Source organism: Symsagittifera roscoffensis, chromosome 6, assembly GCF_963678635.1.
Source record: "Symsagittifera roscoffensis chromosome 6, txSymRosc1.1, whole genome shotgun sequence".
NCBI lineage: Eukaryota > Metazoa > Xenacoelomorpha > Acoela > Convolutidae > Symsagittifera > Symsagittifera roscoffensis.
Window position 1 is genome coordinate 634,344 of NC_087067.1, and position 72,089 is coordinate 706,432.

The following is a 72,089-nucleotide window of genomic DNA, read 5'->3' on the forward strand; positions in this document are numbered from 1 at the left end:
AAATATTTAACAAAAGCGCTTATCAATGAGTACTAAAGCATGAAATTTAGAATTTTGTGTTGAACGCACGTCTATCGTTTGATGAGCAGTCAGTCGGAAAAATTTTCATGAAATTTTATTCTCAAAAACTAGAGTTAGAAGAAGCTTACAGTTTTTGCGTTGCAGTTTTTATATCACACTGAACATTTTAAATCTGAACAGTACTTTGCCTGACAACATACGCCAAACCATTCATTTGTGTAGAATGAATAAAATCATTTTTTTTTCTCAGAAATCATTGTTTAAAGTCCATAAAATATTTTTATAGAATAAATTGATGATTATATCACGCAGCTGTTAATTGACGTTCCCGCACCGACAGTGAGTACACAAAAACAAACTGCTGTATTTGATATTGCTAATTTTCCTCAAATAATAAGTGAACCAACCCTTAAATTAAAAGATGCTAAGCAAATAACAAGACAAAAGATTTAAACGGCCAGTCTCTCCCTCATTGTAATCGCAAAAAAAACACTAACGAGCTAGAGAGCATAGTGTATTAGCATGACTCTACTTTTTTTAGTGAAACTTTTGCTAAAATCGCGATCTGTGGCATTCGAAATTTCATAGCATTTGTTCTCTGCTTTGTTTATTGCTTGTGTTTTTCGATTGTTAATTGGCCGTGGCACAGATGAAAGGAAAGGACAGGTTGTGAGACTTCTTTTATACTGGTCGGATAATGAACGCCATACTTATCATTAGTTTTGTCAGGGACTCCGGTTGTATGCGGTAATTTTTCCTAAATACGCGCTTCCTTTTTACACGTATACGCACTTCCTTTTTACACCTATATGCGTATAAAATTAGCAATATTTCAAGATGCAAGAATATGAGGCTCTAAATCTTCAGATCGCGATTTCGAATTCCACTCACAGAACAAGTTGTAATAATTCGAGGTTTTCTTCCTTTTCAACTTCTTAAAGCTGCTTTTTATCATACTCTCGCCTCTGAGTAAAAATTACTAAATGCAACAGCATAAAACTTCGAAGTTCCAAGTTTCTGTTACATGCTCGTGCATCCTTAGCTTCAACAAGGACGTCAAAAAAGTTTTTTCGAAAAATGTTGATTACGTTCAGAGCTAAAAAAGTATCTTACAATTTACAGGCCAGTTCTCGTTTTACAGTAGAACATTGCAGATGAAAAACGATAGTTGGTCTGGCAATCTGAGTCAATGCTAATTTTTTTTAGAATGCTTGTGATGCTCTTTTTTTTCCCAGTTAAATTTACCTTTCATTCATTAGTAGTGTATATGATTTAAAGCAGGAAAAAAATTATTTCAGTTTGCAGCTAATTGATATCGATGGATTGATTGCGAGTACATTAAAATGGGATGTCATTCCGCATTTCCATAGCACTGAAACTCTTTTTTTAACAATTGAATTTGCTTTTTTTGTCTCACTCGAGACATTTTGTTATAAATTTGATTTCTGGTGTAGTTCGTTTCTTACACTTGCGAGGTGCTTGTGTTATTCGAATGTTTTTTTTTCGAATTATTTTTTTTTGCAAAAAACAAAGATTTTGTTTTTGATATTTCTGTCCCAATTTCTATTCGCTAATTCGCAATGCTACGCTTTTTTTATGGTAAATTGTGAGCAGCTCCGCTTCGCCTCTGTTAGTAATTGAAACTGATCGAGATTAAAGCCTGTTTTGCAACGTGTTCTGCTTTTTTTCTTCAACAAGGTGTTTGTAGTGGATAGATTTCTTACTATTTTCAGCAAAATTCAAAAATTTTGAACAATGAAATTTGCGTCCATTATACCCATTCTGTGTTGAAATTTGAGCATAAAACAACACAAAAAATAGGCTTGACTGAAATTCAAATGTAATAAATCAAATCCACGGGAAACCATCAAATTTATCCAACAGTTGAGTATCTAACAGTTAAAAACGGGATGTACGCATAATTTCTTTTTAGAACAATTTCGCAGGTAACTGGCGCGATAGCATCCACTAAACGGTCCCAGCAAAAATCATGCAATTTTCCCAAGAACTGTGAAGTCAGCATTAAGAAAATTTTGATCTGTCAAAAATAAGAAACCCGATCAAAAAATGTCTGCTTTTCTCGAAGTCGTTTTTCCACTCAACAGTTTCTACTGTCATTTTGTTTGTTATGGCAATGCAGATTTTTACTTTTAAAATGGTCAAATCTTGGTAAAGAGTGCTTATCTAATAAATATTGCATCATGAAACTTCAAAGTTTTTTTCTGGCAAACTTGTGCATCATTAACTTGAAAATGGCCATAAACGTAACTTACAGGTTTTCCATTGCAGTCTTTGTTATACGCTGAACATCATAGATCTTTAACCAAATTTTACCTTTTACATTGCAGCCTAAGCCATAAGTAGTTTATTTGTTTAGAAGTCTTTTTCGAACCGTTTTTCTCATTTTAAATTGAGTTTGATGAATTTTGAACTCAGAGAAAAAGGTTCGAAAATGATTTCAAAACAAAATAAATTAGATTTGAGATATTTTGAACTTTATTTCATCTTGCAGCTAATTGATTTTTTGGATCGTTAGTGAGTACACAAAAACTGAATACCCGTTTTCGTGTACTAACTGAGAATCCAAAAAAAACCAATCTGCTGACTTTAAATACTTCATTAATCCTTCTGACAACAAAACTTGTGAACAGCATAGAAATTTTGCTTAGATTTCGTTGATAAAAAATGGCAAATTGATTTTAAAAATCAATTCATGTTCCTAGAGGTAGCGTTCTCCAGAGATGCAGTTTTAGTTTACAATTTTTTTAGTCCTGCACTTCAGCCTGATAAATTTTCAAAGATAATTTTCTGGCTAAGCTGTCTAAATGTCAGTGTGCACGACTTTTTTGCTGAATTCAGTTGCTCAAGTGAAGGCGAACTTGTCTCTTGACATACAGAAGCTTTATTCGGGCGAAACATATGAATTTGTTTTGGTTACAACAATGAATTCAGTCAGAGTTCGCAGTTTTGTTTAAAAAAAAAAACAAAACAAAAAACGCGTGTTACTAGATATTAAGAGGAAAAACGTTTTTTTTTTCCATTGAATTTCAAAATTTCATTAAAAAACTCCATGAGTTCATGGGTACTTTTCCAGCTGTCTGCGTTGACAGTGTTTTTCAATATTTTGTTTTAGCTGAAATTAAAAAAATCCAATTGTTCAACAATTTTATTTGGTTCTTTTTCGATTAGCTTTCTCTGTTCGATTTCTCATTTCTTCATGTATTACGTTGAGATCTTTTCATCAAAGAGATTTACATGGAAGTTGAGATAAAGTTAAGGTGAAGTGTTGTCTAGTCATAAATGGGACCAGCGTATATTTATTGTTAGACTAGACTGTTCGGAATTTCACTCCCGACGTCCTTTTTAAGGTAGAATCTCGGTGCAGAAAAAGAAAGAAAGCAGTCGGCTCAGTGGTTCAACCTTTTGGAAGGCAATATTTCGGTTTTCTTGTTTCGATGAGCTTTTCAAATAGGTAATATTCTGAAGCTGTAACTCAACGCTGTTTTTTTTGTCTCTGAACCTATATTTTTTCGAGCCTCGAAGAACCCTGTGAATCAAACAAACGTAGCGCAGAGCATACTTACATTCCTTATTTGATGTTTAATTTAGTTACCAGAATGGAAAGCATGCTCGTGTAAAATATAAGCGAAGCTTAATGTGCGTAGCAAAGCAAGTGATCTCTATTTGCCTGGACGTGTCGGTAAAAGTTATCATAACTTAAGATTCTGCATAAATATTGCCTTAAATTCTTCTTGTCGAGACAAGGTCAAGGCACAGCCAAAATCTGTCGAGAAAGGTTTTTGTGCATTTTGACGTAGCTTTCAATTAATTTAGATCTCATTTTCTTAGAACAGATAGTGCGAAAGATTCGCAACCGCACGCTAAACGAAATGCTGAAGATCGCAACTGCAGAGACCAAATTTGTGTTCGCTCAACCTCGAAGCACTGACAAATTTAAACTTTATAGCATTAACAAATTGAATCATTTTTCAATAGCTGAAAAAAATTTTGAATTCTTGAACCGAATGATGGATTGAATGGTGACAGTTTTGTTCTTCTGCCCAAAAGTTTGGGTTTGCACAATCTGCCAATTTTGAACGAAACGTTCTTGCAATCTTTCATGTTCAACCGACCTTGAGACATTGTTTGTTGAAAACTAGTGACTGCATGCAAAAAAATTTTCAAAAAGATTAGTTGCTGTTTTTATAATTAACGCCAAGTTGTCTGAGAACACAATTTGTCGTTCAGATCAATTTTTATTGCTAATTGATTGCTTTTATTACAAACGAATTAAATACAGAAGCGAACAAAAGCTTCGCACCATTTGAAATTTAAAAAATTTTTAATTTAAATAACTAATTAAGATATAAGAAATCATGCTCTACAAACTAAATTCATTTCTTTTATAACTAACAGACGAAAATGAGAAAAAATGAAATTTGGGTTAAAAAAATTGTGATCAAAAAAACCTTTGCTTAAAATCTTGGATGCAAACAAACCGTATCAATATTAAAACAACAAGGAGTTCTCAGGAAGCATCAAAGGTTTGCTATAAACTAAAATCAAACAAAAAAACTGAAAATTAAAAAAATGTGAATACAAAATTTAAAAACAATTGTCACAAAAAAGAATAAGAGCTGAATCACAACAAAATAAGACAATACAAGATAGATAAATAGATACAAGACACCCAACTAGAAAAAAAAACAACGAAAAAAAAATTTCAAAAAATTCCGCCAAAAACCACAACAATCTTGCACCCATCTTCTACATCACTCGCCAAATACCTTGGTTGACCGAACAATCGAGTCAAAATTGGACCAAAAAACGCTCCAAAAATTCATGTTTTTTTTTTTTAAAAAATTTTGTTGTTTAAAAATAGCCCGAACCTATTCATGACGTTAAGATGCTTGAAAATTCAATTGCACACAATTAAAAGCGAAAAATAAAGCAGAAAACATGCACCAAAAAAGTAAAAATTAATGCAACTTTTTATCAAAAATTGCGTCAAAATTTTGTCTTTTTAAACAGAAAATTTTTTGCGAGTAAAAAAAACCATGAAAGATACTCACGCTCTTCAAATTGAATCGAAAAAGTAAAATAAAACTATTAAAAATGTAGCATAAAAAACATTCGATGAATGAGCTGACAAAATTTGGAACGAAATCCATAAAGCCTATAAAAAAATTTATCGAAATGCTGTCAGTGCTTTATCCTCAGTGCTGTCAAAAAGCAACTTGACTAGAGTGGAGATCGTCTCAGTTGAGATCCTTTACCAGTGGATATCCTCTGAAATTGGATATCATGTGAACAAAGTTATTTACCGGAAAAACGTCCAGCACCCCATCAAAATATTCTTGCTTATCGCAGGGGTGAAAACACATTATCGAGACCAAACTGATCTTTGCACCACTTGCGATACACATATAAATGACTTTGATTAAAAACAAACGGAAACACAAATGAAAAAATCAAAAATTCGTTTTTGTCATTACAAATTGAAATAAAAGCCCAAAACACACGGAACAAAAATGACTGCACCATTAGAAAGAGTTTTGACAATGTTATGCAGAAGCCAGGTTTTCAAAAAAAAAACGTTTTTGCGGAGCTAAGCAGACAAAAATAAGCAGACAAACTAAATTAGTCAAAGTTTTCTATGCGCAAGAAAAACAGGTCTCAACTGGAATCGAACTCCAGGGCTTTGTCGTCTCAAACATGGGGGTTACAGCTAATCATCTATTTGCATCGTCGGCAAGTGCAAACGGTTTTGAATTGAATTGCCAGAATAACGTAATGACTTGAACAAAACCAGAACGAGAATTACGTCTTCGGAAGGAATGTGCAGCGCAGAAACTAATTGACACGTTTCGCAACTGTCATTTGATCAAAGTTTGTGTTGCAAATCACAAGCGAACAGAAAACTGCCGAAATTGTGAGTTAGAAATCCCTTAACGATGGCGGAAAATTGGCTCTTTGAATAAAGCTGAACCATCGAACTACGGGAACTAAGCCGACAAAAATAAACAGACGGACGATAGTTTGCAAAAAAAAAGCCCAGCCCGATCCGAAAATATAAAATTTATAAAAAATGTTAAGTCCCTTTTCCCCTCAGAGCGCACACAAGCGCAAGAAATATATATGAAGTCGATTTTAATGAAGGCGATATTAATGAAGCCGATAACAAATTATTAAGCCGATAAAGAAGACAATTAAAAAGACAAAAAAATTTAAGTGGAATTTCAACAAATCGAGCTGGTAAAAATACAACCAATGTGAAAAACAAATTTCGATGCAGCAGGACTTTTAGAATCCTAAAAACAACAGCAGTGAAAAATGTTTACTGCTCAAAAGAGCAATTTATAGATGTGGCAACTAAGCCGACAAAACATTTTTGAACCGGAATATTTACCGTTTGAAAAAAAAACGGCTCCAGGTTTGATTCGAACCTAGGATCTCTGCCGTCCCAGGCGTATTCGTTACCACTAGGCTGAATGTGCAAGAGACAATACAAAATTTGAATTCATTATGAACTGAGGTACCATCAGGATTCCAATGCGTCTTGTGGACAAAGTTGTTTACTGGAAACAAAGTCTATTAACCGATTGCAATACCTTTGCTTGTCGCAAGGGTGATTATTCGCAACAATTCAAGCAATGAGACAAAATCAATTATTTTTTCTATTTTTCTTTTTAAAATTTTAGGTTTTAGGAGTGATTTAATTAGAAAACAATTTTTAAGCAGGTGCGCAGACGAAAGCAATGTTGAAAACGCAGCAATGTCAGATAGGAATTTCTTAATGCTCTGCGTAAACTGATCTGAAAACGCAAAAATTCAAACCTATTTTTGCCGTCACTGAGACTTTTCTGGGAACTCAAATAACAACTATTAGGGCTTTAATATGACATCACACTTGACTCACGACAACAATTTCTCAAGGTTGGTGCCCAAAACATTGAGGCAAAGACTGCAGAGCGTTAGGCTATTGATCTGGATGAAGATTCTAAGCAGCTGAAAAAGCAATGCGACTTGATTTCTATTCTCATTCTTGATTTCAAATTTGTTCTGATTTTTTTCCTGTGATATGATCTCGTTTTCTTTGCCACTGCTAAACACGCAACCTTGGTAAAAGCACACATATGTAATCTTGATTGCCTTTCCCTTTAACTCCGGGAATAGTTACGTCAGTGTTTCTCTTCCTTTGAAGGCTTTGATAGTTGCTGGTCAAGATGTAAAGAACAGTTGTACACATCGATCATTTCGGCCTTAGATTTTTTAAACTTGTTTCAAGGCTGACTTCGCACGTTATTTAAGCAATACCCTGAGCTTCTGATTTGGATAGTCTTGATTTTTGAACAATGTCATAATGCTATAAGTGCTAGATCTTCGGGAATTATCAGTTTTCGTAACTCTTAGGACTTTTATTTACTGAAATGCCGATTTAAAGTTAACTTTAAGTGTTTCAACTTCTAGACCTTCGATTTTGTTTGTCGTCACAAATAACTGTTTAAAAATGTGTCGTAACGCTTTAAAATAGAGTTCCTCTTTACTAACGAACAAAAATTAAGATCAGATATATATCATTTAGTAGTATATATCAACTGAGGAAATCATTTCTGGGCACATGTGAAAGCACTACAGATTCGGGCTCTTTTCCAGTTTCCCCCCTTGATTTTTTTCGGAAATTTAATGTATGAAAACTTATTTAGAATGACTTTTCATGTTATGAACTGCATTGAAACGTGTCAGCGTGAACAGGTGAACAAATTTTTACAGTATTTCTCACATGCAAAATGCCGTGTGAACAATTTTTGAACAGCTTTTTTTTCAAATTTTACGAGGGGGGTGGGAAACTGGAAAAGAGCCCAGATTCGGGTCTTTTCTGACAAAAATAAGCTTGGGACAAAAACCTGAACGACAGAACTATCAAAAAAATTAAATTGATAATAAAACATAATTCGTTCATCATTTGATTCCATTCTATTATGATTTAAGTCAACCAGCCCGGAGTCCTAACCCGAAAGTTAACTATGGTAGGTTGACAAATAGTGCATATAACCAGCACTCTTAGTAAGCTATGACTTGCTTACAAGAGTTCGGCTCTTTTTAAGTTCCCCCCTTTGATTTATTCTGAAATTCAATATATGAAAGTCTATTGAAAATTATTTTTTTTTGTTATAAAATACATTAAAACGTGTCAGCGTGAACAGGTGAAGAAATTTAACAAGATTTCTTACATACAAATCGCCATGTGAACTACTTTTAAACAGCTTAAATTCGTAATTTCACGAGGGGGTGGGAAACTGGAAAAGAGCCAAGAGCTCCATGCAAATCTCAGCGCACGTACGATTTGAACTAGCAGTAATATGATTGCTGGGCACCATCACTACAGGAGCGCCACAAAACAACATTTATTAGATCCGATTTCATGAAATTAAACTTCACAAACTCTTTTGACATAGGGTTTCATGTAACTAAAAGCTCCCAAAATTAACAGCGCATATCGAATAAAATTAACAGCGCATATCGATTTTTATTCCATTGAATACTATAACTCAGATTTGCTAGTGTAGTTTTCGAGAAACGTAAGAAAAAAAACGTCAAAATGAGCAAAAAGGGAGAATATTTCACAAACTGGACTTCTCCCAAAAATATGGCAAATTTCCATTAAAATTCAAGACTATTCGCTTCTGCTGGGAAAATTCTCGCAACCTGCTTCTTCGACTGACCCCTTTTTTCCGATTTTGCAGGGTAATTTTTGAGAAAATTCCAACAAACGGTCGCAAAAAATCAAAATTGACTTTCCCGAAGTCTAAAGATTTTTTCTAATAAATAGGGTATGCAGCGAACTTGGCGTATGCAACAAAGAAAATGGCGCACGCAGGTTGTTTCGATTGAACCAAAAATCTTAGTAATGGCAGGGTAGTTTTGAGAAAAGCACACAAGTTTCCAAAAACCGGTCAAATATTCGAATTTGATTTTTGCGAAGACCATAAGTTTTTTCAGAAAATGTGGCCGAAAAGTTGTTACAGGGAGGCTTTCCACAACCTGTTCTTTTAGATCTAATCCTTAATATCAGATTTAGCTGGGGAAATAACTTTTTGTACTACTAAAAACCAGGCGTAGACTCTAATGCCGAGAGAATTTCCATTGAACCTTTAAACTACAAATTGGCAGAGCTGCTTTAGAGACAAGTCGCAAAGATTCCAAAAAAGGGCGTAAGTTTCAAAAAATTGAACTTTTCGAAGGCTATCAATTTTTCCATTAATTCTGCTGGCCAAGGAGTTTATGCAAGGAACATTTCAAAAAACCTTTCTCGAAGGCCCTCACTTAGTTTCTACAAAAAATAAGGCGTAGACGTTTACACCGAGAGGATTTCAGCAACCTTTTCTTTTGATTTAAGGGTATTTTGGAAGTTATTTAACGAAAAATTTGTTTAAAAATACAAAAACGACCGAACTGTCAAAACATGGCCTTTATTCTAGCTATAACTGATTTTCTAATGTTTAGGCCATTGCTACTGTTATAGTGGGATCCCGCTAACTTTGTTTTTTTAATATCAAAGGCGTCATCTCAGATTTGGCAGGGTAGTTTTCAGAAAATTGAAAAAAATGGGTCAAACACTCAACATTGAAAATTTCGAAAGACGTAAGAAGTGGAAAGAGGTAAAAAGAGAGAAGTGTCAATATGCAAGCACACATGGTATTAGTCATTTTTTCAATGATACTATTAGAAAATTTGTCTAATTTTTATTGATAGAACATTTAATCCCAGTTTTAGAAGGGTATTTTGCAAAAAAAAAACTTGAAACCAAAAACGCCCAAACTGTCTAAAAAAGGCCTTTATTCAAAGTATAACTGTCTTTCTGATAATTAAAGCGTTACTGGTAAAAGAGAAATCCCGCTACTTACTTTTTTTATCGAACCCGGAAGCTCAGATTTGGCAGGTTAGTTTTTAGAAAACAAAAATGTGTCAAACACTCACTTTTGAAACTTTCGCAAGACTTAAAAAGCGGAGTGAGGTAAAAATACAGAAAGGTGAATATGCAGGCGCATAAAGAGTAGAAGGTTTCTTTTCCATTGGCCCCACTTTTTAGAGAGTAGGTAGAGAATTTTTTGAGAAAAACTATTGCGATATTTACAGTCATCCAAAAAAAATTACGTAAAATTATAAAACTAAATCCGGTAATTATTCATAACACCCGTTTCTATCAGAGCGAAATTTTTTTTCATTTTTGTGGAACCCGTGTATTCTCTTTTTGACTTAATTCAGTTATAATTATTACTTATCCTAGGTTTGAAAATTTTTTGTTAATGAAACTTTTTTCATGAAAAACTGAATAAATTTGAAAAATCTGGTTCTATAAGCATTTTTTTACTGTGCTGGGAAATCCAAAAGATAAAATCTATTCATAAAAGTCAACCAACTTTTTGTCCAATTTGCACAAATGTTATAGGAGAGCGTAATTGGCCTTTTTTTAGCAAGAGATTTGAATTAAATTCAAAAATGAACAAATTAAACCTCAAACCCAAAAATCAAACCTAACTGCAAAACATAGTTAACTGACAGTTGAAAAAGAGTAATAAAAGCAAGTAAACAGAAAAAAACCGACTTTCTTGAAAAAATCTTAAGTTTCAAAGAAAAAAAAATAGATGCCCTATAAGCTCTTTGAATTTCTAGAACAAAGTTTTTATTCAGCTGGATATCTAAAAATTAAATTCCACTTTCGAAAATAGAAATAGATCACGTTTTTTCGCGCCATTTACACGTTCGTATTTAGAGCGTGCTATTTACATAACTTTCAGCAGATGCATATTAATTGAACTGAAAAGTGCATAGATACCTAAGTGCATTGATAAATGCATTAATATGTATGAATGCACATCTGTAGTTATTAGAGCATTTTAAGACTTTTTCCTGAACAAGAAAAAACAAAAATCACCAAGATTTATATAAAGAGTTTTCACTAGGTTTATTGCCCTTAAAAACACTCGACCAGCATAACTCAGTTAACTTAGCTTATGGTAACCTAAGACTTCTGCCGCTATCATCTGTGTTGGTCTTCATTTCTACAGTAAAGACAATGGTTCAAACCATGAATCGAGTGAATAGCGATTGGTGTAAATAGTATTGCCGAAGTTTTTATCTACCACACATAACAGTCAAAAAACCCTGAACAAATTTAACAAAATTCAGTTTTCACACATCGGAACACTTGTATCACTTTCTGCAAATTTAGTCACTTTCGGTAAAACGAGGTCAATATCATCAGAACCCTTTTCGGTCGTTGAACTTTCTTTTCTCTTTTTTGACCTCATCGAGTGCTCCTCTCTGTCACTTTCGGAAGATATACTTCTCTCATTGGCCAAACTCTCCACTTCTTCCTGATTGGACTTGACTATCTTCACCACAGGAGACTGTTCCCAGTCCGATCCCTTTCCATCATTTGTCCTTACAATTGGGAACTTAGACGTATCGAAGCCTAACATTGCACTCACTGAAGATGATTCTTCGGGTTCTGAAAATACAAGCATTTCATGCGAAATAATTACGAGCCAAAAAAAAACAAATTAATTAATTTGTTGTAAAGTAACTTCGACTGTGAATGTTTAAACTTTCCAAAGTTCTACTTCAAGACAACTGTTTAAAAATAACTGATTTACGTTAAACTTTTCTGTCCAATGATTTTACCGTGATTTTTTAGTGACGCGCGTATGACTTCAGAAGACAGCTTTCCAGAAATATTGGGTTGATCTTACATTGAACCAGGGGCGGACTTAGGGGGGGGGGATCCCCCCCCCCTCATGGATTCGACCCCCTGCCGACCCAAAGGGTCCCCACTTAATTATTTTCTAAGAAGTCCATTTTTGGCCAAGCGACCCTACAAACTTTCTAAAGGCGCCTTTGGGTGGGCTTTAAGGGGGAGCGCGCGCCGAAAAAAAAGCGATTTTTTGGTCAAATTTTCCAAAAAGTGCCTAAAGACGCCATTTTTGGACTGTTTTTTTTTTCAAAATTTTGCCAGCGGCGCAGAAAATTTGGGCAAAACAGGGACTAAACCGTGCTTAAGAGAGCTCGAAAGATCAATTCTGTCGGAGAAAAAAAAGGTCAACAAAATTTTCGAAATTTTTAGAAAATCCCCCCCCCCCCCCCCTCGAGAAAATTCTAAATTCGCCCTTGCATTGAACTATCATTTTATGATTTTCTACCAAAACTAAAAACTCATTACAATTCAATCACAAAGCTCTTCAGTAACAGTTGAAAACATAATTCATAGTTAGCGATAACTTACACGAAGAACCGCAAGGTATGCTACAAAATTTTACCATTATTTAGATCAACGTTTACAGCTTTCGTTAAAAAATATCACAACTTGTTTTCGAAGTAGAGTAAAAATAGATAGGAGTTCAAGAGCCTCGCCTTCAAATACAAAAATGGATCTCGGAAATCAGAGACTAACCTGCTTTTTTCTCAATTTCTTTGGCTGGACAATGTTTCTTGTGTCGCCAGAGACTTCGCTGGTGTTTCATTCTCTTCTGACATAGTTCACACTGGAATTGGTATTCTTCGCTCTCATTTCTCCCGCTTCTGTCCAGCTATGCAGCACAAAAACAATATCTTTTTTCACAAAGTGTGAACAAAGCACTTTTTCACAGAAAACGATTTACTTTAAAAAAAATCAAGTTTTTACTAAATAAAGCGTTTTGACCCGTTCTTTTTTTCAAAAAGCTGTTTAAAATTTTCTTTTTCTCTTTTGAATAAGTTAAGTATACTCAAAAGAAGCAACCTCTAGTTTTTGAATTCTTCACGTTTCTATTCTGACTTCTAGGAGGCAAAGAATTTAATTTTCTCCTCTTTTCTCTTCGATCCACCCTTGGTCACAGCTCGTTGAAAGTATCGAGAAGCATTTCGACTTTTTTACCATTTCGACCCATCACCATCAAAAAATCGTTTTCTCAAATGAGTAATTGATTTTACAGGGTTGTAGCAGTTTTAAATTGGAGCAGTTTTAGACTCCAAAATGAGCAGTTTTAGGCAGAATACGATATTTCCAGCTAAGTGCGAATCTGAAGGGTAAATTTTATTAATTATTTTAAGGAGTGCATAATTGGGTGTCATTTTTCAAATTATTGTTTCGACTTGGAAAAACTTTGCTACGTATGGGCTTCGACCCTGCGACCTCGACAATTTGAGTCTCACGTCTGCCCTCTCAAACACGAACGCTAAACAACTGTCAAACACTCGTCACAAATAAAGCAACTATATATGATTTCAAATTGCCAATTCTAAGCAACAAAAGTGGCACCAAATACAAAAAGACACAAATTTGCAAGTAATAGTTTAGAATATAACAACTGAAGGTATCCACACTAATTTTGCGTGTAAAAAATTGGAAAGCATAAAACCAGATTATGTAGATATATTGAGTTAGAAAATTTCTGAAATTAAAATTTTTGATTGTTATGTTGTTTGAAACGATGACAGGACAAAATATCCCATACGAAAATATCCCATACGAAAATATCCCATTACAAAATATCTCATACCAAAATATCCCAATGGACACGATAGCCCATGCCAATATAGCCCATACCAATATAGCCCACACCAATATAGCCCACACCAATTAAAATATCCCATAGAAGATTAAAATTAAATTTATGTCATAGATTACCAAAGATTGGTGCATATCTCTATATTGCAATTAAAAAGAGACTTAATTCAACTGCCTCAATTATTTGGAGACGCCATATAGAGATAATGTAATGGTAAAAGACTCTTTTCTAGGGATTAAATTTAGTTTTTCAACCTGCTAATGGAGTCATAATTGAGAAAATTCTGATAATGAAGCACAACGCAAAGACAAATCATTACACACATAGCTTCAATACAATGAAAAGCGATATGACAGAAATTATCTACGGTAAAACTCAACACGGCAAAGCGTTGCTTATCTTGCACGGACATGAATTCACTAAAAAGCGAGACACCAAATCTACCACTCACTGGCGTTGTGCAAAACGGCGTTCACATAAATGCTCAATGACTCTAATAACTTGCGACGAAACCATTATTTCTTTCAATCACGAGCACAGCCATGAGTTTAACCCCGATCGCGTAGAAGCAAGGCAGCTAGTTTCAGTTGAAAGAAACAGCAAAATTGCAAATCAATCCTGTAAACAACCAGTTGATAGCAGCTAGCCTCAAGACTGTGAACAAAAATCCGGCAATTCAGCTGTCACTCCCTTCACATGTAGCTCTGACACGATCCCTCAATAGAAATAAAATGCAAGACCCACTCGAAGTGATTTCATCGACCGACCGTCACTTCGACTTTCCCGAGAAATATTTACCTTTTTGTCTACATGATAGCGGAAAAGAAGACAGTGAGCGATGCCTTATTCTCGGGGACATGGAAAATTTAAATGCTCTTCGCATTCTTAGCAAAGTTTGGCTTTGTGATGGAACTTTTAAGATTTGTCCGTCTCACTTTATCAATTGTACACAGTACATATCCAGATTGGCGGTTTTTATCCCCCCTGCGTTTACGTTTTGCTTAGCAACAAAAAGGAGTCCACACACAACAGGTTTCTTGAAGCACTGATTAGCCTTATTGGAGACGTCGTACCCGAAAAAATTCTCTCCTTGACTTCGAACCAGCTGCCTTGAATGCATTTCCGTCCCTATATAAAACTGAAATCAAAGGTTGCTACTTTCATTTATGTCAATGCTTCCATCGCAAGCTTTCAGAGTTAGGCCTGAAAAAAACCTATGAAAACAACGCTAAGCTAGACTTAACCTTAAAAATGATCCCACCTTTAAGCTTTGTTCCTCTCTCAGATATCGAATCTGCGTTTACTCTAGTGATACACGAAAATTGCCAAACTGCCAATCAGTTTGACATTCCAACTGAAATCCTCGAAAAATTGACGAGCTCGCATCCTATTTCCAGAGGACTTATATAAAAGGAGAAACAATTGGTCGTCAACAGCGTGATCCTTTGTTCCCCCCAGCTTTATGGAATCATTACGACAACGCGGCGGCTGGTCTCATTCGAACAACTAATGCAGTTGAAGGCTGGCATAACGGCGTTATGTCGCTTTTCCAGGGTAGCCATCCCTCAATTCATACGTTTTTAGAACAAATTCAGCTTGATTCTTATAACCAGAAAATCAATAATCTGAAAGCAACAAGCGGCACTACCAATCAAACCCGTAAAAAGTACCAAGAGCTCAATAAAAAAGTCAGAATGATAACTAACTCTTAAAAAAACTCAGATATAGTAAATTATGTTCAAGCTCTGGCACATTTAACACTCTCCTAGATTTCATTTTATTAAATTGTCGACATAATTTTTTCAAATTGTCGGCATTTTGTTGCATTTTTATTGATTTTCCAAAAATCATGAAGTTTTTCGCTTTATAGCTATGGTAGAGGTACCATTTTTTGAGAGGTGATAGAGACCAATACAACAAAAATTTTGCTTTTCTCTCAACCCGCCCCCATACCGGTTACCCAGAACAGGGGGGTTTTAGGGGTTTTGGGGACAATTTTTATCGATTCCGAACTAAAACGTTTGATCTACCGTGAATCGATCATTTGATCTTTTGACTAAGAGTCATATTCTTTCATAATATTGCCAAGTGAGATTAAAAAACATATCTTTATGCTTTGATAGTTCAAAAGATTGGTAGACTTAAGACGTGCGTTGAAACTTTCACGCTTTGAACTGAATTTGATTTCACGCGCTTTTTCCTTTGATTATTCTATTGTCTGAATTGTCTTATGATATTTAAATTGTTTCGATTCCTCAGATGGGATATTTTAATTTGCGTGGGCTACTTCGTCCTGGGCTATTTTTACGTCTGGGATATTTTTGACTGGGATAACTTCGCCTCGGATAAAAAGGTAAGGATAACTTTGAAACAAATAGCTTTTTCGGTTCATTTGATTAATTTTGAAATGTATCAACTGTGTGAGCTTATAAATATTCGAATGTCGAAGCACACGCTATCAAAAAGCCGTAAAGGTACCCCAAAAGTGACACCAAAATTTTCGACTTAAGTTAGAAAAAAAGAATAGTCGTAGTATAACACTGACGCTCACTAAAGTTCGCTAGTGTAACCAACTTATTTATTTCCCATTGAAGATATCGACTCCCTAAAATCAGATTTCAAAAGATATTTGACCTCCGATCATTTCTTGGAAAGTTTGGGAGTTTGAAAATTGCCAATTTGGCCATGCTCTGGAGTAATTTATGCGCGTTTTGTAGATTTCATCCATAATCCTGAAAGCGTAACGAAAATTATATATGCGTGGCAAAATATCTTGCACAAAAAAGCTTTCCAAATTGAATTGAGGCTAGCTAATGGCGTATTAATTTCGTACGACTCAAATTTTCACACTTGTTTACGACTCAAATTTTGGACTATATCATAAGATATAGTCCAAAATTTATAGTTTTTCAATATTTTCTTTTCCCATTAACTATTCGATTTGGATAAAGGGACAGTCGGAACATTCAGGGCTTTGCCCCGATTTACGAGCAGCCTTGTTACGTTGTAAATTTCAGATAATTTGTTGTCACCTGTGCTAAAATGGCCTCTTTGATGCTCATTTGACTCGCACAAGGATCTACTTCATCTTCAACTGTCTTCGCAAAACACACGGCCAAATGCTTCACCACATTGTGTGCATGTAGAAACTCCTTGTTACAATTCACACACGTGTAATCTCTCTCACAATTGTGGACTGTTTTCAAGTGTGAGTTGAGGTTGCTTTTCTTCGAAAACTGCTTCTTGCATATTGCACATGTTAGTTTGGAGATACTGGCACATGTTTTCAGATGTTCCTTCATTGAGTCTCTGGTTTCGAACCTCTTCCTACACGCCTCGCATTTCACTCGTTTCCCATTCGTCTTGTGTGTCAGTGCTCTGTGCTTTCTCAAGTCCGACCACGTTTTGTATGTTAAGTCGCACACTTCGCATTTGTACCCGTTGTGAATTTTCTCGTGTCGCTTCAGGTGAAATCTGTAGTTGAAACTTCGCTTGCATGTCGCACACTCGTATCTTTTGGCGACTAATGAGGAGGCATTAATTCAACTCAAGGGAAAGAACAGCCAAAGGAAAATGGGAAAAGTATGATTAAGGAGCCCAAGAAAAACAAAAAACTGGCTTTTATTGAAAGTTTTTGTATTTTTTCACAACTACACTGCTGCTGATTTCCCAAAAATCGATTTCAGAACAAACAATACTTCTATGCTCTACTTAAATTTTAAAAATGGTTTCTACTTCCCTCTAACTATATAGATGCAAAATGGTTTTCAAGGGATTTTATTTCATATCACTTCCAACCATAAATTTCCGCAAAAACTGCTTCGAAGGCATCAAATGTAAACTGAAATGTGAGCATAGTACACCTTAGAAAAACGCAACTCTGCACTTGGGTTCAATGTTTTAATACAAATGGTCCATTATCAAGAGGAACAAAACAAATTTGTTCTTTTTGGTGCATCTTAATTGCTCAAAAAAACGAAAACAAATAACCTATATAATACAAACTTTTGTAACTTAATTCAAAAACACTTGATTTTTTTAAAAAAAAGAATAGGCTTAAAAATGAACTAATGCGTGCCGGTTAGATTGTGATGAGTGTCTTTGAGATGTTCTCTGAGTTGTCCCTTCTTCTTGAAAGTGCATTCACATCCCTTTTCCGTGCAGCGGATGACTTTTACACTGGCAGTAGGAGTAGTTGTGGGCGAACAGTGCTCGTCTGATTCGGCTTCTGAGGTAGATGATGCCATTGCGATATCTGAAAATTATACTCCATTGTATGTAACATGCTTAAGTAAGCAAACAGCATTCGAATATTTCACATGCAAACGAATCTTTACTTTACAAAACAAGCAAAAAGGAGCTCTTCAATTTTAAGAAAAAACTTTAAAAAACGGAAAATGAATAAGTTATGAAACTGAACTTGTCGACCGAACCCAAAACCTGCAGCTTCAAATGAAAGTCTTACCACTTTGCTAATCATACTTAACGAAGGAAACTTCTTTGCATCATCTAAAAGTAACTACTAGCGAAAATTTTCGAAAATTTCACCCCAAAAATGGATCATTTGCCTTTTTTCAATTAATCAAGAATTACGCGGAAACTACTTGGTTAATTGATTTTAAAAATTATATCACAGGAAGCGTTTTATGCAGCTCAACAAAGTTTAACAAGGGTTAAATCTCCAAAAATTTGCGCAAATTGTTTAAAATTTAGGACCAAGTTAGCATCCTCCCCCTTAAACACGTTTAGGGGGGAGGATGTTAACTTGGTTCTAAACTGGGAATTTTCAGCCAATCAGAATCGAGCATTTTACATGCATCGCTGAGAAAATTTAATTTAATTTAAGCGCTGGAGTGGAGGATCTTAACTTGGTCTATTAGGGGGGAGGATGTTAACTTGATCCAAAATTTATTTTTAAACAGAGATTCTGGGTTTTATATAGTAAAATCACATTTATTGACTATCGAGTGAAAATTTTTTTTCTCTTTTACTGGTTTTTGAAGATTTAATCCTTGTTAAACTTTGTTGATCTGCGTAAGAGGCTTCCTGTGAGATAATTTTCTTATCAATTAACAAAGTAGTTTCAGCGTAATTCTTGATTAATTGAAAAAAACCAAAATGACCCATTTTTGGGGTAAAATTTTTGTTGAGATTTTCGGAGAAAAAATGGCACCATATTAATTCTGGTGAAATTCTAAGCAACTTTTGTTCTCTTCACTTTTTGTCTAATCTCAACCCAATTTGAAAAAAACGCATTTGAAAATTCAAGTTTTGTTCGTTTTGTCCGGATAATTTAAATCGGCACTGTAGTCCATGCTGGATAAAAAACACAAAAGCGAGACTGAACTGCGATACAACGCAAACGCAGCATTTCAAGCAAACAACTAGAAAACGAGAGAGAAAACACTAGAAACACTCGAAAAAACTATTTGAAACACAATCACAAGCATCAAGTAAGCTTTTGGCAGCCCTTACGGAGCGACACTAAGTTGACAAAACTTTGGTAGATGCCTATTGAGTCGAAAACAAAAAGAGCGCCATAAATTGCCATAAGCCAAAACTATTATATTTAAAAAAAATCAATTTCTTATAGATTTGTAGGAAGTTGTTCTCGGGAAAAAGTATAGTTCCCGATTACAAGATACTTGCTCTCGCAAATTCAACAACACCAAGACAACATTGCACATAAATGTTGTTGTACTTGAAAAGATAATGCTTAACAAGCTGTATGCGCAACCATTCGTTCATTCCAGGAAAAGATTGTTACCGAATTGTAAAATCTTCTCAACTATATAAACCCAAAGCAAACTATGTCTTTTATTGCATACAATTTATTTATGCTTTACTCAGAAACGGTCACACAGAAACAAACAATAAAAAATCTGAAAACAAATCAGTTTTTTTTCAATTTTTAATTGCAGAATTTTTTTGAAATTTATGATTCCCAAAATGACATTAAAAATTTCCAACTAAATTTACTCAAGTAAAATTCAAATAAGGCATAAATAAGCTAATGTAAACGGCTCAAATTAAGCATAACTACGTGTGCTCGCTTGTTTTACTCGCTCGAATTTAGACGAAAAATCAAAAATTTCAAATCGGTTTTTCCCGACACTGGGAAAAAAGATGCAAACTAAAACACATCCGACAAAGTTCCTCCCCATTTTTCAAATGGTCGGAACAATAAGATATTTTGAAATATTTATAATGAATAAATTTCTATAAATTGTTATTTTGTGAGACATTTTGGATCAAGAAAAAACCACTGCCAGCTAAGGTCTGACGTCTTAACTTGAGGTCTAAAGCACTATAGTCACTTGAAATTTTCGGAAAAACAAAGAAAACATTCAACTGCATCAAAAGAACTCATTTTTAGCAACTTTAGGTATCTCGTCAGCACTTTAAACAAAATATTCAAAAAAAGAATGTAAGACTGCAAAATTTAATGTTTCACCAATACCAATAATGAGAAAAACATCACTAAGTATAAACAAAAGATAACAGAAAACTGCAACTAATAAAAGCCATATCCTTCTTTTCAAACCTGCCCGATTAAAGCCGAGTCAGTTTCAGAAAATATAAAAAAAAATTAAGAAAAACAAGACTGAAAAATTCATTGAAACCGTTTTGTTATGAACATTCAAAATTAAACAAGTTTTACTAGCTTCTTAAGGAAATTCAGGAAAACGCACGCTCAGCAGAATTTAGTTGAACCGCAAACTTTCCCAAAAACAAAACATTTCAGATGCTCATATACATAAAACAGCAAACTATTCTTAAATGCTATCAAAAGCCAGGTAGATATTCAATCAACAAATGTTCAAAAAACAACAACGTTATTAACGAGAAAACATTTAGTTGCCGATCATAAGTCAAGTGAAAAAAATGCTTTGACTACCACCAGCTGAAGTTAAGTGATTAGGTTAAAGCATTAGCATAACATTCACTTTGAGATTGAGAGCATTCGCGAAAGCGTTTTTTCTTTCGATACCTTGCCATAACAATGATAGCGCAAGAGAACGGGCTTTCACTTATCCTCTAGCCTCAATTACAAAACAGCCTGGTCTAATTTTGCTGCAGTTATATCATAACGTGAAAACCTTACACAAAAAAACCATTCCTCGATTCGGGAAAAATAACTCATCCTAAAAACAATACCAAACCAATTTTTATTGCCTTTTTGATAGAAATTCAGCAATTCGCAGGAGTGAAATTATCATTAGAATTGAATTGAACCAAAAACATGTTGAATTGAACATGATACGAAATTAAAAAAACAGACCGTAAATCAGATTTAAAAGAGTTTTTCCTGAAAAAAAAAACAAAACCATACGACTTATGAAAATATCTTTGCTTTGTTCATTGACACTTAATAAAACTGAAAGACTCGTATTTGTTTTAAGTACCGATTGGTGACTAAGATCTGGTAACTTTCACAAACTCTTTTTGTTCTCGTAGCGTCACTAGTTTCCTATTGTCAGAAAAAAAATTGATTACAACTCCCCTAGAAAAAAGATCACTCCGCTCAATAATTGATGACGACTCAATTCAAAAATCAGAATTTCATGTTCTCTCGGTTAAAAGTGTCACAAAAAAACTCTAGAAACTACTTGATAAACCCAAAATTTCATGCAAGACCTAAAAACAGTGAAATCAGAAGTGAATTAATAAATATTTGACAGCTCCAAATTAAATCAAGTAATTTCTCAGCACCCAAAAAATTAGATCTCCTCAGTCAATTTTTGAAGCTGTGTCGGCTAAAGTGGGTAAATAGTTTGCATCCCCCTCCCCATCGCCGTAGCTTCTCCGATTTAAATAGACCCTTCCGCCCAGAATCGAATTCTCCGCATCCTCTTCGCGTGCATCTAACCTCCGCCTCAACTGCACCTAAACGGACCCAAGTAGAAAATAATTTAGAGAATTCCAATTTAAAATGAACTGTGAATCTGAACATGGTTCAAGAAAGAAATCCATGCAATATCATCTTTCCTAATATCCGTAGATTTTTGTTCAAAACAGGAAACGTTGACTGGACAATTTACAGCAGTCAGCAAAATAATAACAGCTGAAAAATTAAGTCTGATATTGAAAAGTTCACTCTTTCATTTACCACTCAAAACACCAAAAAGATGCAACAGCAAGAAGTCACGAACGCAATGAAATAGAAAACTGACTTGATTTTTGAAAAACTTCAATTTACAAAGAACAAACTTAGACTTACAGCTCTTGAATTTCAAGAACAATTAATGATCGACACTTTTTTGATTAAATAAACCCCATTGAGAAAACTGGATCAATAGGTTAAGTTTATTTTCCGCTGGAAAATCTGAATATTAAATTCCCCTTTCGAAACTAGAAGTCGATCGCGTTTTTCGTGACCTTTACACTTTTGCTGTTCGATAATGGAGTTTAATTTCCTTTCAACAAAGGCAATGAAGGGAACTTTAAAAACGAAAAGTCAAACCGCGAAAAAGTAAATTTGAGCCTGAACAAACTAAGACTTTTCCTGAAAAAAGCATTTAAAAAGTTATCGAGACCTATATAAGAGTGTGAACTATGTTAACTGACTCTTTAGTAACTCACTTCTGGAGGAGCTGAACTAGAAATAATTATGGGTTCTTGGTCGAGCGAATCCAAATGGCCTCTAGTCTCTACTTCAGCTACTAATAACTCCTCGTCTTCATCTTCGTCGAAGTCTTCTATCCCCTCGTGAATCTGGTCTGCACTGGCATTTCTTCGGTTTTGATGTCTTCTAGATATATTCAGACGCAGTCCTGAAGATTATAACGTATAAATAAACATATCCTGCTGCTACGCTGTTATAATAGCAATTAATGCAACCCAAATTTAACTGAAATTTGTTAGGGGGCCAGCGTAGACCTAATGCAATAAAAGATGTGATTATTTTGATTCTCCGTTTATTATGTAAAGCGTATTTTGATAAAGCCTCCCCTCTGTATTTTCAAAACAGGCGAAGCTGCACTTCGCATACACAAGCAAGATAACGGCAAATAATCTCTAAAAACGTTTGAAAAAAGTAAAGAAGGAAGGTGAAATAAGACTTGAAAATTGAAACTTCTACGGTGCCGGTATAAGAATTAGTAAGAACTTGCTACGTATCGGATTTAAACCTGCGACCTCGAGATTTCGAGTCTCACGCCCTGCCCTCTCCGCCACGAACGCAGCTACATATGCTAATAAAAAGCCAATGCGATGCAATAAAAAGGGCACCAAATGCAAATAGACACAATATCGCAAGAAATAATTAGGAACGTAACAAGCTGAAGGCATTCACACTAAATTTGCATGTATTAAACTGGAAAGCATAAAGCCATATTATGAAGAAACTGTGAGATATATTAAATCGAAAATTTTCCATTATCGAAATTTTACACAAAGACGAAGCGGAGCTAACCTTTTGCCATTAACACAATCATAAAAACCCATAACTCGAAAAAAATGTTGTTGAAAAAACTAGGTGAACCAAAAGCTTCGTTTGCATCGATGAAGGACACCTAGGGCCCAAGTGAAGGTCGAGGTAAGTGTTTTATAATTTTTGAACTTGTTATGCTGATGCAGGACGAAATGGGTTATTTCAAAAAATGGACTTTGCCCAAAACCTTAGTTGTTTTTCATTTAAGGTCAGCTGAGTGAAAATTTTAGAAATTTTTGAACTTTCCCAAACACCTAGCCTTTTTCTAACGAAAAAAGAAAGGAGTAGCCGCTTCTGCAGGAAAAATTCGTGGAACCGCTTCTTTAGATTAAAATTTTCACAGATTTAATGAGATAGTTTTTAAAAAAAAATCAAAAAAGTTTCTTTTAAATACTCCAAATTTCAAAAATCAGTAACTTTTTTTCTATTAAGCGAAAGTCGTGGCCGGTAAAGTAGATGAGATTCTCAAACTCCAGTTTCTCGATTCAACACTTCACCTGAAAATTGACGCAGTAATTTTCGTATCGAGTAAAAAACTCAAAAAATTCACTGTCTTGAGAGCCAAAACATTTTGCTAAAAAAATCTGGACGTAGCAAATTGTAAAGGTAAGCTTCCAAGATCCTGTGGTCGATTAAAACTATGATATCAGATTTGGCAGGATAGTTATCGAGAAAAGTTTAAAAAAAACTATCAACACATCAGAAAAATGACATTTCCGAGAATCTTAACACTTTTCAAAAAAATGGGCATAGCCGCTGATGCATAAGAGATTCACCCAACCTGTAATTTCGATTGAGCCCAAAAACCCAGGCTTGGCAGGTAGTTCTCGAGAAATTTCAGTCAGAAAAAGTCAAAAAATCGAAAGATCACTTTTCCGAGAGCCATAAGTTTTTGTGTCAAAAGAGTCGCGTATGCAAAGGAGCTTACCACAACACGTTCTTTGGACTGAACTTAAAATCCCAGATATGGGAAGGTATTTTTTGGTAAAATTCATAAAATTTAGAAAGAAAACGCTCAATAAATCAAAACATTGACTTTTCCTTAGGCACACGATTACTTTATGTGTAAAAAGTGGCACCTCTGATGCAGGGGAACTTCCAACAACCCGTTATCTCCATTGAACCCAAAAATTCAGATTTGGTAGGTTAGTTTTTGAGATAAGATAAAAAATATTCAAAACAGGGTTAACAATTTTTTTTTAAATGACAATTTCGAGGGCCATAATTTTATGTGCAAAAAAATCGGGCGTAGCCGCTTATGGAGGTAAAGTTTTCAAATCCATTCTATTCATTGAAAATCCATGTCTCACATTTGGTAGGTTAGTTTTTGAGAACACGAAAAAATAAATACATCAGTCAAATATTCTACCCACAGACTTATTCGAAGTCTGTGGACAAAAGGGTAAGGCAACAAGAAACGAGGGGAGTATGCAGGCACACAAGAATGTAGGCGGTCTTTCTATGGATACCCCTTTTTGAACATCGGTAGAAACGTTTTTGAAAGAAAATTTTTGCAAAAAATGATAGTATTAATTTTCCAAAGCCCAATAAAAACCAATCCAATACACTTTCATAATAATTGTTTTTATTATACAGAAATTCTAGGCAAAAAGTAGACAGAAATTCTAGCAAGACATTTGAAATTCAAATTAGCAACTCAAAATAATTTACGAAGTGGAAACAAAGTACGCTTAACGCTTACAACGCTTACAAATCGCAAGCGTACAAATCGCAACGCTTACAAATCGCAAGCGTAATTATTGTTTTCTATCAAACAAATAGCTATTTTGGTTCATTTGATGAACTAAAAATGCATCAACTGTGTTAACTTATTACATTTCGAATATCAAAGCACATGCTATCAAAAAGCCGTAAGCGTGCCACCCAAAAGACTAAGGTTGGAAAAAAAGGAAAGTTGTACTATTACACTACGCTCACTTAAGTTCGCAAGTGTAAAAATAGATGAAATTTTGCCTTGTTTTTTCAAGGTACTTTTAATATCTGAAGGCAGTTCTTTTGTTTTGCATGGCTATTGATCATTAATCGATCTATCTTATAAAAATGAAAAAAAAATCGTATTCCAAATAAATAGCACGCTAATACCATGCCAATATAGCACTACATGTGCGCGCAATTCAAACTAACTAGGATTTTACGGGAACCTGGGCAAATCTGAGACCGCACAGGATCCTGTAACAACGAAAAAAACACATTGAAGTGAAACGTAGTTATGACATATGACGCAGTTTTTTCTCAGTCATTTTTGTTCTATGCTGCATTTTTGTATAACTACGTTTCGCAGCCTCACAGTGTCTGTGAGAAAAAACTGCGCCATATTTCATAATGTTCAAAGCTTCAAGTTTTCACACAAGCGAAGCGGGGCACAATTGCGATGCAAAATAAAATGGCAAAAATAAAAAAAATGAACTCTGTTGGAGAAATCGTAAGCAAGAAAATAAGAAAATACCTTTTTGCAAATGTTATACAAAACAATATCCTACAACATAGGAAAGATTCGGACTACTTGATCTTCGTTCAATAGTTTCTCATAACCATTAGTTGGAAACGATAATAAAAAATAGACTAAAAATCGAGATCCGAAAACTCCTTAATGCTCCAAAACTTTGCCTAAATAATAGCAACCAGACAACCAGCATAACCCTACATGAAGAAATAGGGATAAAAAAAGGGACTATCCGTTATTTGCTATAAAGTGAGATCAAAATGAAAGAATAAAACGAAACTTCAAAAAAAAATAAATGCTGAAAAAAACTGCGAAGAATGAACATACATTTCTGGCGTGTATGAAAACCAGGAAAACATGATTTACATTTAAACAATTGACAAGAAAATTATTCTTAAAAAGTCTGCCAAAAATGTTACAGAATTAAGCACCCGGTAAGACAGACGACAAAAATTGGGTTGAAACCTCGAAATCATTAAAGCCGTCAAAAAAAATCAATTTATAGATAAAAGTTATTTCAGCTGTAGACTCAGTATCCTTTCAGTAGCTCTAGAACAGCTGCTAAACTACAGCTAGTAAATGTTCAACGCGCTAAAAATGGAGATCTTGCAATTGGAGATCCTGTGAACAAAATTCTTTGCAAAAAAAGGAAAAAACATTTATTCTCAAACAACGCTGAAAATTTAAATGAAAGCAAAAAAATCAACTTTCGAAATTCAGAGAAAAAGTTATCATCTAACAGCTCTTTTAATTTCCAAAATCTTGAATGGTTGGTAATTTTTTGACAAAGAGACAAACAAAGAGATGAAGGACACCTGGGGCTCAGCTAAAGCTGGAGTTACGTATTTGATATTTTTAGAATTTTTTATACTGATGTGGGACGAATTGCGTAATTTCAAAAATTAGAAGAGTGAAAACTTTTGAGATTTTCGAATTTTCCCAAAGACCTAGCCTTTGTATGACAAAAAAGTAAGGAGTAGCCGATTCTGTGGGAAAAATTCGCGCGACCGCTTCTTTCGATTGAAATTTTCATCTAAGATTTGATAGGGTAGTTTTTAAAAAAAAACCCATTCCTCGATTCGGGAAAAATAACTCATCGTAAAAACGATACCAAACCAATTTTTATTGCCTTTTTGATCGAAATTCAGCAATTCGCAGGAGTGAAATTATCATTAAAATTGAATTGAACCAAAAACATGTTGAATTGAACATGATACGAAATTAAAAAACAGACCGTAAATCAAATTTAAAAGAGTTTTTCCTGAAAAAAAAAAACAAAACCATACGACTTATGAAAATATCTTTGCTTTGCTCATTGACACTTAATAAAACTGAAAGACTCGTATTTGTTTTAAATACCGATTGGTGACTAAGATCTGGTAACTTTCACAAACTCTTTTTGTTCTCGTAGCGTCACTAGTTTCCTATTGTCAGAAAAAAAATTGATTACAACTCCCCTAGAAAAAAGATCATTCCGCTCAATAATTGATGACGACTCAATTCAAAAATCAGAATTTCATGTTCTCTCGGTTAAAAGTTTCACAAAAAAACTCTAGAAACTACTTGATAAACCCAAAATTTCATGCAAGACCTAAAAACAGTGAAATCAGAAGTGAATTAATAAATATTTGACAGCTCCAAATTAAATCAAGTAATTTCTCAGCACCCAAAAAATTAGATCTCCTCAGTCAATTTTTGAAGCTGTGTCGGCTAAAGTGGGTAAATAGTTTGCATCCCCCTCCCCATCGCCGTAGCTTCTCCGATTTAAATAGACCCTTCCGCCCAGAATCGAATTCTCCGCATCCTCTTCGCGTGCATCTAACCTCCGCCTCAACTGCACCTAAACGGACCCAAGTAGAAAATAATTTAGAGAATTCCAATTTAAAATGAACTGTGAATCTGAACATGGTTCAAGAAAGAAATCCATGCAATATCATCTTTCCTAATATCCGTAGATTTTTGTTCAAAACAGGAAACGTTGACTGGACAATTTACAGCAGTCAGCAAAATAATAACAGCTGAAAAATTAAGTCTGATATTGAAAAGTTCACTCTTTCATTTACCACTCAAAACACCAAAAAGATGCAACAGCAAGAAGTCACGAACGCAATGAAATAGAAAACTGACTTGATTTTTGAAAAACTTCAATTTACAAAGAACAAACTTAGACTTACAGCTCTTGAATTTCAAGAACAATTAATGATCGACACTTTTTTGATTAAATAAACCCCATTGAGAAAACTGGATCAATAGGTTAAGTTTATTTTCCGCTGGAAAATCTGAATATTAAATTCCCCTTTCGAAACTAGAAGTCGATCGCGTTTTTCGTGACCTTTACACTTTTGCAGTTCGATAATGGAGTTTACCTTCCTTTCAACAAAAGCAATGAAGGGAACTTTAAAAACGAAAAGTCAAACCGCGAAAAAGTAAATTTGAGCCTGAACAAACTAAGACTTTTCCTGAAAAAAAAGCATTTAAAAAGTTATCGAGACCTATATAAGAGTGTGAACTATGTTAACTGACTCTTTAGTAACTCACTTCTGGAGGAGCTGAACTAGAAATAATTATGGGTTCTTGGTCGAGAGAATCCAAATGGCCTCTAGTCTCTACTTCAGCTACTAATAACTCCTCGTCTTCATCTTCTTCGACGTCTTCTATCCCCTCGTGAACCTGGTCTGCACTGGCATTTCTTCGGTTTTGATGTCTTCTAGATATATTCAGACGCAGTCCTGAAGATTATAACGTATAAATAAACATATCCTGCTGCTACGCTGTTATAATAGCAATTAATGCAACCCAAATTTAACTGAAATTTGTTAGGGGGCCAGCGTAGACCTAATGCAATAAAAGATGTGATTATTTTGATTCTCCGTTTATTATGTAAAGCGTATTTTGATAAAGCCTCCCCTCTGTATTTTCAAAACAGGCGAAGCTGCACTTCGCATACACAAGCAAGATAACGGCAAATAATCTCTAAAAACGTTTGAAAAAAGTAAAGAAGGAAGGTGAAATAAGACTTGAAAATTGAAACTTCTACGGTGCCGGTATAAGAATTAGTAAGAACTTGCTACGTATCGGATTTAAACCTGCGACCTCGAGATTTCGAGTCTCACGCCCTGCCCTCTCCGCCACGAACGCTTATTAATCGGTAAACACAAGTCAAAAAATAAAGCAGCTACATATGCTAATAAAAAGCCAATGCGATGCAATAAAAAGGGCACCAAATGCAAATAGACACAATATCGCAAGAAATAATTAGGAACATAACAAGCTGAAGGCATTCACACTAAATTTGCATGTATTAAATTAGAAAGCATAAAGCCATATTATGAAGAAATAAAGCATTTCAAAAAACTGCGAGATATATTAAATCGAAAATTTTCCATTATCGAAATTTTACACAAAGACTTTGCCCAAAACCTTAGTTGTTTTTCATTTAAGGTCAGCAGAGTGAAAATTTTAGAAATTTTTGAACTTTCCCAAACACCTAGCCTTTTTCTAACGAAAAAGTAAGGAGTAGCCGCTTCTGCAGGAAAAATTCGTGCAATCTCTTCTTAAGATTAAAATTTTCACAGATTTAATAGGGTAGTTTTAAAAAAAAAATCAAAAAAGTTTCTTTTAAATACTCAAAGTTCAAAAATTAGTAACTTTTTTTTCTGCTAAACGAAAGTCGTGGCCGGTAAATTAGATAAGATTCTCAAAATCCAGTTTCTCGCTTCAACAATTCACCAGAAAATAGACGCGGTAATTTTCGTATGAAGTAAAAAACTTCCCAAAAACAGTCAAAGTTTCAAAAAACTCAGTCTTGAGAGCCATAAATTTTTGCTATAAGAAACGGTAAGCTTCCATGAGCCTGTGGTCGATTAAACCTATGATATCAGATTTGGCAGAAAAAGTATGGAAAATTCATCGAATCGTGTTTCTCGATTGAAAACTTAACCTGAGAAATGGCAAGTAATTTTTGAATCGAGGAAAGAAATTTCCAAAAAATGGTCCAATTTTCAAAAAAAATTTCCCTTGTTCAAGGGCCATAACTTTCTCTAGAAGAAACATGGCGTAGCAAATTATAAAGGTAAGATTCCAATAACCTGTTGGGTCGATTAAACCTGTTATATCAGTTCTGGCAGGGCAGGATAGTTATCTAGAAAAGACGAAAAAACGGTCAAAAAATCAGAGAGTTGACAATTCCGAAAACCATAACTTTTGGTTTGAGAAAAATTGGGCGTAACCACTTCTATAGAAGAGATTCACCACAATCTGTTATTTCAATTGAACTCAAAAACCTAGGTTTGGCCGAGTAGTTCTCGAGAAAAGTAGAAAAGTTTCAAAAAAACAGTCAAAAAAATCAAAATTTTGACTTTCCCGAGGGCCATAATTTTATTTTATATCGTTCTTCGGATTGAACCCAACATTTCCCACATAGACGGGTATTTTTGGTTAAACTCACACAGAGGCGAAGCTAAGCTTAGCACCACTTGCGATACAAAATAAGAAAGCCGCTAACTCGAAAAAAAATTCGAAAATTTCGAAAAAACCTGATCTATCGATAAGGCTAGTTTTGAAACAAAAACGAGCCAAGTCAAAAGATAGTAAAACTAGCATAAAAAGAAAAGTTACCAAGCCGTAACAAAACCGGAAAACCCTTAGCAGATACCCAGCTGGCCGAAAAAAAATTTAAACTATCAAGTCCCAACACCCTCAAACAAACAAACAAACAAACCAAGACAGACACCAAATTCATTCACGCGTCAAAGGAAACAATATGCGGCCAAAATGTCGATATAACATTGGCCGAAACCTATTAAGCCGACAATAAAAGAAAAAATAAAAAAAAACAAAGCGAAAAAAATTTAAAGACTAATAAAACGTTAACTCAAGAAACATACACAGCTCGTGAAACGACGCAATATGAGGCGACTAAGCCGATGTAATATAGGCCGACCTAACAATCCTAAAAAAGAAAATTCAAAAGCACAAATTCTTTCGCCCATCTAAAGGCGCAATATGCAGCCATTCAACCGATGTAATATAGGCCGAAAAAAGCCGAAAACAAAAGACAAACTTCAACTTTATTTTCTATTAAGATTTTAAGCATTTTGTGCGATCCAGAGGTAAGCATAAAAATTAGGTTTTCCTTGGAACTACTAAAAATTAGGGCACTAAGCCGAAGCATATTAATCCAAAAAAGGACAAAAAAAATTACACAGAGACGAAGCACTACTTTCGATACAACTCAAATATAAAAGATTGGAAAAAAAAATAATTTAAAAAATTAGGAGAACCAAAACGTTCGTATGTCTCGATAAAAAACAACTAGGGACCCCAGTTAAAGCTGGATGTGCGTGTTTGGAACTGAATGAATTTGTATACTGATGCAGCACGAAAAATATGATTACAAAAAATTTGTCCAAAACCTTAGATGTTTCTCTACTAAAAACATAGCCAATTGACAGTTGGAAAAAAATGAACGCAAGTAAACAGAAAAAAAATACTGACTACGTTGAAAAAATCTAAACTTTCGGATATCAAAGAAAAAATAGATTCCCTTCAAGCTATTTGAATTTCCAGAACAATATTTTTTATTCCATTGGAAATCTAGAACAATATTTTTCCAGAACAATATTTTTTATTCCATTGGTATATAAGTTTTTATTCCATTGGAAATCTAAAAATTAAATTCCACTTACGAAACTAAAAATTGTTCACATTTTTTCGCGCCATTTCCACGTTCATAATTGGAGAGTGCTATTTACGTAACTTTCAGCAGATGAATTTCGATTAAACTCAAAAAAAGCATATATACCTGAGTGCATTCATAAATGCATACACATATATGAATGCACATCTGTATTTATTAGGGCATTTTAAGACTTTTTCCTGCAAAAAAAAAACAAAAAAAATCAAGAATACCTACATAAGTCTTCACTACGTTCCTTATTCTTAATAAGTGAGAAGAGTATAAAAATTGATAATATCGATTTTCCCAAGGAGATAACATTTCTCTTACAACAAAATTAGGAGTCGCAAATTTGACATTTCCAAGAATCATTTGACATTTCAGAGAATCATAGCGTTCTGTGTGAAAAAAAGAGAGTAGCCGCTTATGCAGAAGCGATTCACGCAACATTAAATTTCGATTGAACCCAAAATGTCAGATTTGGAATGGTAGTTCTCGAGAGAAGTCAACAACTTTTAGAAAACGATGAAAAAGCAAAACTTTGAACTTTCCGAATGGCATGAGTTTCGATGTCAGAAAAATTTGGGCGCAGTCGCATAAACAATTTAGCTTCCCGCAACACATTATTCGACTTGAACCCAAAATCTCATATATGGCAGGGTAGTTTTCGAGAATATTCAATAAGTTTGAGAAGCGGTAAAAAAAATCAAACATTTGACTATTCCGAGGGCCATAAATTTATGCGTTAAAAAATTTTGAGCGTAGCCGTTAAAGCAGGGAGCTTTTCAAAGCCGTATTATTCTTGAGAAAAAAGTCTACATTCCAGTTGATAACGCTTGCTACTCGCAAGCGTAAACATTTTGAAAAAAAAAACGCTCAAAAAATCGAATTTTCCGAGAACGATAACTTTTTTGTGTAAAAATTGTGAGTGGCACTTTTACTGCAGGGAGCTTCACACTACCCGTTATATCCATTGAACCAACAACGTCAAATTTCGAAGGTTAGTTTTTGAGAAAAATAAGAAAAAAAATTTTTAGAAAACGGTAAAAAAAAATCAAAAATTTGAATAATTCCGAGGGCCATAATTTTATGTGCAAAAAACACTTGGGCATAACAACTTATTCGGAGGAGGTTCTCAATTCCGTCTGTTCATTGAAACCTAAGTATCAGTTTTGGTAGGTTAGCTTTTGAGAAAACGAAAAAAATATATATCGGTCAAATATTCCCCCACAGACGTTTTCGAAGGCTGTAGACAAAAGGGAAAGCAAAAAAGAGATCAGGGGAGTATGCAGGCACACAAGAACATAGACGGTCTTTCAATATATCCCCCTTTTTTGAAATTCGATAGAGTTTTTGGGGAAAAAATATATTTTTGCAAGAAGTATTAAAATTTTCCAAAGCGTCTCAAAAAAAGCGTCACTAAAAAACCATTCAACTTTCTTAATACCTGTTTTTATCAAACAAGAAACCAAGGAAAACATGCCAAGCAAGACAATTGAAATTCAAATTAGCAACTGGACAAAACAAGGCGGACAATCTTTGAGCAGACAGCAGCTGAACCGAAAAAAAAACTTACTATGTTAAAAACTTTTTAAAAGTTTCAAGTTCCCCCTGAAACCACCCTGTAGTAACTAGCACACTGCCAGTAGTTAAATTTGAATTTTCATGAAACAGCATGTCAGATCAAGAGCATGTCAAGTGATTCAACTAATTATGTTCAACTAGCTTTTAACTAGAAAAAAGCCTACATTCCAGTTCAATAACGCTTGCTAATCGCAAACGGAAAAAAACGAATTTCTTCAAAATTCCGTCCGTTCTAAGAGAACTAAGGCAAAAAAATAAGCAGACAGACGCTTGCCTGAAAAAGAAAACTTTCAGTTTGCTTAAAAAAACAAGTCCCGACGGGAAGGGAACTCCCGGCCTTTGTCGTATGAAGCAAGGTTGCTACCACTGTCAATAAAGGATCCACGAGTGCTAAATTGGTACTTTATGCAAGGTGGAATAAACAGTTACAAAACTAAACAGACAGAACTTACTTCGACAGACAACCATGAAGTCGAAAAACCATCAGCAAGAAAAACTGAAACCAAAATTCTACAATTCTAAATAATATGGCTAGAATTGTAGATATAGAAACTAACACTATTAGCCAGAAAAGAATATGAGTATGACAGCATTCAATAATTTGAGCATGCACAAATGCTTCGAATGGTTTGGTAAAACAAGTTGTTAACCTGAAAAAAAAGAATAAATTCCAATTTGATAACGCGTTATTGTCGCAAGCGTAATAAAACTACTTTAGTATATATAAATTATAGTTGACAGATAATGAGCAAAATTAAGTTACTCCTGGCAAATTTTTAGTTAGCAGATATTACAAGCCCTGGTCAGGTTAATTAACCGGAGCTTTCTCGAAGCATAGGCGCTCTCTGTCAATCATCAGGCTTAACCTGTAGATCGAACTTAAATTCATCATCGAGGTTGAGAGTTTTTACATCCAATTTCAGGTGCCTTATAAAAAGCTTGCAGGAGGGCCAGTATGTTATCATATTAAAGTTCAACTAGTCTTAATTTCGAAAAATTAAAATGCTTCATTATCGAGGAAATTTCGAAGTCTGGAGTTGTTGAAATTTTTTCAGACGTATTTCACTTGTTATTAGGTTAAGCTTTAAAACGTAAACTAACTGTCATATGCTTGGAAGTCGAGATATGATGGCATGATGGTGGAGTGTCTGAATCTGAAGAAGGAGATTGTGAGGAGAGGGAACAACAGGGAGAAGAGGAGGGAAATTGAGGCCACACACACTGACACGGGGTAGAAGTAGAGCCAGAAGCGCACACCTGCAACATGCAAACGCCAAGTTAGGGCCTATTCTCATGCGCGAAGGAACGCATGCACAAAAACACTGAACCAATGAGCGCCCTTTAAAATGTCCAAAACTGACTGAATTTATAAGTTAGGTCGACAATTCGTAACAAGTGACAATTCGCAAAAATCCATTGCAAGTAGAATACGCTTGCTCCTCTGCGCTTACATCCGGCACGAGAGGCATTTTGCGCGTGAATCAGTGTTCCACTTTGAATCTACTGCTACGCACTGTTGCTTGTTAGCAATTGTCGCCTGTTACGAATTGTCGCCTCACGAATTCATAGCTTATTTTTATCAAACTTTTCAATACTAAGCTCTGACAGCCGGAGATAGCACCATTAAGACCATCAGAACCATTTTCCAGTGTCTTCCTATTTATTTACAAATGTATCCAAAAAAATAACACTTAATTCCAATTACTTGCCTTGAAGGAAAAACTAAAAGCCGTAATAGTTCAGATGAAACGTTTTCGTATTTCTGTTCATCGTAATATTTTGCGTTTTGATACATCAGACTAAAATAGCAAATTTATTTGATTTTATAAAAAAATTGCGCCGATAAGTCTCGCAAACTTCGTTTCGCAGTTCTATTTAACTATCTTTTCTGTCAAGGTTGCGCACATGCGATTCAAACAAGAGGCTAGTTTTGAGCTTTTCAAAAAGATATGCACTACCTCTGAATTTTGCCATTCCCATGAAGCTGGCTGACGTCACAATTACGTCACGTGACTCTAGAGTGATTGAGGCTGAGTTGAGGTCATTACTCGGGGAAGTTATGAGACCCAAATCCACAAACACTGTCTGAGATTGCTTTCTGTAACCTATCAATAGTGATGTCCAATCTTATCATTTTCGAATAAACCATTTAAGTTTATTAGATTTGAGCTTTCTCAAAAAAACGACAAGCGAAAATAATCAGTTACTGGTCAACTAGCATTTTATGTTTCAGCTAAAGACACTGGCTTTATAGATGAAATTTCTTGCTAAAATTTTTCGAAAAGTTAGGCAATGTTTTCTAGAAAAAACAGCATTATTTACCGAAAAAAATTGAAATAGTTAAAAAACTCCAGCTGAAGGTTTTTTATTTAAAAAAAAACATTTATTTCATATTGGCGGCTTCAAAATGTACATCACTGCCTAGGAGGTAGAGTGGAAATAAGACGACAGTCTCCATCGTGTAGAACAGGTCTGACTTGTACTGCATGGCTGCTGCTCTTCTGATGTTGAAAACCTCCCTCGACTTCTCCTGAAATCATTTGAGAATCACTAAAGAAAATATCATTGAAAATCAATCATTACACAGAGGCGAAGCGGGGCATCGCACCATTTGCGATAAAACATAAAAATATCAGTGCAAGCTAGCAGACAGGAAAAGAAATAATTCAAAACGTTGTCTGAAATCATGTTCTCTTTGCGGAAAACGCGTCCAAAAACACAAACACGTCAATTAAAGAAAATTCAAAAAAATAATACATCCCTCGACTTCTCAAAAAATCATTAGACAAGCGGTAACTGAGCCGACGTAACATAATTAATTTCCCGTAGAACCGAAAATATAATGGTTGTCATGAAAAACTTTGAACTATATTTTCAACTCTCAGAAATTAGCATTTTAACAACTTTAACTAACTTATTCTTCCTTTTAAATGACCCAAAACTAGGTCATTAAGTCAATAAACTATAAGCCGAAATCTTTTAATCCGAATAAAGTTTTTAAGGAAAAAAGGACAAAAACAGCATAAGATACGAAGGCAAGGCTAGTAAATAGCAGGGGTAAAACATAACGCTAAAATCAACTACAACGAAAGTTGCGTACAAAAAAATCGACTCTAGGATGTGGCAACTAAGCCGACAAAACGTAAGCTGATAAACTATAGGCCGACAATTTTTTAGAAAGGAATATTTCCAGATAAAAAAAACAGTTTCTGGTCAGATTCTATCCCACGACCTTTGCCGTCCCAGGTGTAACCTTCACCTCCAGCCTAAGAGCCAGACATGGATAGAGGTCTGAATTCCATATGAAACAAGATACAAGTGTTTCTTTCAAACAAGTTAATAAACCAAAAATAAAAAACAAAAAAAATCTTCATTGAACAAAAACTTTCTAAAATGCATAGAAATATTGAAAATAAATTCGTCCGCTGCCAACGTGGGTACTGTGCAAGCAGCACATGAAATTAGCGAAAAACAACTATAGAACCAGTTAACAAAAAAAACGAGAAAAACAATGTCCTAAAAACCTCAATCACCAAAAAAACTTCCTGTTGTTTGAATGATGCTCATTTTGAGGAAAACATGTCCAGCAATACGATGTCAGAAACCTCCAACCACATTTATAGCAAAAAAAACGTATTTTTGTAGATAAATTCTTCGGGTGAAGCAGAGGAACTCATGCTGCGAAAGTTTCTCAGCAACACTTCACTCGGCAATAAGCATTTCTTCAGTAGAGCGCGTTTATTTAACTTGGTTGCGTCTGCCTTTGAAATAATAATCATAAATCTGATTCTTTTTTGGTGGCGAAGTTACGGGTCCAATGGTGTCGCTTTCCAGGGGGTGGACCCTACGCGCGATAAATGCCGCGGCAAATGGCACCAAAACTTCCTCCCGTGATTGTGAACACAGAAAGCATGCTAAAACCGCCTTTTCGGTGACGGAGCATCCAAAGTCGGCAAGCCTGCTTGATCTATATATCCTCATCCACATTTTAGGTGAAAGTATCATTCCAAATCTTGGCCCCTGTATCTACCGTTCTAGTATCACAAAAATCTTTCCCACTCAACAAAGTGTATGTTGGCACAGCGCGGTTTTTTCATAAGACAAAAAAACCTCACCAATAAAACCGCAATCACTCCCTAGGCCCAAAAAATACCACTATAGGACATGAATGCCTTCGAGAGGGAGGTCGACTATTTACGACCGTACACAAGTCACTTGTCTACGAAGAGCTGCAAGCAGTGGAATTGTTATAATTTTTAATTCGCCGCGTAGTAGCTGTCCAAGACTATTAGGCTTGCGAAACTCAGCTGCTCGCGGAAGACGATGCAATTGTTTGAGACGCAAAAGCCCACTCACCTCTGGTATTCAAATATTCAGGAGGATAGCAGAAGCGCCTCTTTATATGCAAAAGTCACCTCTATAGGTGCCTCTTTATGTGCAGAAAACAGAGGCACCTCTTTAGGTGCAGAAAACAGAGGCGCCTCATCAGCTGCAGAAACTGCAAACTCTGATTTACCACTTTGAACAACCAAACTCAAACTCGTTTACCGTTCAAAGTAAGTAAGTTCATTTCAAGTAAGTAAACCGTTCATTTTAATAAGTCTCGCTCTGACGGAGGATATTCCATTAACTGTCAAAAATATATATTCAATTTTAACAAGGCAAACTGGGACGAGCTCACTGAAAAAAAAATAAGTAACTCTCTAGAATTGTTTCGATGAAAGACGTCAGGGTCGTCAAAAACGTTTAGAAAACACATTTCTAAAGACTGCCGGCGCCATATTCCAGCAAGACATGTCCGCAAAACTCTGCCCCTTGTCCACTTTTTGATTTTTATGTGCATGATGCACCCAACACTCTCCCCAGAGGTCAAACTCCATTCTTATTCCGTTCGTTTTCACCACTTCGTCCAATCACGCGATGTAAAATATGCCTCTGTTACTTAAAGTAACCATGTAAACAAATAGCACGACTTTTTTTTAACTCTGATCCCACGGGTAAAAGGTGTGAAACACTATTGCTGGTCGTAACGCAATCCAAAATACTTGGTACTTTTATCGACCCTTGCCTCAAATTTGCCGAACACTGCAAACGCACAGCAAGTCAAGCTATGCGCAGGATATCTGTCCTGAAGGAGCAGTCTGCTTCAAACTGGGGTCCGTCGGAAAATGATTTAACTATTACATACAAAAAACCTAAATAAAATCAACCCTCGACTATGCCTGTATAGCTTGGTCTCACCATGCGAGTGATAAATCCATTAGTAAAAATGACAATAGTGCAAAATGCAGCTCCACAGACAGTGACTGAGTGTACTAAAATGAGCTCTATTGACCACCTACATTCAGAGTGCAAACTACTTAATATCAAAAATCAACACGAACTTCTTGCCTCCCTATTCCTTCTCAGAACATACTTGCTATTAAGCCCCCTCCCTTTTAACTTAACTCACCCTCGGCCGCCCCAGCAGCAACGCATGAACATTTTATACACTTATAAAGAGGAGCTTCAGAAAATTTAATTAGAAGCAACTCTTTGAACGATTTTAACCACCTAAGACCCAACAGCAACTTTAAACACAGAGGCAAAGCTTCGCTTCGCAAACACATGCAAGAACACTCGCAAGTGTTTGCAGAAAAGGCAGCTCTATGAAGTGCAATAAGAAAAATTAGAAATAAGCCTCGAATTGGTAAAAATTCGGCAACCTTTGAGATTCGAACCTGCAACTTAGAGATTAAGAGTCTCACACACCAACCACTCAGCCTCGGGAGCTTAATAGACAATTAACACTAGCTACAAATAAACAGAGAACAAATGCTATGCAATTTCCAATGCTACATTAAAATTTCCGAATAATTGAACATTTTTATTTGCGAGTAAGGCTAGAAAAAAAAGAAGGTTCGTAATAACACACAAAGCTGATCACAAGTGTAAATTCTTTGAAAAATATTTTCACAGCAACCGAAAATGGCAAAGCCGTAGACGAAGCCCCCCCCCCCCGCCCATAGTTCTCCTTCTCCCCTTAAGGCCCGAAAAATTTCAAAAAGTGAACAGACCATCCCACCCTCGACTTGTCGCACCCTCGCCCAAATAAGATCAAGATACAGCCCTTGCCTAAAAATTTATGAATAGGATAGAACCAAATGTCCCACCAAACTAATCATTTTTTCCTACTCCACACACTGCGTTACATCTATTTAACTGTCCACAAAATAGAACACACATGGACCCCAATAGACCCCAAGTGGCTTTAACTGACGGAGGTCGCAACATTCCTAAAACAGGTCGAGAGCATACTGGACGCATTCAAAACTACGGGCTATTGAAAAGAACAAAACCAGAATACGCTTCCTGGCTAAGTGAAGCCATTTTATGGTACCAGAAATTGCAAGTGAAAAAAAAAACCTGCGACTCAGCTACATCTTTGTCGGAGCATGGTCGGAACAAGCTATTATTAGATAACTTACAAACTATAATGAGCTTTTTTCTCATCTGAAATGAAAATCAAAAATTGGCGACAGAAATTGACGATGCAGTTGACTTCAAAAACACATGGGCGAAACTTGGGAAGTCAAATCCATTCGCTGAAAAAATACAGAAAAGAAAAACGCTCGAAAAAAACTGAAATAAACCAAAATGTATGCTTGAATATAGTTGAATCTGTTTTCTACCCTGATGGAAGCGACTGCCATGAACACTCCCACTCGTCTGTTCACTTCACTCTCTGGCATTTCCAGCTGCAACATGAGATGGTACTGCTGTCCCTGTACCAGATACTCCTCCAGACTCTCATTGTGCAACAAGCTAGAAAAGGGTCATTTCAGACACACTCAGCCAGTAACAATCAATGTAACAACCACATATTAACTGTAAATGGTAAATCTAGAACCAAACAGGGATAGCCGGTTTCTGTGCAAGTAGCACAGAATGTTCCGACCATAGTCAAATGAAAAAAAAAATTTCAAATTAGAGTCGTTTTTTCTGCTAGTTGAGATAAAATTTCGCGAGATAAAGTTTCTTAAATAGGCCTGCTCGCTCGCTTTTTTTTGTACGAAATTGACCTAAAACTCGAGCCGGTTTTCCTCGACACTGGGTCAACTTTTTGGAAATTTTTTAATGTCGCATGAATCATGGCTTAAAGGGCTTCATAATGATATATTATTCCACCCATTAAATGCTTTTGGTTGAAAAACAAGAAAAACCTGCTCACTCGCTCGAAAATAGACCAAAAATAGAATAATTAAAACCGGTTTTTCTCAACACGGAAAAATTTAGTAAATATTTAAAAGTCGTTCCAATCATGACTAAGAGGGCTTTAATATGATATACCTTTCAAAACAGCCCCATGATTTTTTGTAGTACTTAGTGGATGGAATGTTTGCTGTTGATTTACATAACTAATAAAAAGTTGCATATCCTTTTTGTTGCAGTTGCCTGGTCGAGGTGCAACGCGTAAAGTTTCGTCGTTTTGGTCGAATTTCGTTATATAAGGTCTTCGTTTTCGCATGGAATTATTAGCGCGTTATTTCAGTACTTTTTCAGAGAAGCTTGATTTCTTAGTTTGGCTAAGTTTTCAGTACTTCCAGCGGAATTTCAATTGCGTGGTCTCGCCCAAATCGCACTTTGCCTCTGGGAAAAGGGTCCTTTCGATTCCAGTAACTGAGAAGTCAAGTGATTCTGGTTGCGGCGTCACCAAGCAGTCAAACGGGGAAAATACAGCAAAGCTATGGTTGTGGTGTCTTATTTTGTATGCATCGATCTGCGGGAAACCAGGCAGAGGAACAGTTTGGTTTCACAGCCGAAGCTTCGAGCCAGTGTTGAGTCGACACTGGTCATCAGGAGCGAGCTCGACTGATGTTCTTGATGGCTGATCCAATCTGAAGAGGGCTGAAGCCTCGACAGGATTGGTCCAGATTGCGAAGGTAGTAGCGTTTGGGGGACATTGGAAGTGTTGGTTGGTATCGTGTTGGGTGTTGAAGCACTTTGGACCTTGGTTGGGGACACTTTGATCAAGTCTTTGAGGTAGGAATAAACTAGGGGGAGTAGCCGGTGCGTAGTTGAGCTAGGCTAGATCGGGCCTTCCGACTCAGTGATAGTTCAGGTGAAGAGATTAGTGAAGTGTTTTCGGTATAATAGATATGGGAACGGTTTCAAGGTAGTTGGAAACCGCTCTTGTGTGGAGTACTTTGCGTATGTTGAGTTTGGTTCCCTTGTTGATGTACTCGTAAGTATCGTTCAGGCTAGTCAGAAGACCTGCATTCAGGCATTTAAAAGAGGTTTTCATTTGTCTAGGTGGTTGGTAGGATCGAGTATTGCTATTCCGGTGTGGTTGTGCCGATGGCATCTAGCATAATATTGGGAAAAGAGTAGGTTTATGAAAAGGCAATCAAAATGTACGTGTTCGATTTTGGTCATTTTAATGCATCCAGTTACAGTGCGGAGTGCGGCCATTTGTACAATTTATAGACTTTGGATAAAGTAAGGCTTGTTGTATGTGACCACGCTGGCGCAGCGTATTCTAGGACTGGTCTAACTATAGCTTTGTGCCTAATTAGAAGCGTTTTCTTACTTTGGTCCCAGTTGGTACCGGCTAGCGCTTTTAGGTCGGCTACATTCTTGCGTTTGCTAGTTTGACTCTTGCAGCGTAGTGCGTATTTCATGAATGGGTCTAAGGTTCTGACTACTACGATTTAAAGGTTGCGGTCCAGTGGGAGCAGAGTGTTCTGGATTTTGATTTGGTGGTGAGTTTTGAAGCCTTTTGAGTCAGGTGAGAAAAGGTTTAATGAGCAATTGGAGGAGGAGAGTTCCAAGTTGAGACTGTCGAAGACTGACTAGGTAAGCGGAGACAGAAGATATAGTTTTGATATTAGAGGCGTGGCTGTAGAATTGAAGTCGTCCGCGTAAGATATAAAGGACAAACTTTTGGGTGGAGAGGGGGAATCGCGGTTATAGTAGTTAAAAAATGTTGCGTTTCTGAATACTTTAACATCGCTAGGTTCCTCTTTATGAGAGAGTACCTCATCTATTTCAGTTGCGAAGTCATCAATATCAGCTTTATTGAGGTTGGAGGGTTTTCTTGGCGGCGAGTTGAGTGGCAGAGTTAGAGTCGATTGAGATGAAGATGGGTAGGTGGTGTGAGCTAAGACTAAATTGTAAGCTCAATGGCAGGATAGGTCGTTAGTCTGTGATAAGAGGGAGATGGTAGGGGACGAGGTTTATTGTGAAGTGGGTGAGCAACTTCGTTGCTCAAGGGGACGAGGTTTATTGTGAAGTGGGTGAGCAACTGGGTGAGCAACTTCGATTTCTTAGTTTGGCTAAGTTTTCAGTACTTCCAGCGGAATTTCAATTGCGTGGTCTCGCCCAAATCGCACTTTGCCTCTGGGAAAAGGGTCCTTTCGATTCCAGTAACTGAGAAGTCAAGTGATTCTGGTTGCGGCGTCACCAAGCAGTCAAACGGGGAAAATACAGCAAAGCTATGGTTGTGGTGTCTTATTTTGTATGCATCGATCTGCGGGAAACCAGGCAGAGGAACAGTTTGGTTTCACAGCCGAAGCTTCGAGCCAGTGTTGAGTCGACACTGGTCATCAGGAGCGAGCTCGACTGATGTTCTTGATGGCTGATCCAATCTGAAGAGGGCTGAAGCCTCGACAGGATTGGTCCAGATTGCGAAGGTAGTAGCGTTTGGGGGACATTGGAAGTGTTGGTTGGTATCGTGTTGGGTGTTGAAGCACTTTGGACCTTGGTTGGGGACACTTTGATCAAGTCTTTGAGGTAGGAATAAACTAGGGGGAGTAGCCGGTGCGTAGTTGAGCTAGGCTAGATCGGGCCTTCCGACTCAGTGATAGTTCAGGTGAAGAGATTAGTGAAGTGTTTTCGGTATAATAGATATGGGAACGGTTTCAAGGTAGTTGGAAACCGCTCTTGTGTGGAGTACTTTGCGTATGTTGAGTTTGGTTCCCTTGTTGATGTACTCGTAAGTATCGTTCAGGCTAGTCAGAAGACCTGCATTCAGGCATTTAAAAGAGGTTTTCATTTGTCTGGGGGGTTGGTAGGATCGAGTATTGCTATTCCGGTGTGGTTGTGCCGATGGCATCTAGCATAATATTGGGAAAAGAGTAGGTTTATGAAAAGGCAATCAAAATGTACGTGTTCGATTTTGGTCATTTTAATGCATCCAGTTACAGTGCGGAGTGCGGCCATTTGTACAATTTATAGACTTTGGATAAAGTAAGGCTTGTTGTATATGACCACGCTGGCGCAGCGTATTCTAGGACTGGTCTAACTATAGCTTTGTGCCTAACTAGAAGCGTTTTCTTACTTTGGTCCCAGTTGGTACCGGCTAGCGCTTTTAGGTCGGCTACATTCTTGCGTTTGCTAGTTTGACTCTTGCAGCGTAGTGCGTATTTCATGAATGGGTCTAAGGTTCTGACTACTACGATTTAAAGGATGCGGTCCAGTGGGAGCAGAGTGTTCTGGATTTTGATTTGGTGGTGAGTTTTGAAGCCTTTTGAGTCAGGTGAGAAAAGGTTTAATGAGCAATTGGAGGAGGAGAGTTCCAAGTTGAGACTGTCGAAGACTGACTAGGTAAGCGGAGACAGAAGATATAGTTTTGATATTAAAGGCGTGGCTGTAGAATTGAAGTCGTCCGCGTAAGATATAAAGGACAAACTTTTGGGTGGAGAGGGGGAATCGCGGTTATAGTAGTTAAAAAATGTTGCGTTTCTGAAGACTTTAACATCGCTAGGTTCCTCTTTATGAGAGAGTACCTCATCTATTTCAGTTGCGAATTCATCCATATCAGCTTTATTGAGGTTGGAAAGTTTTTTTGGCGGCGAGTTGAGTGGCAGAGTTAGAGTCAATTGAGATGAAGATGAAGATGGGTAGGTGGTGTGAGCTAAGACTAAATTGTAAGCTCAATGGCAGGATAGGTCGTTAGTCTGTGATAAGAGGGAGATGGTAGGGGACGAGGTTTATTGTGAAGTGGGTGAGCAACTTCGTTGCTCAAGGGGACGAGGTTTATTGTGAAGTGGGTGAGCAACTGGGTGAGCAACTTCGATTTCTTAGTTTGGCTAAGTTTTCAGTACTTCCAGCGGAATTTCAATTGCGTGGTCTCGCCCAAATCGCACTTTGCCTCTGGGAAAAGGGTCCTTTCGATTCCAGTAACTGAGAAGTCAAGTGATTCTGGTTGCGGCGTCACCAAGCAGTCAAACGGGGAAAATACAGCAAAGCTATGGTTGTGGTGTCTTATTTTGTATGCATCGATCTGCGGGAAACCAGGCAGAGGAACAGTTTGGTTTCACAGCCGAAGCTTCGAGCCAGTGTTGAGTCGACACTGGTCATCAGGAGCGAGCTCGACTGATGTTCTTGATGGCTGATCCAATCTGAAGAGGGCTGAAGCCTCGACAGGATTGGTCCAGATTGCGAAGGTAGTAGCGTTTGGGGGACATTGGAAGTGTTGGTTGGTATCGTGTTGGGTGTTGAAGCACTTTGGACCTTGGTTGGGGACACTTTGATCAAGTCTTTGAGGTAGGAATAAACTAGGGGGAGTAGCCGGTGCGTAGTTGAGCTAGGCTAGATCGGGCCTTCCGACTCAGTGATAGTTCAGGTGAAGAGATTAGTGAAGTGTTTTCGGTATAATAGATATGGGAACGGTTTCAAGGTAGTTGGAAACCGCTCTTGTGTGGAGTACTTTGCGTATGTTGAGTTTGGTTCCCTTGTTGATGTACTCGTAAGTATCGTTCAGGCTAGTCAGAAGACCTGCATTCAGGCATTTAAAAGAGGTTTTCATTTGTCTGGGGGGTTGGTAGGATCGAGTATTGCTATTCCGGTGTGGTTTTGCCGATGGCATCTAGCATAATACTGGGAAAAGAGTAGGTTTATGAAAAGGCAATCAAAATGTACGTGTTCGATTTTGGTCATTTTAATGCATCCAGTTACAGTGCGGAGTGCGGCCATTTGTACAATTTATAGACTTTGGATAAAGTAAGGCTTGTTGTATATGACCACGCTGGCGCAGCGTATTCTAGGACTGGTCTAACTATAGCTTTGTGCCTAATTAGAAGCGTTTTCTTACTTTGGTCCCAGTTGGTACCGGCTAGCGCTTTTAGGTCGGCTACATTCTTGCGTTTGCTAGTTTGACTCTTGCAGCGTAGTGCGTATTTCATGAATGGGTCTAAGGTTCTGACTACTACGATTTAAAGGTTGCGGTCCAGTGGGAGCAGAGTGTTCTGGATTTTGATTTGGTGGTGAGTTTTGAAGCCTTTTGAGTCAGGTGAGAAAAGGTTTAATGAGCAATTGGAGGAGGAGAGTTCCAAGTTGAGACTGTCGAAGACTGACTAGGTAAGCGGAGACAGAAGATATAGTTTTGATATTAGAGGCGTGGCTGTAGAATTGAAGTCGTCCGCGTAAGATATAAAGGACAAACTTTTGGGTGGAGAGGGGGAATCGCGGTTATAGTAGTTAAAAAATGTTGCGTTTCTGAAGACTTTAACATCGCTAGGTTCCTCTTCATGAGAGAGTACCTCATCTATTTCAGTTGCGAAGTCATCAATATCAGCTTTATTGAGGTTGGAGGGTTTTCTTGGCGGCGAGTTGAGTGGCAGAGTTAGAGTCGATTGAGATGAAGATGAAGATGGGTAGGTGGTGTGAGCTAAGACTAAATTGTAGTTGCGGTCCAGTGGGAGCAGAGTGTTCTGGATTTTGATTTGGTGGTGAGTTTTGAAGCCTTTTGAGTCAGGTGAGAAAAGGTTTAATGAGCAATTGGAGGAGGAGAGTTCCAAGTTGAGACTGTCGAAGACTGACTAGGTAAGCGGAGACAGAAGATATAGTTTTGATATTAGAGGCGTGGCTGTAGAATTGAAGTCGTCCGCGTAAGATATAAAGGACAAACTTTTGGGTGGAGAGGGGGAATCGCGGTTATAGTAGTTAAAAAATGTTGCGTTTCTGAAGACTTTAACATCGCTAGGTTCCTCTTTATGAGAGAGTACCTCATCTATTTCAGTTGCGAAGTCATCAATATCAGCTTTATTGAGGTTGGAGGGTTTTCTTGGCGGCGAGTTGAGTGGCAGAGTTAGAGTCGATTGAGATGAAGATGAAGATGGGTAGGTGGTGTGAGCTAAGACTAAATTGTAGTTGCGGTCCAGTGGGAGCAGAGTGTTCTGGATTTTGATTTGGTGGTGAGTTTTGAAGCCTTTTGAGTCAGGTGAGAAAAGGTTTAATGAGCAATTGGAGGAGGAGAGTTCCAAGTTGAGACTGTCGAAGACTGACTAGGTAAGCGGAGACAGAAGATATAGTTTTGATATTAAAGGCGTGGCTGTAGAATTGAAGTCGTCCGCGTAAGATATAAAGGACAAACTTTTGGGTGGAGAGGGGGAATCGCGGTTATAGTAGTTAAAAAATGTTGCGTTTCTGAAGACTTTAACATCGCTAGGTTCCTCTTTATGAGAGAGTACCTCATCTATTTCAGTTGCTAATTCATCCATATCAGCTTTATTGAGGTTGGAAAGTTTTTTTGGCGGCGAGTTGAGTGGCAGAGTTAGAGTCAATTGAGATGAAGATGAAGATGGGTAGGTGGTGTGAGCTAAGACTAAATTGTAAGCTCAATGGCAGGATAGGTCGTTAGTCTGTGATAAGAGGGAGATGGTAGGGGACGAGGTTTATTGTGAAGTGGGTGAGCAACTTCGTTGCTCAAGGGGACGAGGTTTATTGTGAAGTGGGTGAGCAACTGGGTGAGCAACTTCGATTTCTTAGTTTGGCTAAGTTTTCAGTACTTCCAGCGGAATTTCAATTGCGTGGTCTCGCCCAAATCGCACTTTGCCTCTGGGAAAAGGGTCCTTTCGATTCCAGTAACTGAGAAGTCAAGTGATTCTGGTTGCGGCGTCACCAAGCAGTCAAACGGGGAAAATACAGCAAAGCTATGGTTGTGGTGTCTTATTTTGTATGCATCGATCTGCGGGAAACCAGGCAGAGGAACAGTTTGGTTTCACAGCCGAAGCTTCGAGCCAGTGTTGAGTCGACACTGGTCATCAGGAGCGAGCTCGACTGATGTTCTTGATGGCTGATCCAATCTGAAGAGGGCTGAAGCCTCGACAGGATTGGTCCAGATTGCGAAGGTAGTAGCGTTTGGGGGACATTGGAAGTGTTGGTTGGTATCGTGTTGGGTGTTGAAGCACTTTGGACCTTGGTTGGGGACACTTTGATCAAGTCTTTGAGGTAGGAATAAACTAGGGGGAGTAGCCGGTGCGTAGTTGAGCTAGGCTAGATCGGGCCTTCCGACTCAGTGATAGTTCAGGTGAAGAGATTAGTGAAGTGTTTTCGGTATAATAGATATGGGAACGGTTTCAAGGTAGTTGGAAACCGCTCTTGTGTGGAGTACTTTGCGTATGTTGAGTTTGGTTCCCTTGTTGATGTACTCGTAAGTATCGTTCAGGCTAGTCAGAAGACCTGCATTCAGGCATTTAAAAGAGGTTTTCATTTGTCTGGGGGGTTGGTAGGATCGAGTATTGCTATTCCGGTGTGGTTTTGCCGATGGCATCTAGCATAATACTGGGAAAAGAGTAGGTTTATGAAAAGGCAATCAAAATGTACGTGTTCGATTTTGGTCATTTTAATGCATCCAGTTACAGTGCGGAGTGCGGCCATTTGTACAATTTATAGACTTTGGATAAAGTAAGGCTTGTTGTATATGACCACGCTGGCGCAGCGTATTCTAGGACTGGTCTAATTATAGCTTTGTGCCTAATTAGAAGCGTTTTCTTACTTTGGTCCCAGTTGGTACCGGCTAGCGCTTTTAGGTCGGCTACATTCTTGCGTTTGCTAGTTTGACTCTTGCAGCGTAGTGCGTATTTCATGAATGGGTCTAAGGTTCTGACTACTACGATTTAAAGGTTGCGGTCCAGTGGGAGCAGAGTGTTCTGGATTTTGATTTGGTGGTGAGTTTTGAAGCCTTTTGAGTCAGGTGAGAAAAGGTTTAATGAGCAATTGGAGGAGGAGAGTTCCAAGTTGAGACTGTCGAAGACTGACTAGGTAAGCGGAGACAGAAGATATAGTTTTGATATTAGAGGCGTGGCTGTAGAATTGAAGTCGTCCGCGTAAGATATAAAGGACAAACTTTTGGGTGGAGAGGGGGAATCGCGGTTATAGTAGTTAAAAAATGTTGCGTTTCTGAAGACTTTAACATCGCTAGGTTCCTCTTTATGAGAGAGTACCTCATCTATTTCAGTTGCGAAGTCATCAATATCAGCTTTATTGAGGTTGGAGGGTTTTCTTGGCGGCGAGTTGAGTGGCAGAGTTAGAGTCGATTGAGATGAAGATGAAGATGGGTAGGTGGTGTGAGCTAAGACTAAATTGTAGTTGCGGTCCAGTGGGAGCAGAGTGTTCTGGATTTTGATTTGGTGGTGAGTTTTGAAGCCTTTTGAGTCAGGTGAGAAAAGGTTTAATGAGCAATTGGAGGAGGAGAGTTCCAAGTTGAGACTGTCGAAGACTGACTAGGTAAGCGGAGACAGAAGATATAGTTTTGATATTAGAGGCGTGGCTGTAGAATTGAAGTCGTCCGCGTAAGATATAAAGGACAAACTTTTGGGTGGAGAGGGGGAATCGCGGTTATAGTAGTTAAAAAATGTTGCGTTTCTGAAGACTTTAACATCGCTAGGTTCCTCTTTATGAGAGAGTACCTCATCTATTTCAGTTGCGAAGTCATCAATATCAGCTTTATTGAGGTTGGAGGGTTTTCTTGGCGGCGAGTTGAGTGGCAGAGTTAGAGTCGATTGAGATGAAGATGGGTAGGTGGTGTGAGCTAAGACTAAATTGTAAGCTCAATGGCAGGATAGGGCGTTAGTCTGTGATAAGAGGGAGATGCTAGGGGACGAGCTTTGTTGTGAAGAAGGTGAGCAACTTCGTTCTTCCGAGTTGAGAGGAACATAGTTGGATTCCGTTATTTCGTCCGATAGTAGTCCTCTTTCGTTTTCGGGGTTTCTGGAACTCCAGAGGGGAATGAGCGTTAGTGTTACCGAGTACTAGTCCTTCTGAGTTAAGAAGTAGGTGGTTTATAGATTTTTGGTAGCCTTGGGGGCATGAGGATCGTGGAGGTATGTAGAGCTGGGAGTGCGAGTTCGTACGGTATATCGCTGACCATTGCAAGGAGTCCCCCACATTACTTTTCACGGTCGTTGCAGACAAAATTATAGGTACCAAGAATGGGAGCATTGCTGTTGCAATTGAGCTTGGTTTCGTGCAGAGCAGCAAAGTGGATCTTGTTTGTTTCCCGGTTGAGGACAAGCTCAGGTGCCTTATCACCGATACCATTGCAATTCAATTGCAATCAACGAAGACAGAGTAACATGGGCGGTTTCTCGGGTTATTTCGAGCGGGAGTATTAGTTGTCTGGGTTTTGAGTGCAGAAGTTCAGGGAATTGAGGTTCTTGGGGGCAGTTGTCCTTTGGGCCGGAACTTTGGCTGATGTGAAGTGTCTTAGAATGAAGGGAGGAATATTGGCTGCACATAAGTGTTATGTGAGTAGTCCGGTACAGGTGGTTAATTGAGTGGTGAGTCGATGAATGGTGTTGGAAGCAGAAAGAAATATGCGTACGCGTCATTGGACAGTAGTAACAGTTTGGACAGTAGAAGTGTCTGAGATATTGAAACGTTGAGCTAAGGCAGCCAATTTTAAATGGAGAAGCAAAGTCCTACAATACACCATAAGGAGAGCGGCAGATAAGATTATTACAGGGCTAGCTATTGTAACCGTTGGGGCCTGGGTTTGGTTCGACTCAGTACGGTAGTAAGAGGGGCGTCTAGGCCGTTCCTGAACATCCACTGACCACAAACAAGGGTTTTTCGGTCGCGCTGCCACTCTTGAGGGGAGTTGAAGGCACTTGCAAATTAATTTTATTTCAAATTGAAAGAGATGTTGTATTCAGAATTTAATTCCTGAAACCCATGCTTATTCGGCACCGATAGAAAAATAATTATTTGGTGAAACCAAAGAGAACTCGAAGAAACGACCTCAAGGTGCTTCAACCTGAAATTGAACACAACCTGTTGTTAAAATGGTGATAAAATAAAAAAAGCTTAGCTGATAACCTCGAAAAAAGCAAAGTTTGGCTTCTCACTTCAGTGCGCAAAGCACATGCGACAGTTGAATGTTAAAATTTTCCAAAAGACAAAACTTTTCAAAAATTTCGAATCAAGAGAGCATTTTAACGATAACAATTCATCAAACATGTCTCTTTGTTAAAATTTTGAGTCAGAAAAACATAACTTGGTGCCGTCGCAAAACCTTCGGAAAAATTATGAAGAAACAAAATGTTTTAAAGGAAATACTATCGAAAGGATAAATCATAAACAATTGGACAGAGGCGAAGAGAAGCTTTGGAACATCACTTATCTACACCAAACAGCCTGGCAAATCATCAATCAGAGAATAAAAGGAAGGCCGCCAAGGTGGAGCGAAATTTGAATGTCCAAAAAAAATTCTATCAAAATTTCATACGTTTGTCTTGAATTGTCTTTTGAACAGAGTCAAGTGATTTCGAGTACCATTGATTTCGAAACAGAGTTTAAAAGCATGAATTGAAGTTAACTTCAACCAAAACTCTTTCTTTCACTTCAAGTAATTCTCTGAGGTCATTGAAGAAAATTTCGGTGTTTCAGAAAATTTCTGTGCTGAGAAAATTTTGGTCTAAAATTCTGTTATTGAGATTAATTTGACACTAGATGTGAATGACACTCTCAACTCGGGTTTTCATTTTTCGTTCCTGTTTTCGATTAAAGTGACGAAAGCCTTGTGCTCTTGAGCAATTTTCCTTCTCGAGAATTTTTATTACATTCTGCAAATTTTTTTTACAATCGAGAAAAAGCTGATGCCCTGAGCTTACAATGAAAACGATATTACCTGCAATTAGTTAACGTAAAAATATGATAGTTTGAAGGTTGACATTGATTCGATTAGCGACGGCGGCTATTTAATTCGTTTTTGAAATAGTTGCAAAATACGTTGCAGCTAGCTAATTGATTAAACTAATGAGTTGATAGACGCAAAGTTAACACAGCACTACCGAGAACACGTAATAAACAGCTCTAAAAAGCACAATCAGCAAAATAATAAATAAGCCTAGTTTGGCAAAGTTTGGCTTCTCACTTTAGTGCGCAAAGCACATGCGACAGTTGAATGTTAAAATTTTCCAACAGACAAAACTTTTCAAAAATTTTGAATCAAGAGAGCATTTTAACGAAAACAATTCATCAAACATGTCTTTTTGTTAAAACTTTAGGCTGAGTCAGAAAACATAACTTGGTGCCGTCGCAAAACCTTCGGAAAAATTGAAAAATGATTTTTAAAATTTTTTTGTAGACATTTTTCTTCAAAAACTTTTGTCCAATTTGCCTATATTACTACGACTGTCGAATATGTCTAAATTATAGATTTATGTGTATCTTTTTATGACAACACCCAGAAAAAAAATACAACATTAAAACACATCTTTTTGTTGTCTTTTAAAGACAATGGTCGGAACACGGAACATTCTGTGCTACTTGTTTATTTGATTGATTTTTTTAAATACTCTATCTTTTTTACCATACGCTGCTATAGACATGTTAAGCGGCAACCGAAACGTTAAAGGTTTCGCTCTGATGCGAGTAGTGTCGTTCTACTTTATTTATCTTTTACTGTTATCTTTTACTATGCTCGGACACAACTACTATTTTCTTCCACTGTGATAATTGGACAAGCAAGCTCATGTCCAACTGATTTTCGAAAAATCGCCCTCTATAATAGCTGAAATGGGATAGACCGATCTTTTAGCATGCCGAAAGAAAGGAAATTCAACGGACTAAAAATGACTGACGCGTAGTTGCGCAAACAGAGTGGCCTTAGTGGGGATTGCGGTTTTCAATTAGGCCAACTACCTTACTCTGTATAAGATTTTTAAACTCTAGTTTTTCTGAAAAAGAACAGTCTATATTTAATGCTAAATGGTAGACAATATCTTTTTGATCAACAAATCTGAGCTGAGTCAAATAATCGGATACTGCTGATTCGCACGTCCGGAATCAATTTTTCAAGCAATTTTTGCTTAAGAATCATGTCATATTATCTTAACTAGAAATCTATTTTAGGCCAAATAAGATCCTCAATGTCACGGATATTGCAAAAACGTGGCATTAACGTTCGAAAAGTGAAGAAACACAATTTACGCCCACTATACAACTTAGGTCTAAATTAAATACAGTGGACCTAGTGTTCTTGGTGTCACTATCGCATTTGAAGCAAGCGTTTATTTTTGCTAATTATTTTGAGCCGACTGAAAATCGGTCTGCTAAAACATAGCCGGTTGACAGTTCGAAAAGAGTAAAGAACGCAAGTAAACAGAAAAAAAAAACATTGAATTAGTTGAAAAAATCTTTCGAATTTCAAAGAAAAAGCTAGATACCCTTTAAGATCTTTGAATTTCTAGAACAATTTATGATTGGCGCTTTTTTTCAGATTGAGCAAACTGGATCAATAGGTTAAAGTTTTTATTCCACTGGAAATCTTAAAATTAAATTCCACTTTCGAAATTAAAAATTGTTCACATTTTTTCCCGCCACGCTCGTAATTGGAGAATGCTATTTACCTAACTTTCAGCAGATGAATTTCAATTGAACTCAAAAAGTGCATCTATACTTAAGAGCATTCACAAATGCATTAATAAGTATGAATGCACATCTGTAGCTATTAGAGCATTTTAAGACTTTTCCCGAAAAAAAAAACAAAAAAAATCACCAAGACCTATATAAGAGTCTTCATTACGTTCATTACTCTTAAATACCAAGCCCACTAATAACTTACTCACGTCACTTCTAAAAATACATCAACAGTATAGTAATTCGGACCTACCTAAAATTACTGGTTGGAAAGCTGCAAAATCGATCACCATCTGAATTCGCTATTTGACCTTGACAGTTATCATAGTTGAAATGCGCTTCCACTTTGAAAGAGACTTTGGGTAGAAAATTGTAATAAAAAGATCCATAAATGAAAGCTGAGATCCACAATGTTATCCATCCAATCAATAAAAGAACTACTAGAGTTCTTAATGCATCCGAAACAAACACTGCCAACTCGTCGGCATTACGTCGTGCTTCGTAGACAACTCTTGAAGGTGATATTCTGGGGAAACTTCGACTTCTATGGGTAATTGATTCTCTTCGCTCGTTAATTTCTTCAGTCATTTTGCACCAATATTGCTGTTTGATTTGTAAGTCTAAGAACTAACTACTATTATACAAACGAATCAATCATGAGCTAACAGAAGGGTGAGATTTCGCATGCTACAATATGAAGACATATGTCGAATGACATTACCTTGAATTGTTTGATGTTCAACTTCAGCGGCTATTGCGCATGTTTTATTTGCATAAATCAATTGACAAATAACACCTATGCCGATAATTTTGTCAAGAAAAGTAATACGACCTATTATTTGCAATCAATTTTAATAGTTTTCCAAAATTTTTGATGAAAAAAATATTTCAAACGTTTATTAGTAAACTCTTTGCAAACAAATTCAACCGAACTGTACAAAATATGACAACTTTCGAAACTTTGCAAAATGTCTAATATATCTAAGTTATCTATAGCACATTTACATTTCTAAAACTCAATTCGTACTAACTTAGTACATACAGATCTGTACATAATGGGGGTATTTAAGAGTTAGTTTCTGCTTTAAGCAAAACATGGTTACAATAAAACTGGGAAATATAGTCAAAATATCAGTATATTTTTGTGAGGCTAAGTAGACGGATTTGAAATTATAATTTGTGGCATTTTTTACAACTTGCAGATGAGTTTACGTTCATTCCTTTATCAGTCATATCTAGAGCCTTCGTTGTCAGTGACAATTGAAATGGGCAATGGAGACGGAGTTCTTTGATCCATCTCTGAATTATTCCTGAAATGTGACTCGTCTTCATCTTCATCATCCAATATGTCTTCAACATTCATATCCTCTCTTTTAGACTGTCTGTGGCTCTTTTCGGCTGCAGTAAAATCATTTTCGGACTGTTCGTTTGTCATGCTTCGGATTTCTTGCATCAATTCCTCTGAAGTTTTCGCGTAATATTTTGATCCGCCCTCCTCTCTACTTTTGCTAGAAATCGCTGTCTTCTTGCCTTCTGATTTTGGCATTTCCATCAAGTTGTTTCTCTGCGCATCACCTTGGCCTCCAAACTGGCTGGTTTTACTGAAATTTCTATTGTTGAGCGTGTAATCATCCGCAGTTCCTGAATCCACTGAATCAAGTTTCTGTAAAGTTGGTTTCTTTCCTGGTCTGGTTTGTGACATTTTCTCCAGGTCTTCCGTGTCCAGTCCGGCCAGATCAGCAAGATCTCCGAAACCAGCTTGCCTCAACAAGTCCAAAAACTTGGAGAACTTTTTGAACGTTTCCTCGACCGAGTCGAGAATCACACTTTGTTCTTCGCTCAAGTTGCCTGCCGTTGCACCCCCACTTTTGGCCGATAGAACCTCTCTTCGAAGTCTGCTGTTTTCAATCTCAAGATCAATTAGCCTTTGATCACACCTTCTCCTGGCGTCTGTTTCTCGGTCCAGCTTCATTTTCATCTTCTCAAGTTCAACCATAACCAGTCGCATATCTGAACTCATTTCACTCCCCAAATTTGGACGTGCAGTACTTGGTCTCTTAGTTTCCAAGTCATTTGATCTGCTGTGATGATCGACTCTCGGAGCTCCATAGCCATTCGGTTGAATCCCTGTCATCGTAAAGTCTTCGTCGTCATAACTTAGTTCAACTGCGCCAGGACCATAATGAGAGACAACTTGACTAGAACTCTGACCTCTTCGTATTTGATGCTGATTCTCTCGCTCTGATGCGTTTTTTTCGGATGCCATCAAATCATGCTCAGAAGCCAAAGTTTTGTGGCGATTGACACGCATTGCAGTTCGCCATGGGTATCCGGAGCTGACAGGTATCTTTGCACGTTTCTGAGATTCTTCGCGAGCTGTTTGGCTTTTCAGGTCAGACTTCGCTTTCTTTGCTTTCCGCGATGATGCACCGCTTCCTCTAGAGCTCCGAGGTGTATTAGTTGCCGAACTAAAAGTTTTCATTTTTAGTTTCAATATATCAGGATTTTCACTAGACTTCATTTTTAGCCACGGATATTCGACATCGCGACCTTGACAATTGATTAAACACTGCTCAGTTACGGATCTGATTAGCTCTTTGTCAACAAACGGATTCTTTCTGATGTCACACACTACCATTGTAACACTAAACTTCAATACTTCTAGCAATGCTTTTGCCCCATCATTTGTAAGGCCGCATTTCTGTAAGTCTAGTGCCTTCAGCCAAAGATCATCTCTAAGTGCATCTGCAAAGCATGCAGCTCCCTCGTCGCCAATGAGCGAGTTGCCGTTAAGTACAATTCTACGAAGACCCAAAAGCATGTCTAAATTAGGTCTTCGATAACGCAAACTATCTTGCCAAGCTTCAGCATGTCGTAGAGATGACTGATAAACTACAAGTTTGGCAAGAGCATTCGCACCAACAGAAGATAGGTTACAGCACGTTAAATCCAAGAATGATACGCATAGTGCATGCTTCAACCCCAGGCACAAAACTTCCACAGAATCGTTGCCGATATCACAAAACTCGAGCGATAATTTTGTAAGGGTGTCATTCTCGTGCAGTCCAGCAGAAATTTCTTCCACGTCTTTGAATGACAAAGGAAGTCCTTGCAGCTCAAGGACTTTTAGATTCCCAGTGACTTTAAGGCACTGCTTCAAAGCACGGCTCAATTTACTTATTAGCTCTTTTTTCCTAATTGAAGGCGCTTTACGACTCGATTTCAGTATGGGATAACGAGGAGTTGGCATGTCTTCGGGCTCCGGGTCATAATAACTTCTGACGGCGATAAATTCCAAGCTTTTATTGATTTTGATTGAATTGAAAATCGGTTCCCAATCTTCTTCGCGTACTCGATCAGCATTGATATCTAGTGTGTTAACATTCAAATTAGCTTTGACAGCTTGCAGAGGACATGAATCTTGAAGAACACAGAGACTTTCATAGTAAGATGCGAAATCCCAGGCACCACGTTGTCTTACTTGCACACTTTCATATTGAGGATTGTCTTTACCAGAGGATCCAAATGTATTGCTATTCACATGATTCGCGCTCCCGCTAGAAGCCAAGGGCATTTTGAACCTGAAATTTTGTAACAATATGCGACAGCATACAAAACATAAATCAATCAACGAGCCATTATCTTCAGAAAACTTTCGTCATGCGAGGGACATTGCACATATTTTGCAGGGCTATAATAATAGGGTCTTTCCCATTCTATCTGCTTATCCACACCAGCTATTTAGCAAAAAATTTACTGCCTGAAAATTTGTCAATTATTAATACAGAGTCGAAACGTGTTGAAGAAAATATACAGAGGCAAAGCTGATTTTCACACCACTTGAGATACAAAATTGATTGACTTTGATATATGTAACATTGGCCCGGAAGTACATACCGACGGAAAATAAAGCTAGGTCCTAGAACGAGCGAAAAAAAGTTGCCATGAAAAATTTGTACTAAAAATTCTGTTGAGATTTTTAACGTTTTGTGCGATCCGGAAGAAAGCATAAAAAATGTATCCTTCGAATGAGCCAAAATAGGGTTTGTCAGCCAATAAAATATAAACAAGGAAAACAAGAAAGGAAAAATACGATACCAAGGTGGGTAGAATTACAAATTGAAGTAGTAAATGATAACATAAGAAGCAATTAAAATTAGCTCGATTATATGGATTGGCTAAAGTACATAAGAAAGGAACCCCTCTCCGTCCCGTACTGTCACTGCCAGGGAGCTCATATGAACATCTAAATAAAACTTTGGCCAAATTTTTTGACAACATTGAGGGGGCAAACATTGAGACAAACACACAAATGGCTCGGGAGATCATAGAGAACATAGATCTAGACTATAATGAGAGTATTATCTCCCTGGATGTCAAAAGTTTGTACACTAATGTCCCACTAAAGGAGGCAATAGATATAGCACTGAGGAAAATGTACGAACAAACTAGTCCTCCTAAACTGGCACGCGGAACTATGAAGAAATTGTTGAACATGGCTGTAAGTAAGGTGCACTTCAAATGCAATGGTTTATGGTACGTACAAAAGGATGGGTTGGCAATGGGTGCATCCCTTGCTGTCATTCTTGCCAATTTATGGCTAAAGGAGTACGAAAAGGATGGGTTGGCAATGGGTGCATCCCTTGCTGTCATTCTTGCCAATTTATGGCTGAAGGAGTACGAATATGCATTAATGAAGGAAGTACCTGCGTTGACACAGCTAAATGAAAACCGGAATGGCCTATGCCCTGATTGCGAGCGGAGGGTAACATACAGAAGTAAGGGGATCGAATGCGAAGCTTGTTTAAATTGGTACCATTTAAAGTGTAGTAATGTGTCCGACAAAGAATATGAGCAAATCTCAGAAATGGTTTGGTATTGTAAGAGATGTAAAGAGCAGCGAGATCAAGAAAAACCAACAGAAAATGTCAAAGCGTTCCTAAGATATGTAGATGATATAGTGAGGACGGTAAAGGGGGATCCAGATATAGTGTTAAAAGCAGCTAATGAGCTCCACCCCAACTTTCAATTCACTATCGAAAATCCGGATTCGAACGGAGACTTAGCCTTTCTAGATTTGAACATTAATGTGGACTCACGAAAAAAGGTAACAAGTGGATGGTATCAAAAACCAACGGATACTTGGACTATCCTTAACTTCAGAAGCTGCGCTCCATTGCAATATAAACGCAATGTAGTTGAGGGTACTGTTCATCGGATTTTTAGAAGTACATCAACATGGGAAAACTTTGACAAGGCAATGAAGATTAATAAAGAACAATGGGTGGATAATCAATACCCTGAAAAATGGTCAGATGGTGTCGTATTAAGAACGTTGAATAAGATCATCGACCGAAAAACTGACACACGAACAACGGTAACATCAGTCAAGGAAGATCCTTTAAAGGTCAGTGCACCCATTATAACATTACAATACCGGGGTAATGCATCGGAGTGGTTTGCTGCCAAACTGCGTCAAAACGCCGGAGCCCAAGTGATATTTACTACGAGAAAGCTCAAGACTTGCCTACCGTCCCTTAAATCTCCCTTTGCGAAAGATTTGAAATCCAGAGTGGTCTACAAGCTCACATGTAGTGGATGTAATTCCACCTATGTTGGACAAATGGTCCGGCATTTGACCACGCGGATTGAAGAGCATCACAAGGAAGATTCGCCAGTAGGGCAACATTTGAGAGAATGTGACAGGGATGGTAAGAGCGCTGAGCTTAAGTCTGAGATTATAGATCAATCAAGTAACATACAGAAACTCCTCACTCTGGAGGCCTTACATATTTGGAAAGAACGCCCCAGAATTAACACGCGCGAGGAGTTCAGGAGCAGGGAGCTGACATTAAAATTATAGTACATGTTTAAACATGACTAAAAATTGCAATTTTTGAAAAAATAAACTGACATGTCAGTTTGGATAAAACATCAAATCGAAAAAATATGACTCAAGTAACAAAAAAGTATGGAAATTGTCATAATCGATGAAATAATGATTACGTAATAACAGATGTAAGAATGTGATTGGTTAAAAATTTCTAACATGTTCTTTTTGATTTTCATACATGATCTTTGATCATTTTATTGTAAATAAAAAATTTTATATCCTGACGATGCACAAAATGAGCGAAAACGTTTGAATTAACAATTTTAAAAAATTCTTAATTAAGACAAAATAGAGAGCTCATGGCTGGGTCTCAGTATCCCCAGACCATGAGGTCACTCCTAAAACAGGGCTACTTCTTATTATAATATTATTATTGTTTTTGTTCAGTAGATAAAAATCATGATATCCATCGGAGATGGATCAACCCTTTCCCTCAACCCCTAACTTCTCATATTCCGGAAAATGAATTAGATGTTCATCAAATTCAGTTCAAGACATACCTGGAAGCTGAAAGTTGTCTAAAAACCAGTTTCAATCACTTCCCAAGACACTTCCAGATTGCTGAATCTGGTCGAAGAGCCCTCTAGTTGCGGTCCATGTAACAGTCGCCTACTTAAGTCACAAATGAGGTTAAGAAAAATAGGCCTATAACCATTGGGGCTCAAGAGTCAGGGACACTATCTCTTGTGTTTTTCTACCTCAAGCGGTCGGAGATAATTCGGTTCAATTGCGACATGAGACTACAAACCATGTTACAGCTTAAAAACTACTACCAAACCACCCCCACTCTAGAAATAAGAACGCCCCCATTCTCGGGTCTCAAAATACACAAAACACAAGAACGCCGTTAAAAACAGGGTCGGAACCTTGTGTATACAGTTAGTTTTTACTGGACAGTGTACCTTTGATCCATTTCAGATTGATCCACCTAAGAACTCTCCCTAACTAAACATAGCAATATAAATCACACTCAAGAAATTAAATTAGGTACTTACATGCCAACACGACCTAAAATTGTTGGGAACTGCTCCGTAACGATCTACTTCACGATTATTCGTCACTGTCGAGACTCGTTGTTGTTGATTTTATAGCGCAAATCGGTCGCTTGATTTACGCGTTTTTTCAGTAACTGCGAAACCGTAAGGTCGTGACGTCTCTTTACTTTCAAAAAAAATTTTTGAAAAATAATTTCGTCACTGCAAACTGACCCTTCCCAAATGTTTTGATTACACAGTTAACACCGCTAACAATTACGTCTCAGACTGCATACTTCACAAATGACAAAAAAATATAAAATTTCCCAAATGGCATAATTTTCATGCAACTGAACTGTGTAACATTTGTAACATTCGTCTACTTCGGTCACATATGAGGCTTAAGAAAAGTAGGCCCTATAACCATTGGCTCAAGAGTCAGGGACACAATCTCTTGTGTTTTTCTACCTCAAAACGGTCGGAGCCAATTCGGTTCACTTGTGACATGAGACTACGACCCGTTACAGCTTAAAGGCTACAACCAAAATATCCCCCCCACTCTAGAAATAAGAACGTCCCCATACTTAGGTCTCGAAATACCCAAAATACGCGAACGCCGTTAAAAACCGGTTCGGAACAATCCGTTAAGTTACTTTTTATTAGACAGCGGAACTTTGATCCATTTCAGATGGATCAACCTAAAACTCGCCTTATCTCAACATAACAATCATAAAACACACTCAAGAAAACTAAATTAGGAACTCACATGTTGACGCACTCGAGTACAAGGAGTAATTAAATTAATGAGCAACTCAAGAATTAAATGAGATAACTTGATAAGTTCAATACGTATCAGTTTTAATAACAGAAGTAAGTTTAGACTCTAGAATGAAGTTTTAATCTGAACCATTGGGACACTCCAGCTGTCCACCTTTCCACTGAAGGTTCACTCTGGTTCAGGTGAATTTGGATTTGCTCTCGGGAATACTCTGTTTTCTATCTCAGATAGGACAGCTCTACTCTTGTTCTCTATGACGGAAATTGCGAATAGCAATGTGACATTCGACCAGAATGTGAAAAATGCAATCTCTGCAGAATTCGAGTTTTTAGCAGCGAGCCTTTCGGATTGATGATTATTAAGAATTAAGAACGTTATTGGAACGATTGGCCAAACGGTGAGGGCTAGAATATTCTGGTATTTTAAAATTTTAAAAATCCGAGATGATGACGTAACATTTCTGAGAAACGTCAGAAACGGCCATTTTGGCAAAGAAGTAAAAGAAAAACACAACAACATTAGTTGCGCGGATGAGAAGTACAAAAATTGTGAGAAAAAACAATAGCCGATTGCAGAAATAGCAGTGAACACTCCGAGTTGCAACTATTGTGTCGCTACAATAGTTGCAGGGCCGTTGCAGGCAACGGTGAAGGGTGGAGGACAGCCTTCCGGATTAAGAGGAAGTCAAGATTAGCGAGCTTGATTCAGTGGATTCAAGAATCCGGAAGGGTTTCGGGACTGAAATTTTTAGCCTGTTATATAGACTTTTAGCTTCTTGTCATGTCCTGATTTGAATTTGATTAACATCTGGATTCATTTTGATAAGGATGAGAAGCTAGGAGTTGGGGGAAAGGGTTGATCCATCTTCGATGGAGATGATGATTTTTATCTACTGAACAAAAACAATAGTAATATAATCAATAGTAGTAGCCCTGTTTTTAGGAGTGACCTCGTGGTCTGGAGATACTGAGACCCAGCCATGAGCTCACTATTTCTGCATGTAATCTAGTTAATTTGAGTGTTTTGACCGAAGCCGGAAGCAGCAACGTTTTTGTCGACCCGATGTTAGAAAAGACCACCGAAAGTACTGGCTTGGTAGAGACGGTGAAAAGCATGCAAAGCTCTGTTTAGACGTTAGCCAGTCGTCTTAAGACTTAGTTTTGTTTTCCGTCGATAGGTATCTTCCGGGCGAATGTTACATAGATGTTTTCATGGTGCTCCTGGGTGTTATTCTTTTTAACATCATGACCGGCAGAACCGTTAACGAGCACTCCACGCCGAGCGGATGCTCACATTAACGCCCTTAATAGGCCTAAACCGCCGGGGCGGAAGGGTAGTTCGGAACGCGGAAGCCTTCCGGATTACCGTGAATAGCTTTTTAACTTAGTTAAGACCGGAAATTCACGAACCAGGAAGGGTGGGGGGATTCGCGGTCCCGTCATCTCCTGAATGGTTTGTGACCAAAAACACTTAAAGATATATATAAAACCAAACAAAAAGTAGTATAGTACCCAAGAAAAACAAAAAACATAAAAAAATTTACGAAAAAACCAAAAACAGTAAAAAAAAAGTTAAAAAAATCAGTAGAAATCATCACCCCAGACAAGATGTGATCCGACCCCCCCGTTTGATGTTGATAGATATATTGTTGTTACAGGCATTTATATCAGTCAAGATTGTTACGATCAGTTTTGTAGCCCGTTTGTGAGGCTTGTACTGTAGGGTTATTTGAGCATTTAAGCACGTTAATGATAAATTGCGCTCAATCCGGAAGGGTCAGCTGATTTGCGCTCAATTCGGAAGGGTCTTGGGAGAAGACTAATCCGGCAAGCAGTACAAGGAGCAACAAGAAGGGGCTCAACGACAACAACAATCGACTGTTGGGTATCGTTAGCAAGTTTTGTGTCCCTTTTGGTACAAAAATTAAGATAGTAATCTGTGGGGGGCTCGACAGTGCTGCACTGTAGTGACCCTTCACCGAACTGCGAATATCCGAGTTAAGCACCTTAATTCGGATATTAAACAAACCCGGAGGGGTATAGTATTACTACTATTATTAATTATATAGCCTATATTAATAGTCTTATATCGTTTTTCAGTCGAAAACAACGAAAACAGACCGGTTTTTAGGGTCAAAATAGCGATATTTTGATCCCCCCACAAGTCGCGATTTTTGAGATATCGATATTCTTTGAAACGGAAAAAAGCGCTAAGGTAGTGTGTTACATCGTAACTGCACTACCACAATAGGTAGAACCGGTTAAGTTAAGTTCGAAAGTGGTTGGAACTATTTTGGTACGGAAAACCGAAATTTCGTGATTTTTGAGAAAACGAAACACTATAAATTTAGAAAATTTTTTGAAATTTTTGAGTTACGACAGTAAAAATAGTTGTTCGGACAACGTCCACTAGTGAATCTACAAGTTTTAAAACCCGCTACCCAAAAGCCTTCCGGGTTGCAGAGAAATCGAACTTAACGTGTTTGATTTGGTGGATTCATCAATCCGGAGGGGTACAGGTAGCATAGTTTTTCGCAAATTTCTTCTACAAAAGCGTTTTAAGATCGGGTCTTTTGTAGATCGGGTCTTAAAAGAAAAACTAAAAGCATTGAACTAGAAGAGTATAGGCCTTTTGAGCTCGGGTCAATAGTTTTTAGGACGAAAGGACCAGATTTGCGGAAAAAGTTAGGCGGAACCTATAAGAGAGAAAATTTTTGAGTTTAGAAGAAAGACGTTTTGGTTAATAACTTTGGAACTACTGGGCATATCGAGTTGCTCTTGGTACCAATAGATCAGAAATTAGCTGAGCTTACTGATAGGGACAAAAGTTTTTCGGAAAAATAAGCGTGAAAATTTTTTGAGATTGTTTTTAGCAAATTCACCAATTAGGAAGGGTATACCCTTCACGTTTTATAAATTTCTTTTAGAAAAGCCCTTATACCCCTACTAAAAGGTGATAGCGGTTGAATAAAGTAACTTTAGGCTGTGCTAGACGAAAAGGGAAGGCTAAAGGCACAGCAAAATCTTAATCGAGCCGAAGTTAGGCGAGCGATAAGACCCTTCACCGTTAGTGTGAATTGTCAAATAAGAGGCTTAACTTCAATCCGGAAGGGTCTAGGAAAGTAGCACATACCCTTCCTAGTTAATTGAAAGAGCAAAATTGCATCGGAGAACGTATCCGGAGGGGTATAGGTTGAAAGAAGGTAAACTCCGAAAAGCTACTTTTACAAAACCGGAGGGCTCCCAATCCGGAGGGGTCAAAGGTTTTTCAAGTTAGGAGGGGTCCGAATCCGGAGGGGTCTTATAGTTGCTAATTCGGAGGGGTCCAAATCCGGAGGGTTCTTGTATTAACTAACTCAGAGGGGTCCCAATCCGGAGGGGTCTAGATTCTGCCAGTCCAGAAGGGTCCTATTTGTGCCAACCCGGAGGGGTATTATTTTATTAAAGGACTTAGGTAGACGAAAGAAAGACTAAAAGTGAGAGGTATCAGGTTAGTAGCACACAGGCTAGGTATCAGTGACTGCACTGGTAACTTGCATTTCAATAAGAACCAGACCAAAACAAAACAGGTCCGAACTCGGATATTCGCGACACTAAGTCTAAATTAAAAAGTGCGTGATTCATTGGTGTGGATTGTCACATAATACGTTTTTGGGAAAAGTGACTGCCCTGAGGATTTTGGTAGGTCTAGCTCGGGCAGTCGAAAGGCAGATAGGTAACATAGTACTCGGTGGGTGCAATAGACGCCCACTTGAGAAAATTACTGCCTTCAAAGTTTTGTCTGTTTGGTGCAGCACCGAGCAGGGAAAGCTTTTTCTTTAAAAAACAGGTTCGACTATTGTACTGCGACCGACTAAGAGTACATTACACATACGTTTTTTATAGAGGTATTCATATTCTGACATTAAATTTATATATTTTGTTTTGATTTTAAATCAACATAAACTGTGCTTGATTGGGTAGTGAGTACACTATTTTTTTTAAATTGACTGATAACATCATATTGTGCTAGTTTTCAAATCTTACCACCTATAATCGGTTAGTGTGAATAAATTTTATACAAACTGTACTCTGATATCATACAGGGATTCGTGGTCACTATTTAATAGAATCTTGTGAAAATTATTGTGTTGTGTCATTATTATTGTTAATAAAACTATAAGGTCTCTAGCAATCGAGTTAAGTATAGGCATTAAAAAGTGACAAATAGAGAATGAGTCTAGACAAGTCAAGGATACCAAAACGAGGTAATAGCTCTAGGAAATTCATACCTGAAAAGCAAAGAAAAACGATGACCGATCCTTTTGTGGATTGGATCAAGCGATCCCGGTCCGACAAAGGGGAGACGGTTTCAGGCAGAAGACCTCAGAAGAGCTCAGAAGTCAGAAGACCTCAGAAGAGCGAAAAGAACTGTTAGAAGTGGAGGTCAATACGTACCATACCATGAACGACAACCAGGAAGTAAATGGACTGGAAGGGAGAGGCATAAGGCTGGCGAGTGAATCTACTCCGGTAGAACAAGGCCATGATTTTGCCATTTCCACCAGGACATTGGATCGAGAAGAGATGTCGGAACTGTCCGACATCTCAACTGAAGTAGCGACAACGAGAAGATCTCCGACAGACAACACTATGATGGCAGGTGGAACTGGGAAACAAACAACGTCATCATCGTTCTCCGAAAGAATGAAGAACACCTTCGGAAACATCTCATCTTTCCATTCAGCATGGGAGGAGGAGCAGGAAACGACGGTGAGTCCCAGGAGCAAGAGGATGAAGAGGAGCAAGGGGACTTTGGATCTCAAGTCAGGCTCAATAGTTCAATCCAGGAGAATGAGGAACACGTCGGAAGAGAGACTGGAACCATGGACAAATTTGGTGTAGTGACAACGATAAGCAAAGAGGCAAACACACCGGGCCAGTCAAAAGACTTCGCGATTAGGACAAGTTCAGAGCCACAACCTGGAGAGAGTAGAAATAGAGAGCTGGGCAACGCATTGGCGGATCCTGAGGTAGATAATGAAAAGACGTCGAGGCAGAGAGTCAAGGCCCGGATCTCGACCAGCACGAAGCTACCTGGGACCGACAGGGTTACACCGCCACTAGTAACGCCACTCGTGGATAACGGGCAGTTACATTGAAAGAGAGAGTCTGCGGGAAGAAATAAACCGCAACAGACAAGAAGTTGGCAGGAGCGAAAAACGCTTGAAAGAAAGAACGGACGAACATATGGCGAGGAACTTGTCGCGAATGACAAGAGAGGCGGAACAGCGAGAGTTACGCTTAAGAGACGACAGGGAGAAGTTAAGAACTCAACAAGAGCAGTCTCTTGGGACTCTTGACACAAAGATAGCCGCAAAGATGGAGAGGCGAACTCAGGCTATCATGGATAGGTTGGACGGGCTACTAAGCAACAAGAGTGGACCAAAAGAAGGAGAACCGAACTCGGGAGGTCCCAGCAGGGAACCGAGGGTGAACTTCAATGAACATCAAAAGAGGAAGACGTATGGATCCACTAGAGGCAGTAGCAGTTCATCAGGCTATGCCACAAGGGGTAATGGAGCATGGGGCCCGAACAGTAGAGCAAGTTCAACGGGGAACAGACAGACCTCTAACGAACGACCAACGCAAGGCACACATGCGACTGGGAGAAGTGATTCCGGCAACAGGGGGCATGCAAGCCCGAGGAGGAGTCATGTGGGCCAAGAGGGAAACACTCACGGCGATTCGGATTGCAGGGATGCACCGCATACAGAGCCTTTGACGAGGTGTGAGGACACTCAGGCGGGACACTCAAGGGATGCTACGGCAATGGCCACAGCATTTGAACCCCTAAACAGGTCTTTGGAGACATTCCTGACAAGGTTATCCAGAACCAATGAACGCAGTGAGAAGTCCAGAAGAGTCTTTAAGAAACCAAGATGCTACAAAGACGAATCTGATGGCTGTATCGATACCTGGATAGAGGTAATGAAGCTCAATTTCGAGGAAGAGGACTTGTCGGAGAGAAGGAATGCCACGCGCTCACCAGCAACTTAGAAGGTACAGCCCTGAACTGTGTCATGGCCAAGAAGCAATATCAACGTGACACTGCTGAGAAGATCTTCGAAATCTTGTTAAACCGTTTTGGATCAGGGGTGCAGGGGCACCAGGCGATGATGCGCTTCGAGGCAACGAGAAGATGAAACGATAGACAAGTATCTCGATGATTTGGAAATGCTGAGAAGACGCAGCCAACCGGATGAGTCAAACCGAAGGATGAACCTGGCCGTAGCCTCGAAATTCATCGATGGTGTGAAAAATGATGAACTTCGTACGATGCTAGCAACGCATTACACACCACTATCAACTAATGCGCCAACACCGGAGGAGTTGAGGCTCAAATCAAAGGAGTATCTTTTGTTGAAACCTCCTTCGAGATCTGGATATTACAAGAACAATTATGGCAATTTTAACAACGGACCAGCAAACCAAGGGAATAATTGGTACAAACCGAGGGATGATATGGACAAGAGACGCTCTTGTGCTAATTGCAGTTCAACGGACCATCATGTGTCAGCATGCCCAGCTTACAAACAAGGCATGAAAGCAATAGGCTTTAGCCTCGAGGACGAAGATGCGTCAGAATTGGACCATGAGGATTTCATGAGAGGAGTAATTGCGAAATTCGGCCCGAGGTGTTTCTTTTGCAACTTGGAAGGTCATTTTAAATCAGATTGTCCGCAATTCTGGGATGCAGTGGCAGACATCAAGCATCCAAGACATGAATAAGCTTTATCAGGAGTGAAAGCCAGCAAGGCTCGACTTTTGAGTGAAGCAGAGGCACGCAGAAATGATAAACCTCAAGAGCTGGCGGCAAAGAAAATGCAAGCGGTAATAGAGGAGACACGTGAGCCGGAACCAGCAACTGCGGCTCATGACTTCAAGATCGATTATAAGCCGTGAGGGATGCTCTAAATAGAGTGCAGCAGGAACTAGTGACGAAAGAAATCGAACAAAAAGTGAAACTTGAACTGGAGAATGAAAAACTTCAGGAGCAACTGAATACCTTCGAAGCAACGGAGTTCGAGGAAACTAAAGCACTTGAGCATGAAGCTTAATGTGATCTCCGGTCAGAGGTTCGGCATGGTGCCGCAAGGAAGCAAGATACAGTCGATAATCTCAGTGGCTGGACATCAGGTGATCAGAAATCTGAGTGAACCATCCGAGTTCACATTGATGCATTTGGACACATATGCAGATTATCTGAGGCAGGTGGAGCCACGCACCGAGTCGAGAGCTGTGCGAGCACTACTAACGACGGGTGGCCCACGCACGAAGAAACTTCATGGACGCTACCTAGAGGTCTATGGGCCGTATCAAGTAATGCTGAACGTGGATGGAATCAGTATCTACACCAGGACTAATGTAACAACAGATGATGACCAAATGGGGCAGATCTATTTGGGAGAAGAGGAACTCAAAGTCCGCAGGATAGGCCATGACGCCATGATGGAACAAGACGCAGTACACATTGGGTATGAAGCAGATGTGACCGCACATCTGCTCGACACCAACGGAACAAAAATCGGAGTCACAGGGCTTCTGGACACAGGAGCGGTAGTGAGTGTGATGCCGATAAAGACTTGGGAAAGAATGGGCTTCACGCGGGAAGATCTAATTCCAACGAATCTCCGACAGGCCGCAGCCAATCGAGGAGCTATCTACGTAACCGGAAGAACACCAATAACGGTCCTCCACATGGGAGGACGAGATCTTTGGATGAGCTTTCTGGTGGTAGAGAATCTGGACGACGCCGACCAATTCATCCTTGGCAGAGATTTTGTCAGGAATTTTGACGTGATGATTGACTTGAACAACGGTCTGATACGGATTAGAAACCCGGACCGAAAGTATGTTAAGAGACCAATTAATAGGATAATAACAGACGAAAACAAGGTACCAATTTTTTTGGATAGAAAAGTAAAGTTACAACCAGGACAAGCTGTGGTAGCAATTCTTAGAATGAGAAATTTAATTCGTTAAGTGATAGTAAACAGGTTTGCTTAGTACCGAATCCAAATAGTCAGAGTTCGGTAATTTTAGGCCGGAGCTTCTCGGTAACGCGAAACGGACTGTGTGTCAGTGTGTTGTTGAACACACTGGACACCACGGACGGTTTCAATCCAGCGTGGAAAGAAGCTTGGCTACGCTTTGCCGATGAGGACCGACTATGAGGAGACACAAAACTTGAAGAAATATAGTGTGAAAGACTGTCCTTATCATGCCAATAAAGATAAAATTTTAAAGAGGATTAATGAATTAAAATCTATTCATAAATTGTTTTCAATGAAATCCGAAACGGACGACGGCTTATCAAGCTGCTCGAATTTTCCGGAACGCCCCTCGTCACATGAACTAGAATCTGACAAACCGGTTTTGTCAGAGATAGAACATTTAAAAGGGAAAATAGGTGAGGGAGATTTCGAAAAATTACGGGACCTCCTAAATCGGAACGCAGATGTATTTTCAAAACATAAGGCGGATATCGGTTGCTGTAATTTCGTCGAACACGAAATCGAACTAGAAGAGGGCACCGTTCCCCATAGGGAAGGCGCAAGACGAATTACGCCACACAAATCGGAAGCGTGCCGAGCGGAAATAGAAATGTTGCTTGAATACGACATGATAGAACCCTCGAAATCGCCATGGGCTTGCGGGGCAGTAATGGCGAAAAAGAAAGGGAGGCAGCTTAGATTTTGTTGCGACTTTCGTTACTTGAACGCGGTAACGATAAAAGATGCGTACCCGATACCGCGAATAGACGAGAGCCTATCTAAACTTGGTGATGCCAAGTTCTTCACCACATTGGACTTAGGTTCTGCCTTCTGGCAGGTCCCTCTGCGAAAGAAGGACAGAGAGAAAACCGGATTCGCGTGCGAATTGGGATTGTACCAGTGGAAGAGGATGCCCTTCGGCTTGTGCAATGCAACGGCCACTTTTCAAAAACTGATGGCTCAGGCTTTGACGAAAGTGACCAAGAAGTACGGGAATCTCGTGATGTGTTACGTGGATGACGTAGTCATAGCGACACCGACCCTGGAAGACCACATTGATAGGCTCGATGAGGTCTTTGGATGCATGAAAAGAGCAGGATTAAAGTGCAAACCATCGAAATGTGAAATCCATAGGGATTCGATAAAGTACCTAGGAAGAATGGTGGATAGGCATGGTGTGAGGCCGGACCCGGAAGCAGTGGAAGCAGTGTTGACATGGAAGGCCCCCAGGACGGACACACAGCTCCTGAGCTTCCTAGGGTTTGCCAATTACTACCGAGAATTCATAAAAGGATATGCGGACAAGGTGTACCCGATGCAGAAGCTGATGCGCAACAAAGGGAAAAAGTTCGAATGGAACGATGAGGCACAGGTTGCTTTCGAGAACATAAAGCGGGAACTGTGCGAAGCGCCAGTGCTGGGCATGCCTACAGAAAAGGGCATGTATGTTCTCGACACAGACGCATCGGTGGTGGCCATCTCAGGAATCTTGCATCAAGAGCAAGAATGGAACGGAAGAACAGTTCTCCGTCCCATTGCATACGGCAGCAAAGTCTTGAGTGACACAGCGATGAAATATGGCGCACCAAAAGCAGAAATGTTTGCAGTAGTCACCTTCGTGGAAAAGTACCGTGCATACTTGGGGACGACGCGTGGACAACAGAGCGTGGACAACAGCGCGTTGACAACGCGTGGACAACAGAGCGTTGTCCTGGTTGAAGACCTACTCGATGGATCAGAGTTATATTGGTAGATGGATAGTAAGATTGGATGGCTACCATATGATAATCGAACATAGGATGCGTGATAAACACCAAAATGCTGACAGCCTCAGCAAGAAAACTGAGTTCTATGAAAGATTGGAGCAGAAGCAGGCCAATCAGGCGGAAATAAAGGAGGGATTCTCGTTTCTGGACAAAGAAACTTATGAAGCGCTTCCCTTAACGAGATGGTTGGATAAGTCTGGACATCCAATTCCAGGGCACCCTGAGTTACCTGTAGAGAAAGCAGCCGAGATAAAGATCCTATCCAAGGAGGACCCGGTCCCCTTGGATCTGTTGCTGCGCTCGAACCTGGTCCAGCAAGAACTCTCTCGCATGAACATAAACAGCCTCTCATTATTGGATAAAACGGTGCAAGTCACACCGCAAGTGATGCGGATGCTGGGTGGATTGTTAGAAAGAGAAGTGACCAGAGATGACCCCGAGTGGACAGCTGCAGTGGCATCGCTAACAGTCAGTGAGAAAGTGAAGATCATGCCGTCCAGACGACAGCACGAAGAGAACGAGAGGGATTGTAGGACAATAGTTCAGCAACTAGTATCCTCAATACCCCAAGAGATTTTAACCAGTACTTCTTACGGACAGAAAGAACAGGGGAGCAGCAAGCGAAGGAAAACCGTCACCTTTGTGGACCGGGTTAAAGAGGGTGAAGAGGTAGAACAAAATCTGCTGCAAGACTATTTGTCCGGGGAGAAGGATGATGAGAAGAACCAGCGATCACAAGATCAACACCCGGGACGAGAAAATTTGTCCGGGGAGTCTGAGATAAACGAGAAAATTCCTGATGAGAAACAGGACCTAGAGAACAAGGTTTTGTCCGGGGAGTTCAGATGGATGCGAAGAAAGCACAGACATGATCTGGAGGAGAGTGCAGTCTCCGGCACAACCTCTTCGACGGATGATAATTCAGGAAGCTCAGGAATGGACACCTATTCAGACAGGAATTCGAGCTCGGGATCAGAACTGTCAGAACTGGCAATACACACGCTACTAGTGGAAACTCGGGCAAGGGACCTGGACAGAGAGGTGTACCAGGTTCCTGACAGTGATCGCGACCTAATACCAAGCGAAAGAGTCTTTGACAACGCAGCGGATGACTTTGAGACGATAGCGGTATCGAAACGTTCGATAAGCCTGTCGCCGCAGAAAGAGGTAGTCAGGACTGATCTTCAGCCGTTTGAACAAGAGACACAACCGTTGGCGAAGATTTGGTGCGTTAAGATGGAAGAAGACACACATCAGCCCAACGAGCTGAATAGTCAGATGAGAGTCATGAAGACATACTTGAAGGCGAGATACAGACTCTCGGACCTTCTAAGAGCGCAGAGAAATGATCGCATGACAAGCAACCTGAAAAGGTGGATCGAGAATGGTTCTCCGGATAAAGGGGACCTCGAGGAAGATAGTTATCGCATCCTGAGACAATACTTCATGCAGAAGGAAGGGAGGTTATATTTGAACAAGGACGGGATCGTGGCTTGCAAAAGAAGGGAGGAAGACAGAGTCCTATACAAGTATAACGCTATAGTGTTACCGCAACTCTATCAGACAGAACTATTATTCAGGTCACATGATCAGATGGGCCATCAGGGGATCGACAAAGTATATCAGAGGATACTGAAGCGCTTTGAGTGGCCTGGGATGAAAAAGGCATGCGAGAAATGGGTAACAGCATGTCTGTCATGCCAACAGGTCAAGGATCCAAGGAAGTTGCGATTTCCTTTACAATCGATCGAGTCGTCTGAATTCAACGAGGTGGTGCAAATAGATCACCAAAAGATATGCATGACAGAAAATGGTTACAATCAGGTGCTGGTCATGATAGATCATTTTACGAAGTATGCAGAGGCCGTGACCTGCATAACTGCCTCGGCGGAAGAGACATGCGACCACCTGATCAATACGTGGATAGCGAGACATGGTTGTCCGATGACGTTTCAATCGGATAATGGAACAGCTTTCGTAGGAGAGCTTACGAAAGAGCTTATGAGACGCTCACAGGTCGCTCAGGCTCACTCCACGACATACCACCCTCAAACGAATGGCTTAGTGGAAAGACAGAATAGGACGTTAGTGTCGATGCTAAGAGTATATTGTTCCTGTACATGAACGATTGGGACAGATACCTTCCACAGGTGATGGGAGCATATAACAGCACGCAACACTCCACCACTGGAGTCAGTCCACACATGATGCTAACTGGACACGAAAAGTCTTTACCCTTAACCTTCTTCTACCCGGAGTATGAGGGAAAGAAAACGTCCCCACAGGTCTAC

At 38.5% G+C, this 72,089-nt stretch overlaps 3 protein-coding genes across 5 annotated transcripts; all 3 read right to left on the bottom strand.

The window, feature by feature from the left end:
* Window positions 1-10,952: 10,952 nt before the first annotated feature.
* Window positions 10,953-17,822, bottom strand: LOC134847745 (zinc finger protein 85-like). Its single transcript, XM_063864943.1, has 4 exons — window positions 17,650-17,822; window positions 16,604-17,094; window positions 12,476-12,611; window positions 10,953-11,536 (listed from the first exon to the last, which is right to left on the bottom strand). The coding sequence occupies exons 1-4, from the start codon at window positions 17,816-17,818 to the stop codon at window positions 11,211-11,213; spliced, it is 1,122 nt and encodes a 373-aa protein (XP_063721013.1). The 5' UTR covers window positions 17,819-17,822; the 3' UTR covers window positions 10,953-11,210.
* A 3,432-nt stretch (window positions 17,823-21,254) lies between these two features.
* LOC134847673 (seipin-like) lies at window positions 21,255-53,171 on the bottom strand. 3 transcript variants are annotated; one of them, XM_063864838.1, is made up of 7 exons: window positions 52,606-53,171; window positions 39,401-39,533; window positions 35,148-35,259; window positions 34,688-34,834; window positions 33,831-33,986; window positions 22,155-22,345; window positions 21,255-21,458 (listed from the first exon to the last, which is right to left on the bottom strand). In XM_063864838.1, the coding sequence occupies exons 1-7, from the start codon at window positions 52,938-52,940 to the stop codon at window positions 21,303-21,305; spliced, it is 1,230 nt and encodes a 409-aa protein (XP_063720908.1). In that variant the 5' UTR covers window positions 52,941-53,171; the 3' UTR covers window positions 21,255-21,302. The 3 variants fall into 3 exon arrangements, with proteins under 3 accessions (XP_063720908.1, XP_063720909.1, XP_063720907.1); XM_063864839.1 differs by lacking the exons at window positions 21,255-21,458; window positions 22,155-22,345 and adding exons at window positions 27,070-27,308; window positions 28,007-28,197 and having other exon boundaries at window positions 35,151-35,259; XM_063864837.1 differs by lacking the exons at window positions 21,255-21,458; window positions 22,155-22,345 and adding exons at window positions 27,070-27,308; window positions 28,007-28,197.
* A 65-nt stretch (window positions 53,172-53,236) lies between these two features.
* LOC134847672 (centrosomal protein of 78 kDa-like) lies at window positions 53,237-55,931 on the bottom strand. Its single transcript, XM_063864836.1, has one exon. It carries the CDS (start codon window positions 55,924-55,926, stop codon window positions 53,578-53,580), a length of 2,349 nt encoding a protein of 782 aa, XP_063720906.1. The 5' UTR covers window positions 55,927-55,931; the 3' UTR covers window positions 53,237-53,577.
* Between the last annotated feature and the right edge of the window lie 16,158 nt (window positions 55,932-72,089).

Coding starts and splice junctions, on each gene's coding strand:
- LOC134847672 (XM_063864836.1), bottom strand. CDS start 55,926: ATGCCCTTGGCTTCTAGCGGGAGCGCGAATCATGTGAATAGCAATACA.
- LOC134847745 (XM_063864943.1), bottom strand. CDS start 17,818: ATGGCATCATCTACCTCAGAAGCCGAATCAGACGAGCACTGTTCGCCC. Junction 12,612..16,603: donor AAGAGGCCATTTTAGCACAG/GTGACAACAAAT, acceptor TGTGCTGCATAG/CTGGACAGAAGCGGGAGAAA. Junction 11,537..12,475: donor AGAAATTGAGAAAAAAGCAG/GTTAGTCTCTGA, acceptor TTGTATTTTCAG/AACCCGAAGAATCATCTTCA.
- LOC134847673 (XM_063864838.1), bottom strand. CDS start 52,940: ATGACTGAAGAAATTAACGAGCGAAGAGAATCAATTACCCATAGAAGT. Junction 39,534..52,605: donor TTTCCAACCAGTAATTTTAG/GTAGGTCCGAAT, acceptor ACCCTTTTCTAG/CTTGTTGCACAATGAGAGTC. Junction 21,459..22,154: donor CTAGTTCAGCTCCTCCAGAA/GTGAGTTACTAA, acceptor GGGTCCGTTTAG/GTGCAGTTGAGGCGGAGGTT.